Below are 61,537 nucleotides of genomic sequence, written 5' to 3'. Positions count from 1 at the left end.
CTTTTGCTGGCATACATTGCATGAGAAGCCATATATAGAATTGAGGATAAATCTTTTCCTTTTTATTTTAACAGATAGTGTAGAGAAGTTTTATAGAACAGATAAGAGATCAGGAGGAAACTGGGTCCAAATCAAATGTGTTTTGAGACCCTTCCTGAGAGGGATTCAGCAGCTCTGAGGGACAGAGGGAGCTCATTCCACTGCACTGGAGTCAGAATTGAGAACCTTCAGGCTTTTGATTTTGGACCTCTTGTATGTGGGATCACCAGGTGGCCAGTGGTGGAGGAGCCACATGTAACAAAAAAAAAAAAAATCATATGTCAGTCAAATATCCAGCCTGCCATGATAAAGAAAGCACTGCAGTAAAATTTAACTATTTTTATTGTAGATACTACCGGTGAACGCTCCTATTAATACATACAGTCGTGTGAAGATTTCCATGGTAAAGAAATGTAGTTTAGCCAGTTGAAAAACATATCTTAAAAGATAATACAAAAACTTTAAAAATTGCCCTGCTGATCCTCCCTTCCTTCATTCTCATCTGGTGGTTTCCCATTTACTTGTTAGAAAAAAACAACAGCAACAAAGAACAATAAAAGTTAAAATAGTGGCTTTTAAAAGCTGAAACAAAAACACGACTTGATATGACAAGCAGCTGTGTTACCTCTATTTTCAAACTGTATTTGCTGTACTGGGATGGTGTCTCAGGTAGCGCCGATGCCTCACAGCTCTTGGTCCGTAGGTTCAAATCCGGTGCAGCCCGTGTGGAGTTTGCATGTTCTCCCTGCACTGGAGTGGGATTCTTCCAGGTTCTCCTCTTTGCTCCCACAGTCCAAAGACATGTTTCAGGTCAACTGGTAACTAAAAATTGCCTGTAGCGTGTGTGTGAGTTTACGCCCCGTGTTTCCAGGTTAGGCTCCGGCTCCCCGCAACCCCGTATGGGACAAGCAGTTCAGGCAACGTGTGTGTGAGTGAATGATTATGTGTGATTGTACTGTGATGGACTGGCATCCCATCTAGGGTGAACCCTGCATGATGCCCTATGCTTCTGGGATAGGCTCCAAGCCATCATGACCCTGCATTAGGCAGGCATTTACTCATGATGGATCTATCATCATAAGGTGATGGAAAACACCTAAGCATCATTCACAGCGCTCTCCCATGATACATGTAAGTACTGGGTTCCACGTGTGAAAAATTCATTAGCGAAAATGCACACTGAATAGGGACGCTAGAGCTTTCCATGGAGATGGCAGCATCTGCCTCCACCTCTTCTCCTTTTTCTTCAGTTTGTGTATGTTTGCAGCAAAGTGGGCACGGAGAGGTTAGGGGAAAACATCTCGGCACCGAGTCGCCTAGAGACGGATGTAGCTTTGCAGAAAGTAGCCGTGATGCGGAGGACAATATTTTTAAGAAAGAAAAACACCGTCTCCTTTCTCTAACCCCGTAACATGAAATAAATTTAAACTGAACCTACAAGAACTCTGCTACTAATTCACTTTAAATAATCAAGATTAAACGAAAGTGAAGGAGGAGAAGAAATGGCCCAGAGGACGCGTAAACAGAGCGCTTTGTGGCGAGCGAGCCTTCGCTTTCACAGAGGGTTAGGAGATCAACAATGTTTGTACTTTGCCTTGTGTATAAATGATAACCAGTAATTTTATGAGCCCCATTTCACACTTGGTTGAAAGCCACAGAGACTAAGTGATCTCCATAGTAACACAAATTGCCACCAAACAGGTTTTAAAAATACCTTTTCGATGTGATGAAAGGGTTATGAGGTCAGCGATGAGAAAAAAAAAAAAAAAAAACTGTTGCCGATGCTGGTGTTTGGAACTCTTCAGACCTGAACGTGGTGTTAATCAAAGATTCGTTTAGACTACTTACATTTTTTCTTCCAGCAGCACTTTGTTACAGAAGTTCAAGTAAATTTAGCAGCTGCCTGCTGCTTGTTCACCATGAACTTAGTTGTGGGTTCAGGATGCCGGGATCCACGTGTTTAAGGTTCAGAGATGCTGACACTGGTGAGCTTAATAAAAAAAAAAAAAAAAAAAAAGAAAGTTAATGTGATTCTAACTTTAGCGGTGAATCCAGAGCGAACGAAATAACTGCGGGCAAGAACGGAAATTATGCTGAAAAGAAGTGTCCGTTTTCTGCAAGAACGAACCTGGCAAAACGGTGGTATTGAACAAACTAACCGTGCGTTGATGATTTGCTGATCATCACATTTGCTTCTAAAACTCCTGAAGACTGTTTTGAAATTTACCGGTTGATAGCCCCAGTTGTACAGTATGTTTCTTTGGAGAAAAGGCATCTAATAAATGAATAAATATGAATGTAAACCTTAATATTCCACACTGGCCTAATGTGCAAATTTATAAAAATAATAAAAAAAAATCACGAAGCTAAAATAAAAAAAGAGGAGACAATACAAATATTTATGTTCATTTTTATTTGTGCATCTAGCCTTTTTTCAGTCATTTTTAAAAAAGTTTCTCACAATTTGGTATTAAACTCTTTACATCTTGACTATGCAACAAACATGTCAGCGTCATCAAAAGCAAATAATACACTGTTTGCACATTTGTGAGTGTGTGTGTGAGAGATGCTCCATTACACTTTTCTGCCATTCAATGGATGCTTGTCCCACTTAAACAAGGAGCCCCCACCACTCAGACAGAAAGTGTTTATGCAGGAGTGAGACCTGATGCTCTTCCCCCATTTAACCTCAACACCCATCGAAGAGTAATAGGAGATATGTACTGTTCTTGGTTGTCAAATGACATAATGGAAGCATCAAATCACACTTTGCATTATCATTATTATTATCTGCTATACAGAGGACCTTCTACATGGCATTTCAGCTGATCCCACGCCCTTGGCGTACACCCAGCCCCCGAGACACACCCCTTGCATCCAGCAGACAGGCCCCAATTCAGAGCAGGAAGTCCTCCTGTAGGAGTCCGGCTGGGACGCGGCGGGACGCGCTCATGTGACCTCCTCCGGCTTTGTGCCACATCTATGCATCTGGCAGCGTGCGGCACGGGCCCGGCTCCAAGAGGGTGGTACAAAGCTTGCGCGAACACAAGCGGGGGGGCACGGAGGAAGGGAATAACGTGTGGTTACTTTGTCCTTCTGTAGCACCGCCCTACCGCTGTGCCCCTGGGACGAGGACGAACAGGGCGCAACTACGTGGGCTACAGGAAAACGTTCCACAGCAGAATATTAATGAGCTTCTCTAGATCTTTACCCTGTTATAAAACCAAAGCGCTTCGCCAAATACGACTTTCATCCCTCATTCTGTAGTTAAATATTTAGTTTCTGGAATACGCAATGCTGTTTACATATCATTTGAAAAACATGGTTGAGAGCAAGAAAACTGTCACTGAGTAACATCAGACGTTGCAATTATATGTCATCTGACAGATTGTAAGACATCTTGGCGTTTTCTATAAAATGAGAAGGTCATCTGGATGGGATTAATCCTCACAATCTATGGGCGTATTCGAGATTAAAGGCTTGGTTAATTTATTCAAGACCAGAGCGCCCCCCCCCCCCCCCCCTTAACCACCACCACCACCACGGACTTGCCTCTGGGTTCATGGTAGCCATCTTCGCAGGTTGTTATAAGACCAATACGGGATGACAGTGCAACACTGTGCTCAAGGTGTAAAGCAGCATAATTTTGGCCAACCTTCTAGATTATCCCATTCCATAACATTGCAACAATAAGTACATGTCCAATATGTTAATACCAGAGAGCAGAGTTTATTAATCAACGCACATGTATCTGCTGTCCCTTTGTATAACTTGATTCGGTCTAAATTCGGAGACTAAACATGGCCTTTTTTTCCTCTACTTGTTAAAAAGAAGACAGAAATGACATCTTTATCAGATCCTGAAGATGGAAAAGCCTGAAAGGGTACAACCTTGGGGATTATTGATTCGATATCTAACACAGATCCAGTAACTTTATTTTCATGGCTTCCAATGATTTAATATTCAATGGATTTAATCCAAAAATTACTCGTCACAAATATATGGCATACTCTACTTTGGCAGCCACATTATAAAAAGCACTGGTTTGCTTCCACGCTTTCTTCCCTGCAGTTGACCGCATTGACGATTCCATTATGGGCTTTTTGTGCAACTCTCTGTGTGCAAGAACTTCATTCCAGTAAACCGAGGGAGGTCACCTCATTACAGTCTGAATGTATGCAGTCCACACCGAGGCCCCGAACCACGGTGGACTGGAATCCTCTGCTGTGGACGTCCTGTGCATTTGATTTACTCTCCTTTTGTACTGAAAGCACTGGTTTGAAAAAAATGGAAAATGAGGTTTTCCAGAAGAATCCGGCAGCCTAGTGCTCACAAACACACATATGTTGCGACATGTTCGCAGCTGAAGCACAATCCATCGTGCCATTGTGACACATCTGCCCAATCGCAGCACTCTGGTGACATGCTGAGATGACGCACTGCGATAGGATGCTATTACATGATGATGACCGACAATAGGATTATTGCAGGACCTTCATTTCACATATGATTTATGAGCAAGAATGGAAGGAAATAACCCTGTTAGTGAAACGATTTTTTTTTTTTTTTTTTTGCTCAACAGGCATAACGGTGCACAAGAAAAAAAAAAAAAAAGCCTTTTGTGAGTAAACAGCTGAAAATGGGTTCACTCGCTATGGTATGCAAAACATTATTTTGATAACATATGAATAAGCAATGTGGATGATTCATTACTAATGGAAACACAAAGATAATTTATAAAAGTAGGCTTGTTGATCTTATACCTAAGGATATATGTAATTCTGCATACTTGTATTTGGGCTACTCAACCCTCAATTTACATATAATCAATTTATAGTGCACTTTATATGTGATTACAGTGTTGCTTAACGAGTGCTTTGCTTTCATCAGAAAATGATAATTTTATCCATTTATTCAGCCAGAAATTATTCTGGAACAGCTGAGGTTAAGAAATGAACTCAAGAAGACCGGGCAATTGGCAACTTCTTGGGTTACAAATCTTCATCCCTGCGCATTACAGAACGTCGTGCCAGGGCCGGATTTTGGTCTCTGTAGCCTTGGGCACTTTCATTCCGAACTGTGGAAAAAGCGGGTGAACACCAGTAGAATTTCGCTGATTGACACAATGCACGTTATATTATTCCAATGCTAAACGACGTGGATGATTTATGGACGAAGCCCAAAAAATTAAAAAATGCATAGAAATACTGGAACGTTTTTGAAATGTAAGGTTTAACGACCTTAAATTTCTGTCTCACAATCTTTTTTGCTTAACTGTTCTATTTTTTTTAAATTTTGAAAGTCCAGCACTGCGCCCTGCTATGGTATGCTTGCTCTCGTCTGCTTACTGCACATCCTGTTAGGAATCCACTGTGAAGTGTTTTACTGTGACAAGAAACAGGCTTTTAAAAAAATAAATAAATAAATAAAAAGAAACCACGCAGTCCATCTGTTGAGTGTGGCTTCCTGACGACTTTCGAAAGGGTCAACCAAAGAGACTTCGACAAACCAGGGTCTCCATGAATTAAAAGCAGTGACTTCTCAGGTAGCTTCCATCTCTGAAGGTGGACAACATCACTGGCTTATTATGAAAACATACCTTTCATTCTCTACCCTCTATCAACAAGCTGCTGGGTATGATTGAACGAACATTTAAATTTGAAGAAAAAAAAAAAAAAAAAAAAAAAAAAAAACAAAAACAAAGTGGGGCTAGAAGAGCCACTCCAACAAGTGAACAAGTTTAATATGGTTAAGACTCCTGACACCCCTCTGCTGACTGCAACAGGCCGTCAATAACAGAACTCATATCTCAATCACCCTGGGACAGTCTGTCGAGAGGAACTATTTAAAATCACAATGCTTGATGGCACATCACTCATAGAGCCACGAGAGCCTGAGGGGCCTCACACACACTCACTATACCTTGACTGACTTATTTATATATTTTATTGTTAAATCTTTTGCTCTATGGCAGAGGTGCTGTCCAACTTCTGCCATCACAATCACGGATGTATTCAGCGTGAAGGCGGCTATTTCTGACCCAGAACCCCATTGTCATTGAAAAGGTTAACTGGACCACAGTTGCACAATCTCATTCCTCCACTACAGATAACGTTTATTCCTTCTGCAGTGCCACAGGGACTGAGCGTGAGCTAAAAGAAGAAAAAACCTAGAAAGAAGCATTCACAAATTCCTGTAAGAGGAGAGTCTCAGTAAAACACACACATAAATAAAGCCAAACGGTGCTTGTTGACATGTTCAGTGCACCAAACAACAAAAAAAAAAAAACAAAAAAAAAAAAAAAAACAACCTTTGGCTCTATGGGGGTCCAGTCTGCGTGCAAAGTCAGCTGCGACAATCACACACTGATGTACAGCACTAAGACGCCCGCAGGTGTCCTCTTATGTCCCCTGGTTACTGTAAGGAAGAAACCACAAGACATCCTCCTGTGGTGTTCTGTCAGTTTCTTTGTCCATTACATCATGTCAGAAATAGCAACTACGCTTATGTGTTTTCATATGTAAATGACATGTAGCAGTACTTCCAGTAGCAAACAGGACATCACTTCCAGGGAAGACGTCGCATCTTCTGATAAATGCTGGACATTGTCCAACGCAACACTATCCACTCAGCAGAAATTAACATAAGAAATACAATCAGATGGTGTGCTTCTGCCTCTCCTCATAATTTTATGGTCTTATGACAGTATGTACATATCCTTGATAAAAACATCTACCAAAAGAGTTCCCAGTTACATGGAAAAATAATTATGTTAATTAGCACAATATGTCAAAATAAAGGCATGTCTCTTTCACCAGAGAGGTACTCGGGCCACAGAGTACCAGCCCGCAATGTCCCCCAGCACTGGGTAAAAATATTATTTAAACTGTTCTGACCTAAAAGCTTGGGCTCACACGGTGAGTGGACCTGGGGACTAGTTTTTTTTTTTTTTTTTTTTTTTTTTTTTTGGGGGGTAGCATTGTGTCAAACAAATGGTTTTTAGCTTCCCACTTTCATGAGCGGTACCTCCAGGAAGGAGCGGGTGCAGAGTGTACTGGGACTGAAGTGGGTGAGCGTAGGGAGGAGGAAAGGGCGCCGGACTCCGGTGACAGGCGGCCTGTGGCGTACGGCCCGAGAGCTGTGGCAGATGCTCCAGGACTGGAAGCACGTGTCTCCGGTTGGCGTGTCCCCTGAAGCCTCAGGGCTCAACGATGTCAGGCGCTCCTCAGCAGGAACAGTTGCCGCAGCCCTTTACGCTGTTGAGGATCTCCTCCTGCAGCTTCCTCCTCTCCTCCTCCTTCTGGGAGAGGTGCTCCCTCACAGGGTCGGTCGCCCCTTTGTTGTTCAAGACCCTGTTGTTCTGGGTGTTCCACAGGTCCGAGTAGAGGCTACCCGGGGTATTCAGAAGGGCCTGGTGGGTTCCCCGCTCCGCAACCTTCCCCTGAAACACATGGTCATTGTGCTGTAAGGCACTGGGCAAACACACTGATGCATGAGATGCCAAAGCGTTATTCAGTGAGCAAAACAAACATACAGGAGTCACACAAATGCCGACCGCATCATAGACTTACTGTAGTCTTCTGCTTAAAAAGCTTTATAAAAAATAATAAAAAAAAAACTCCCTATGTAAGAATGGGCTCCTACATGAATGACAGCTCAAGTGGAGCTCTCACCACCAGCAATATCTGGAGGGACAGAGATGTTCACAGTAAAATAACAATGGCATTTTGACCTTGTCCCATCTGGTACGAATGCAAAATTATTCAAATGTTGCCTTGAGGAGAATTGCTTGCAAGCCATGCAGGTGAACAAAAGAGCCCACCACCCAGCTTTCCTTTCCTCCTCTTCTCATATCCTTGAAGAAAATACAGTAGATCATTTACGGCACATTAAATTACTTGATTATGTCATTTAATGACTGCAAAGTATAATTTATTAACACAATGCCATAAAAACAGCGAAAGTCCTACAACAAAATAAAATGTATGAATGTCTACTTGGAAGAGCTGTCCTGATAACCTACCCTGAGATGATAGATTCTGATACAGATACAACAATTTAAAGCTAATTTGTGGTGGAAGGAGGTGCGCTGTTCTGGAAGCCCTGCGACTGATAACTGTTCACCCACCGCTATCCTGTCTGCACTTCGTCCTCAGCTTGTACACTTGGACATACCGCCTGTCACAGACTCCCCAAACAACCTGTCTGCTCATTTTCCTGTTCTGTCCAAAGCGAGCCAGTCTTTGCCTGACCCTAGATGTCTATCACACCCCACAATACATCTCCAAGTACATGTGAGTGCGAAGTTTCTTTAAAAGCCCTTTTTAATTCATTTATCGTTAACAGCTAACGTGCTTTTGGAGAAAACTGTCCCTCCACAAACAGTAAGGGTTGCTAAGGGCCATGTGGCTGCCTGCCTTTTTCAGAGATGTGGGGTAGAGGGGTGAAGCAGAGACAGAAGAGAAGAGGGCCCAGAGCTAGAGTCAGGGAGCTGGTGACTCACACCTCAACATTAATAGCGCTATCAGGCTCTTTCCCCTGCACACACACACTGCCTGCGTGGAGGCAGGAGCTGCGCGAGCTGTCTTCTCCATAGCCGGCCGATCTGCAGCATAGGAAAGCGTAAACAAGACATGTCTGGAGACAGAACCTCTGCGGCCCCTTTCTGCCACACAACCTCTGAAGGAGAAGGCAACACATCCCGCTCCCCCCCGACCCCCCCATGCCCGAATCGCACTGCCTCCCCCGCACGTGACGCGCTCCCTGTTCTGCTCCAGCCGCCCACACAGCCAGGCGGGAACGCAAAGGGAGCACAAGCTGCGGGAAGTAAACAAAGGTGTCACATCAGCTGGCATGTTCACTTATGGGGTACTTCTGCGGGCAGTTTTAATGAGCCCCTCCCCCACCGATGTCCCCAACGCCGCCACGTACGTCTCTGCCTCCTTTCGGACCCTTTCAGTTTTGGAGCATCTGGCGTCTGCAGCCTGGAAGACGAAAGATCCCACCCCCAGCATGGGCACCCGCTTCCTCCTGCCACCCTCCGCTCTTTCCAAGGCACAGACAGTAATGAAGATCAGAGTGCTGAGGAAATGGGAGTGAATTTAAGGACAACAGGCGTCCGTGTCGCTGCACATGCTCCGAGTGAGCTCTGAGCACTGACAGCAGAGTGCTCAGCTGTGCCCGCCACCCCCGGTCACTGGGCCACTGCAGGCTGTCTTTGACGAATCTGCACGCTGTGCGGAATGAGAGGTGGTCAGGCTTCCCGACATCCCTGGCATGCTCGAGACTCCCTGCCCAGCAATGCTTATTCTACTGCTACCTTGCTGGCCCTGCTGGACCTCGCTGTGCCTGCTAACCCCATCGCAAACCACTTCACACTGGCTTCCAAAAGTGACCTCCTGGCCTGCATGTGAACGTGTCATTCCCAGCTGGATGCAGTGCTCAAAAGAGGCTTTGACGCAGAAGAAAAACTGCTGCCTGTGCTGTGACATCTTGGAGGGTGCGCAATCGCGGACATGCGGTCGCACCGGTGAGATCCACTGAGGAAGCACTCACTCCTTGGTGTGATCATAATGAATTTAGATGAATTAATTGAGGCGCAGAGCTCCGTATGGGCTAGACGAGGTGAGTCAAGCTCATGAGGAGCCACAGTGCACGCTCATCCTCATTTCAGCCAATTCCACAGTTGCTTAATTAGTCTAATAAATTTGCTGTAGACAATTACATGAAACCAGGATTATATAATTACCAGTCAACATACAGTATTCATTGACTGTGGGGCATCTTCTAAATATATCTTACCCTTACTTTATTAGAAGTATTTTAAAAATAAAGTAACATTAATTTGATTAGGGAAGCTAATTTACCGATGATGCAGGAAACCGAGAAACATAACTAATGAAACATTTAAATCTGTCAATTGACATGAAGGGCAGAACAATCTAATTTACTGTGTACCAATTACAAGTGTCAAATTTGGAGAAAGTTCAGTCTGTCTATATTCAGAATCTCTAAACAACTAGAGCGAACCAGCTGCAGCCAGGATATGTAGTTCGCTGTCTGTGACCAGAAGACGTGCAACATCTCCGCTGCTCCCCTCAAGGACCAGGTGGGGCTTCAATCGACAGCCTATCACAGCTGGCTTTGACACAACTGCCTGCCAATTGCTGGCTGCCAGAGGCGGGTGTTGGGTTATCTATCCAATCGGTAATTACCAATCCTCCATAGCAGCATGTGATTGGTCCGTGATGGAGGAGGCAGACTGACGCTGGCCATGTGACCTTTGCAAATGAGCAAACTGAGGTCAGAAGTTGAGATGACAGGTCCATAGCATCCGCACCAAATATGGTTTTCTGCTCTTCATGGCACAGGTTTACACCGGTACATATCGTGGACAGCAAAGAGTGTTATCCTTACCTTATTCAGGACTAAAATCTCATCAGCGTCCACAATGGTGGACAGTCTGTGGGCGATGAAGACAGACGTCCTGTCCTTAACCATCTCCTTCATGGCGCTCAATATATTCTGCAAGGAGATAATAAAATTCACTTTCAGGTGTGACAAATTAACAACGTTTTATTTTTAATACACTGCTGTTAAACTGTCCGTTGAATGAGGCCTACGTATCATTCCTGGTAGGTTATCTGTTAAAGCTGACTCAGTTGTGGGGGGGGGGAGTCGATATCTTAAACATACTGCTGTTATCATATTTGTCACATTTTTCCCCACCAGTAATGTTGTTCTTAGATTAAGTCACAGTGGAAAACACCCACCAAATTCAAGGTGGATTTTAAGGTGTTGCACAATGGCAAACCCCCAAGACATCTTGTGCTCTGTGCTGCTCTTTTTCTGAATTTTAATTAAAGGTAAATAATTCAAGTGACACATTTTTTGTTCTTAATAATAGAAAATTTTTTGAAAAGGGGTAGGGGAAGAAAGAAGAATCACATATTTTGCACCCCCGGGACATGTGAAAATTAAAATTTATGTACGGATTGAAGCCAACTATTTCAAGTCTGTCTCACTTCATGACAGATAAACATTGCTTTTAACTTATTATTTATTAATTTATAGCTGATACCTTTGTCCAAGGCAACTTACAATCTTATGTTTGTATACTAAACCACCGAGAGTTATTTACCCATTTTTATAGCAGGGCAATTCTTACTATATCAAATGAGGGTGAGTACTTTGCTTCGGAGTACAGCAGCAGGAGGTGGGATTCAAACCCGGGTCCTCTGATTGCAATGTGACAGCTCTATATACTACACCCCATGCTGCCTACCTACTGAACACCAGCCTGAACACGTGCCCAGATCTGACTTTGTGGAAAGTGGTCAAACCGCGGGCAGCGTAGTGGAGGTGCTGACGGAGCTAGCCAGTGGGCTGTGTTGAGCAGAGATACTCAGGATTCCCACCCCATATACATATGTCTGTGCAAATGACTCTGCATTCCATGTGTTCATCTCTCGCTGGACTTTAATCTGAATTTACTTTGCAGACTCCGCATGCTGAAAGATTACTCAAGTGTAGCTACATAAGGAGTATAAATGCAGTTAGTTCTAACACAACGAATGCCAACAATGCCTTTGTACAACAGCACCACACCGTTCCTTGACCAGGTTTCGCTAGCCCTGCTGGAATTGCCGCGCAATATCTAATAAGCAGCATCCTGGCTTTGGAGGAAGAAAAAAAAAAAAAAACCTTTTATTTTCCTCTGCAACTGCAAATACTGATGTGACTGACAGCACTGATATGAAAAATGTCTTCTGAGAGGAGAAAGAGTCCAAGTTAGCAAAGCAAATAAAGTTCTGCTTTAGCAATAACTTTAGTAGCACTATCTACATAAAAAAAGTGTGTGCTTCCACGCAGATGTATGGTAACATACTCATATATATATATATATATGTGTGTGTGTGTGTGTGTGTGTGTGTGTGTGTGTATATATATATTAAATACACACAAATCTAAAATCGCATAATAGAAAATTCACACAGAATTTTCCAGAAGTTTAGGTTACAGAGTAAGAAAACCAACAATGAAAGAGTGTGGAAAATATATACTAAGTGCTGGAGAAATTCATTCCATCTCTAGGAACTAAGCTTTTCCCTCACTGCCTCTGATTTACAGGGTACCTTTAACAGGGTTAACCGATTCCAACGAGCCTGGCAAAAAGCATGCTTAAGGAGACAGCTATCCCACAGGGCACTGCTCACCTCCTCGGTGATGGAGTCCAGGGAAGACGTGGCCTCGTCGTACAACAGGATGGGCGGGTTCTTCAGGATGGCCCGGGCAATGGCCACGCGCTGCTTCTCCCCCCCTTAAAGCAACACACAAATGCATCTTGAGCGCCAGCGGAACTGACACGCGTACCTGTCGTGACTCCTGGTAGGACCAACACGCACAGAACATGGAGAGAACCATGAACGATAGGAGTAGCATTTCTTCATTCTCTCTCCCCCTTCCTTCCTCCCTTCCTTCCCCCGCTTCCTGCCTCCCTCCGCCTCTCAGTGTAAGTCAGGTTTCTGTAAAGGCTCAGCAGCCAACGACCGCGTTCTGACCTCAGCAGCTCGAGCCGTTAATGAGGAACAGAAGCGTGTGTAACAGGTGTTTGGCTCAGCTGTAGGTGAGCCGCCGGGCGCGGACACGACGCGCTCTCTGACGGAGACAGCCTGCCTCCGGCTGATATATATAGCCCTCGCCATGGAACAGGTTGCGATCACCCCTGCTTCTGTCTGACCTGTACAGCAAAAACTCCAGCCTTCCCCGTGAAGGGGGGTGGAGGGGGAATGAGCTCCTAATGTGAACTAAAAGTTTTAATTTATTCCTGCTACCTTTTCATCAGGCAGAGTAAAAGGAAAGAAAATCGTTTAGCATAAGCCACACTTTAAAAGCCGCGTTCGTTAAAGAAACGCGTTCTTAAAGCCCATCATACCCATGCGTTTTTCAGTGTAAATCATAAACTACACCTGAAAGACAAAGAGAGCACCTTTGTGCTGGGGTGAGCCACCCAAAACAGGAACCTCCATTCACCTGAGAGCTTGAGGCCCCTCTCCCCCACCTGGGTCTCATACCCATGGGGCATCTTGAGGATAGCGTCATGGATACCCGCAAGCTTGGCAACCCTGTACACCTCTTCAGGGGAGGCGTGGACATTCCCGTAGAGCAGGTTGTAATAGATGGTGTTATGGAAGAGCACGGCATCCTGCGAGAAACCCGGTGGGGAAGAGAAAACACAGATCCTATCACACAGAGGCCTTGCAGGCAGGCAGTCCTGTTACATGATGCACTGGGGGCAAGGCGAGTGTGTCAAAGGGCAGCGTGTTTAAGCACACCTCTTTACCGGCTCACACAGTGAAGGGGAAAAGCAAAAATGGTTCCGTTCCATCAGATCTAAATGATGCAACATCAGCGTGAATCATCTGCCACAGTAAGCCGAGGAGCTCTCCTAATGGGATTTCCACAGAGAGGCACACTCGCAGACGTGAACCCAGATGCCTGCCTGCGTGCCTTTTACAAACCCACTCCCTGCACCAGTCTATTCACCGACCTGCGGAACAACACCCACGGCCCTCCTCAGACTCTCCAGGCTCACGTCACGGATGTTCTGGCCCGCAATGTAGATGTTGCCTTGCTGGGGCTCGTAGAAGCGGAACAGCAAGCGCACAATTGTGCTCTTCCTGGAACAGACACAGGAAGCACAGGGACAGACACTTATTTCTGGGTGGAGGGGAACATGCAAAAAAGAAAACAACTTGACCTCCGTATTCACCACACAGTGGCGAGCTGCAGACTGGGGGTCTACTGACCCTAAACTGGGACACACAAAGATGCGACACTGGTGGGTTATTATACACATAATGAAGGGACCGCTGTGGAAGAAAGGCATATTGATCTCCCAGGCCTGTGTGATGAGAGGGAGCAGCATTCGCAGCATGCTCACTTAAAGGTAGAGACAGCAGCTGGTGACATTTCATATAACCAGAGAGGTTGGCCAATGTCCACATGAAAGGGAGAGACCATTAGGGATACACCAGGAGGGGCACGGGCTTTGCGCTGCAAGGTCACACCACAGTCCTTCCAACAGTTTAAAGCACATGGCATGTGGCAAATTCTCACCCGGAGCCACTGCCTCCTACGATGGCGACCTTCTTCCCGGCGGGCACCTCGAATGACACCCCGTTGAGCACTTTCTGCCCCTCCAGGTACTCGAAGTATACGTCCTCGAAGCGGATGGTGGCCTCCTGGGCCGACACCACCAGCGGGGGGGCCAGGTCTTTCTCCTAGGAGTAAGCGCACAAGGTGTAGTCAGGGCATCCGGAGGACCCCTCGCACCCCAACACCACCATCGCCACGAACACGGCATCATCTGCCACCCAGAAACGATCCCACACGCACATCACTGAGTGCCTATACGGCGCAACAGTGTGGAATTTACACTCATTTTACATCTACATTAATTCAAAATCATATTAGCGGGTCAGTAATGGCTTGATATGCTGTGCTGTCATGCAGAGAAGCACAATGAAAACCATTACCGATTGCTGGAAACAATTGGACAGATTTTAATAATGGTAATTACAGGTTGCATACGAATGGGCCGCGTGAAAAGTGAGCCTCATCAAGCTCAAATGTGCTCGGCCACCTCGCCATCGCATGGAATTTTTTTCCTCCCATCCTGATGTTTTCTAAAGGCCTCCTGTAATAAAAAGGTCCACTAGATTATACTGGATACTTCAGTGAATTATAGCTGTACGCGATTGAGCAACCGAGTGCGAGGAGTTAAAGACTTTGCGTGACGTTCTGTAAAAGCCCGGAGCGGCACTGTGAGAGCAGTGTGTTCTTGATTTAATTTATTGATGGACTACTAATTGACAGTTGCGTGACCATCTGGATTAAGTGGAATGAAGTACAGCCATTTTGACCGTGTCTGGAATATACTTATTACAGCTGGCGTCTGTGCTTTCACGACCTAAACAGCTTTCATTCATTTGAATAATTTTCCCATTTCCAGAGCCCTAGTACATAACAGCTAAAAACAGGAAAACGCTGCGAACCGATTTTCACAACGTAATTGAGGGGTGTCTAGGACCGGCGTCACAACCCGCCTTCTCCTTTCGACATCACAGAACATGCAGCGGGCGCCTTGCAATCGTCTGCTCGAACAAAACCAAAATGTCAATGCCCACGCCGCTCTTTTGATTGTGAGCATCGTTTACAAACAAAGCTGGCTTGTGGGCTTCATCTGCAGATGCGTTTGTGATGGGATGCGGGGGTCTAGGACCCTTCCTGTCATCACAACTTTTTTTTGACATTCTGGTTCGGCACCAACCAGTTTTTATTTAGCGCTGGAAACCGCCTCCCTCCGCTTGTCGCTCTACCAGAAATAGCTAACGGCAAAGCGACGAGCGAGCTGACAAACCAGCACAACGACAGGGCGACATGTCTCGGTTACCTTGATTTTGGTGTCGACGCTGAGCAAGGTGAAGAGGGTGTTCATGTCAATGAGGGCCTGCCTGGTCTCCCTGTACACAGTGCCCAGGAAATTGAGAGGTAGCGAAAGCTGGAAGAGCAGCCCGTTGACCATCACCAAATCCCCAACTGTCATGGTGCCTGAACAGAGCGAGAGGGCACAGAATGTCATAAACCAGGGCTGTCTTTGCTGTACAGGATAAACAATCAATAGTTATACCACAAGTTTTTAAGCTTAACTGCTGAATGCTAGAAGACTAACCAGCTCTTTATCATTCATTAACTATGGTCTCATCTGCATAAATATTACATTATTTCACAGATATTACAACTGGAAAAATTGTCCTTTTTGGGTCAGTGGTTTCAGCGAGCAGCTGCGGCTGGTGTACCTGGGCAACGGGGGTTGGGGGAAGCTGCTTCCTACCTGCCATGATGCCCTTGCTGGCCAACACCATGATGGAGGTCAGGCCAATGCTAAAGATGGCGCTCTGCCCAAAGTTCAGCATGGCCAACGTCGACGTGGTCTTCAGGGAGGCTGACTCGTAGGTCTTCAGGAAGCCATCGTACCTCTCTGCTTCATACTTTTCATTGTTGAAATACTGGGGGGGGGGCATGGGGGATGGGTAACGTGGCATGTGGGGGTTGTGAAGCCAGAAAGCAAACACGTTGTCAAAACTGTGTGGGGGGGGGGGGGGGAAGAGTTCAACCTGCAGCGAGAGATACGGTGGCTTAAATCTTAATTCCCTCTGGCACCCCGAGGCGCGGGGAGTGTTCCGCGATTGAGTTGTTCCACTCTCCGCCTTTTTAAGATGCCCTACAGAGATGTGTGCGGCTGGAATGGGACCAGAGCTTCATTTGACATTGCTGCCTGAGCCTTTTCCCGGACGCGCACCAGGCAAATCCTTGGCGCTACGTCATATGGCTTTGTCTGTGCCTCACTTTCGAGGGCGTTCATCCTGTACTTATTGTACCAAAGTGACACATCGACAAGGGACAAACTCTTTGGATGAAACAATATAATAAGCGTTCAGTGCGAAGGCTCTGAAAGAGAACAAGTCCTCTGTTTCTCTGTCAGTCCATATTTTGTTACAAGAAGGCGACTTGCACAGATCCATAATTTAAGAGTAAGGGATTTTTTTTTTTAATTTTATTTTCATCATAAAAAATGTATGTTTCCAGCTAGCAACCTGTGGACTATTCAGCAAGCAGGGTACTGAAAATAAAAAAGCATCTGGGTTAGTGTTAATCTGTGTGGATTATCTTAAAGCATGGCTGTCAGACTCCCAGCTCTGGGAGTTGGAGCGCAACATAGTGCTGAGGCTCTACATCAAAAGGCTCTATGGAAAGCACCAAGGTTTTTGGTTCTGGCTCCAATGTGGTGGCATGACCTCTCTCACTCAGAACTGCTGAATCTCTCTCAACAATGAAAAAGGGCCTCAAACACATTACATTTACATTACATTTATTTAGCAGACGCTTTTCTCCAAAGCAACTTCCAATGAACTCTGTGTAGTGTTATGAGCCCACATACCTTATTCACCAAGGTGACTTACACCGCTAGAGACACTAATTACAGTGGGTCACTCATCCAGAGTGACCATGCAAACTCCACGCAGACTGAGTGGGGATCGAACCCACATCCCCTCGCACCACCCAAGCAATGTGAAACAGCAGCACTACTCTCTGTGCCACCGTGCCACCGTGCCACCCATATGTAAGAAAGGTTTACGTGAATGTAAATGAACGCTTGGCTCCAAGGGGCCTCACTAGCCCAGCGCTTCCAAGAGAGAATCTGGACTCCTGTGACCCTGACCACAACAAGCAGTTCTCAAAAGTGAGCGTGTGAGTGAAAACAATAACAGTAAACCTAGTGCAATTAAAAGTAAACCATAATAATAACCACAATAATGGATAAAGAATAAACAACTGAGAAAGGAGTAAGTACACTCCAACAAAATCATGACTCATGCAAGATTTCTTCCATCTTTTCCTCCATCCTGGCTCGTTACAGAAACAGATGGAAGAAATACAGTTCTAACACGTGTCAGTTGAGCGGCGTTAAAAAGTACGTTAACCTACTGAACAGCAGGCTCTCGACACAGCGCCCCACTGCGGAGAACGCAGGGGCTGAGCGCAAAACAGTACGTTTCAGAGGCGAGAAAGTGCTGTGGACGCTGCAGTCATCTCGTGGCACCGCAGACGGGTGAAGCGCAACGCGTGCTACAAACACGAAGGAGTGATCAAAGGGCGGGCGCTGTGCGGCGGCGACGAGCTCGACTGTGACGTCAACGACACGGACGCACGCTCCGGTCGGGATCCAGCGGAAGCCTTTGTGCAGGCGAAACGGATTTTGAGTGGGAGGAGATCCAATTAAATATGCACACTGACTTACAGCGATACTAAAATAAGCTGCGCTAACACCAAATCACATCTGTGACAACAAATAAAGAACAGCACAAAACATACGTCTCCACTCCAGGCTAACAGGGAAAGTTTTTTTTTTTTTTTTTAAAACAGCAACACAGATGTAGCAAGAAAATACGCTCAATTATTTAAGAAATGTCACCACTTGGTGCTGAATATACACGGCACACAGTAAGAATTTTTAATTTTCATATTTTCATGTATGCCCTGCAGTGAACTGCATTTACAAGTGAATGGCTCAACTGTAAGATAATTGCCATTTTAAAACCTTCAAATGCCGAAGGTAGTGAAAATGAGGGTTTGTCATTTCCTCTATATAATGTAGTGTAGATTTTGGGAATGATGGTTCTGATTAAGATTTAATTTTCATAAAATGAAACTTCTCTGCAGGCATGTCTGATATTTAGTACAACAAAGAGCCAAACGCGGTGAACCTATGAAAAACCGAAAACGCTGATGTGCGACACCTTGCTTGGAGGCTGGTCTTTTCTGTAGGCAGTGCTGATGTTTGCACCAGTGTGCGTGCCTCGCAAACGGTGGGGTGGTTGACCGGGGCTCACCTTCACAGTCTCATAATTCAGAAGGGAATCGATGGCAGCGTTTCCAGCGTCGTTATCAGCTTTGTTCATTTCTATCCTGAAACGGGTCCTAAAGACGAGGTCTACAGTCAGTAATGTTGTTGAATGACCGATCCAACACAAACTCCAGGGCACACGCAAATACCAATGCACGCAAACGGCACAGAAAACGGCTTACCTCCACTGTGTGACCGCAACGGTGAATGCTGCGTACGTTGAAAGGGTCCCAATAGTAACCAAGGCAAACTGGCCGCCACACTTATAATACTGAAGAGGAAGAGAAGCACAGCACCCTTAGAAATTAAACAGCCACATGCTCATAACAGTGAAATACTAAGGAGCAGTTCCAGAAAAGCACTGCCTTCGCAACAAAAATATAATTCATATTATTAACCCTGCATAACTCCAGCTCCACAGCAAGAATTTAGATGTTGATTTATGTAATACTGTGTATTTTGGAATTTGGCATTGCGACAGTTGTTTCTGACTGTGATAATTACATGACTGACCAAGGGAAATATCACAATCAAACTCACTTGTGGGAGCTGGGGGGTTGGATGACACATTTCATGAGGTCATATGACTTATTGGATGACAAGCCTGGGGAAAATCAGGAGATGAATAAATACAGAATGGAACGTGCGTGCTCAGCTTATTGAGGGAACACGCGACTTTGTGTTACTGGACCAGCTGGAGTGAGGAGCGCGTCATCATAACGTTCCCAGGACACGCAAGGTTCTCACAGCTTTTACTTGTGACTACAGGAAGAACACTGCAACCATTTTGAGTTCAGAGCAGTGAATTTACACAGGAAGAGGCAACCCATTGAAATAACCTGCACGCAAACAGAAATTACCCATTTTTGAAGCACAATGATATTGTGCGACTCTTTCAGATCTCCCGTTAGACGGGAGACAGCACAAGACACTAGATGTTGATTAAAAATATTTAACTATGAGGTACGTTACAGTACATCACATTTAGTGAACCAACATAATTTCTGCCTGGTTTCTGCCCTGGTCATAGCACAGAGATAGCTTCCACCGATGCTGTAAATGACATTTTCATCTGTTCTGATGCTGGAAATACCTCAGTTATGTTGTTGGACTTAAGTCTGATGAGTGGCGCTGTTAACCACAATACTTTAATCAGTAGGACTGAATATTTGGTTGGAATATCAAGAAGTGCTTTTCAGTGGTTCCGTTCGTACTTATCAAATTGTCAGCAATTTGTGCAGAAAACTAAATGGTACCTCTTCATTCTTGTGCAAGGTTAGTTATGGTGCTCCCCAAGGTTCAGTGATGGGTCCGTTACCATTCTCGCTCTATTTGCTACCACTGGGGATGTTATTGGGGGGGAAAAATATTAGCTTTCATTCTCACACTGACAATAGTCAGCTCTAGTTTCGGTGAAACCAAATGAGGCCTTGCACGCTTTGTCTTTAGGTAATTGCTCCATTGAATTACAATAATGTACGGGCAATAACTTATTAGCTCTGAATGCTGAAAGAACAGAAATACTCATGGTTGGTGGGAATACTGTACTCTGCAAACCAATCATTTCTGCACTAAAGACTACATTTTAACTGCTCTGAATGCACTAGAAACTTGGGCGTTTTGTTCTATACCAATCTATCCTTCGGCTCTCACATTGCTGCTTTATCTAGGTCTTGTTTCCCCCAGCTGAAAAATATAGGTAAACTGAAGATCTTTTTATCAAGACAAGATGCGGAAAAGCTGGTCCATGCAGTTATCTCGAGCCAGATCAATTACTGTAATGCTTTATTAAATGGGCTGTCCGTATCGGGCCATATCCGGCTTGCAGTTGATTCACAATGTTGCTGCAAGGATTGTCATGGAACCAGAAAATATGACCATTAAACTCTGGTTCCTTATTCGCTAAACTGGCTTCCATTTAAATTTAGAGCAGATCATGAAATCCTTAGGTAGTTAATGGCCTTCTTCCAGCTTACTTCCTCTAGCACCCAAACTCTGGAATAACCTGCCAGGCAGCATCAGGAATGCTCCTTCTGTCTCGGCCTGGATTTTTCCTTTGTTTACCAGCTGTAGAGATACTCAGTTTATTCACTGCACTCTTGTTTGTTGTTTACCAGAGCTGTAGAGTTTGCTGCTATCCCTTTCTCTTTTGTTTTACCAGTACTCTGCAATGGCACGGGAGGCACCGCCGACCCAGGATGCTTGGCATATATTATGAATGGCTTTTGCCAATAAAGTAACACGACCAATAAGACCAAAAACCATGGACTTGCACAACAAATTATAGCATCTATGGACTACAGCATAGACTTGACAGTCATACTTACTAAACATACAGGTCCCCTGTCACCACAGTAAAATGCCCACAAGGGGTGGGTAGCCACTGCTGCTTGGACCCTCGGTGTTTTATTTGTCTGCGACTTTGTTGTTTCCTCTCCACTGTTTTACTCTATTGCAAATTACTTGTGTTATATCTGTATTTCAGCACCCTGGTTCGCTCTGGTTAGAAGAGTACTCAATAAAATAAACTCAGCTGAAAGCTATGTACATCAAGTCCATTTCACATGAAGTCAGATCACTGCAGAAGCCAGTGAATAAGTTTAAATACAAAGCAGATGCAAAGTCTGGTTCATCATGAGCCATTTTTGCCATTTCAATGCAACATTTTAAGGGAAAATAATTTAAAAAATAAAATTAAAAAACCTAAAATACTCGAGGAACACGAGAGCACAATCACATCTCCCTCTGGGGTTGTCAGCCACAGCTGACCCACATTTTTTAATCATAGTATTTGATGGAGACGATGTCTTATTTCTTACCTGTGTCCATAAAGCCACATGATGCAGAAAATAAGCAACACACTATAGCATAAAATATAAAGAGAACATACATGTACTATCTATTTTACAATTAATTTCCACTGTATTTTTATTGCCCTTCAGCAAAAAAAAAGGAAATCCATTTTTATTTAAACTTAGGGATAGATTATAATGTACAATTTAGGTCCGTCTTACCAAATATTTAATGAATATCAACATTTATTCATTGCACACTACTAAGCAATGCACATGCACAAGTTGTGCCACCTGCGCAGAGGCCAATCTTTATCACAGATTACGCAGGTTCGGCACCAGAGATGAGCATTAACGAAAACGTACTCATCAGAGCGGTCTCTAACTTGAGCACGAGCGAACATGGTCGAAAAATGGAACTATTTATAAAGTTTGCCATTGCTGAATGCGTACGGTGTTAACTGCACAATGACCACACCCACTGTAATCAATACACTGCTACCTTTCGTGCTTGAGCATACCCAGCAGAATCAGGTGCTCACACTTTTGCCACACCTGAGAGAATCGGCTGACCGGGCAACAGATGACCGAGTATTTACATGAGCACAAAGCCCACCCCTACGCATGGAGACAGGAGTTTTCAGCATAACCTACAAGGTGGCAGGTTCAACGGGACGCACAAGGCCTGGCCTTCCAGCCTGTTGTGCCACTCCCAGAATCAGAGGCGAGCAGCAACTAAGCAAGAAGGACAGGCACGCTGAGAGTCCCAGGCTGCTGGATTACGGACAGGGTGCTGTAGCCAAGGGCAGCTCCAGCAAAGCCACAAAGCATCAGAGATACAGCCTTTATCTCTCATAACTGAGCATCCCATCACCCTGACATGAAAAGGCCTGGCGTTACAGCAGTCTCTTACCGTTACAGTTGCTGCTGTGTTCCTTTTCATTTGAAAGGAGGCCAGAAACACACTTACACACGCTGTTCTTGGCTGCTCCAAAAACCTGCAGGACCTGATTAGGCCTAAGTTTAAGTTCTTTTCCCCTCCATATATTTTTTGCCCTCAAGGGCAAGAGAAAACAAGGCCTGACAAAAGACTTTGATCCTAAACTTAAATCTCTGTAAGCTTTCCTGGGAACAATGAAGCTGAACTCTTACGCAGGAAGTAAAATAGCTTATGGAATGGAGTTACGGAGCAACGTGGGATATCTGACACTGGCCTCAAGATACGAGATAATGTTCAGTATGTTCAACTGGTTCTCATAGCCTCTAAGAAGGCTGATTAATTTTGGTCGTAAGACTAAAGATACATTTCATACTTCACTAGGGTTGTTGTCTGTGGCTCCCTAAGGGACGATTTTTTTTAGGGAGAAATGGTTGCAGAGAACACACGACAGAACTGAAGACGACAAACACAACCTACTTTACATTCCAGCTTTACTACTAGATGTGGAATATTCTTACCAAAATAGTGCTGACGAGAGCCATTTCGAAGACGGTAGGCCCCAGGTTGAAGACCAGAGCGCTCAGCACAAAGCTGATGCCTCGTGTGCCCCTGTCGATGGCCTTGGACAGCGCTCCCGTCTGGCGACTGAGGTGAAATCCCAGATCCAGGCTGTGCAGGTGCAGGAAGACATTCTTGGCTATCCTGCGGATAGAGCTCTGGGCGACCTTCCCAAAGACAGCATTCCTCAACTCGTTGAAGAGAGCAGCTCCGGCTCGTGACACCCCATCTGACAGGAAGACAAGACAGAAGGGACTTGGCACACGTTTAAGAGAATGTAAAGGTGGCACAGCGGCGCAGCAGATCACACTGGCATCTTACCGGACCTGGGCTGCAAGAAGGGACATGAGTTTGATCCCCATTCAGCTTGTCTGGAGTCTGCATTTTCTCTGCACGTTAAGCGACTTTCCTCCCACCATCCAAAGACATATTTCAGATGGACTGAACTGCCCATAGCGTGTGTTTCTGTATTACATTGCTCTGGTGTAAAGTTTGGTGAACAACTGTAGGGTGTTCAGTGCAATGTATCTAACACTAAGTTACCTTGGATAAAGGTGTCAGACAAACACTAGTTTATAATCGTTGTATGTCGCTCACGTTCATCTCCCCAAACACTGCAAACTCCCACAACACACCGGTGTATCCACGTATGCAATGCAAAAAAAATGGCTTCATACAATAGATCTAGAGTTAGCATAGCTACACACCTTTTACAGAATGCGGTACTTCACTAGAATCACTAGATTTACGGTGAATTTTATTCATGTATTTCCTCTCCTGAAACCAACATCCCTTGTGTTGGCGCACACATTTTTCGCAAGAACTCAGGAAAAGGCCTCTAGCTGCTGACAAGAAAACAGCAGGGCGACTTCTACACAAAGAAGCCTTACAGTGTTATCTTGCCCTCGTACCTTGGCGCTGTGCTCACATCGGAGACCACAAACAGCACCGTTTCCTAGTGACACTACCTTTCAGCTGGGTGTCAGCGTCTTCATCTGCTCCGCATCGCATTTCCCCACTTCAGCAGTTAAAATTACTGCCGCTTTACTGTTGTGTATTTACAGTGGAGCAGCAGTGCCTGAGCTGCACGTCCGGCGGTAGGTTCTAATCCGACGCCGGTTGCAAAGGCACAAAATAATGACCGATTCGAGGTGACAGACATCAGGTCTCACTCGCACACCTCCTTAACTACAAAGCTGCCGTTCTGTTGGAAACGAGAGATTTCTTACGGAAACATATCTGAAACGAGTGTCGCTTTCGCTGCGATCACGCAAGCAGCGGTGCGTGTGGCCTCAGGCCTTCAAGAAGCAAACACGGTGCCACTTGTCATGGCCAAGAAACTCTGGCAAAAATCTGTTTAACTGACCCCGAGGAGCCCTTTGGGTACGAAAACACTTAAAAGTGTGTCAGGGCACAGACTGCTTCGGAAGAACCACGTACCAATCCGATTTGACTTTTATCATTTCACAAAAGTCTGCCCCCCCCTTTGCTTGCCACAGGAGCTGAACTCACCCCTCACACCAATTAATTCTGCATCCGCATTGTACGGCACCCTTAAACGGGCTCATTAAATGTATGAAGCTCCTGAGGAAGTTGACGCGCCAGCGAATTCCACCCGATGGAAGGGAGATTTGCTTGCCGAAATGAACTGCTCAAAGCGTTTATTTGATTTTCTCTCCTTTTCATCCAACTAACACGGCAAACTTCACAAATCGGGCCAAGCTTTCATATTCATGTGTACAACTGCATGAGGTCCCCGCTGACGCCGACTCACACAGCGCTCCATTGCAGGAAAAGAGAAAAGTAGGCATTAGGAGGCAAAAATAGCCCTTTAAAAGCAGGATAGCCACTAGCGCAGAGCACATCAAGTCGAGCGGGTGCAGCCCCCCAGCTGCTCCGAGAGCAATTAGGCGGGATCCAATCAATCAATCAACCAATCAAAGGGACAGCCGTGACAAAAGAAAATCTCAGGCAAACATTTTGTGGTTTCCATTTTACCGTTGCTGACACCGCTTATGTTCGTTCCCCATCCCTTTCTTAAATCGCAGGCTAGAGGCAACGTTCTGAAACCTAAGTGCGCACAGACATATTTGTGCGCATGCACACACGCGCACGCACGCACGCACGCACGCACACACACACACACACACGCGCACAGCAGGAGGCCTTCGCTACCGGAGCTTGAATAAAAGCCTGATCAAATCAACCCCCGGCACACAGCTCGAGAAAGCACAGCAAAGGCGCACTCTGTACCGGGGTCCCTGTGCAGCAAGACAGTGCGACAACAAAGCCCCTAATCTTGTCTTCATGGTCGGCCCATTACTGACAAGCCTTTGGCTTTGTGCCTGTCAACGCGGTGCCGGCAACAGCGCAAAATTAATTAATGAAGAACACAAACAGGAGAGCTGGACTGCATCCACTGTGGAGGCGAAAGAAAGGAAATCACCAGAAAATAAAAGAGGATTAAAAAAAGTGACATTAAAATGAATGTGCTCCGAAAGGTCAGCCTCTACATAATACACGCTCACCTTTCTGGGAAGAAGTCAACACCTGCCAGGAGATAGCGGGGCAGCACTTACAGCCAATGAGGACGGCCGTCGCCATGGTCGCCACGGTGTTTGGTGCCTCGCTCAGGTTCAGCAGGTTTCCCGACATCTGGTTCAGGCCGTCCACTGCATATTTAAACATGAAGGGCACCATGATGTTGGTAACCTGGGGAGTGGGTGGGTGAGGGATCGAAAGAGAGATACAAAACAATTAGCAAAGCGCTTCCCATTTCCACATGATGACCAAAAGCTTGCCGGGGAATTTTATAACAGTGCAGGGAATGGATTCATCCAATCAGCAGGCTGTGATGGGTGCGGGTGCATGTGCAGCCGTCCAAAGCTACAGCAGCTTGGGTACACCGAGTAAACTGCACTAATACTTGGTCACAATGCCCAAGGGGGTGGGGGTTGTCCCAGACTCTAGGTCACATGTTCACCGTGAAAGTACGGCTGGTCTTTATAATAAACAGTTTTATGCTGCTCCAAATGTGCCATATACAGATGACGGCCAATCAGCAAAACATGATCTTTCATTAACAAAACACATAACCGAAATGACATTCTTTGAGGACACTTGAGGAGAGAGAGGAAAGAAAAAAAAAAGCTGACAAAGCGTCGCCATGCACTAGCCGGAAAAAAAAGCAGCCGGAGCAAGAGCGCCATGAGGCACGCTTGTGAACAGCGAAGCCAATCAGGACGAGCAAGGTGTTTCTCTGTCGCAAGGTGACCTTTCGGAGTGCGAGAGCACGGCGACATTTCAATTCTGCTCCGACTGGCGATTCACTTAATAGCCAATTACTGTGATGGAGCCGGGGCTGCCACGGAGAGTGCGACCCAGCACAGCTTTACCTGTGGCTTCATTCTCACCTCCCTCCCACCCACCCACCCTCCGTCCGTCCGTCACTCTCTCCCCTTCCCCGTCTGTGCCAGGCTGCTGTTGAACCCGTTCCTGCCTTGCTACTGCCACCCCATCCCCAGTCAGCTCCTTTGCCTGAACCTAAAGGACAAACCCACCAGGTACACAAGTGACAACTATACAATCTGTTAGATATATGTGGCAGAACACCACATATTTATGCACGTACTTCTGTTAAAGAAAAATTAGAAATGTTTGCAACATGTTCCATTAATGTCATTTAATGACACTAAAATGGCAGCTAAAATAAAGGTGACCTTTAAGGACCTCTCATATGACAACCATAATTGGTCTAATGACCATGTTCATGCACATTTGTTCATTTAAAGCAAATGCTTTTCCCCAAAGCTACATCTGTTCCCCAACAGAGATAGAGACACGCAATTCTTTACATACAGCCACTTTGTTTGACGCCAGTGTGTAAATCTACATACGTTACACAGATAGGTGCATGTAAAATTGGTGGAGAAAACATTTTTAATAAAAAAAAAAAAAAAAAAAAATCACATTAACAATAACATTATATGAGTAGCAGTATGTAGAATTGACAGGAACCATAAAGGTAATTGTGACTGATATTATAACGCAAATTTATGGAGTACATAGGAGTTCCAGAGAGTAGTGAGCACTAAAGAGACGTGTTCTGAATTCACAAATAGCACTGCCGCCTCACAAGACCTGGGTGGTGTGAGAGGACATGGGTTCGATCCCCACTCAGTCTGTGTGGAGTTTACATGTTCTCCCTGTGTCTGTGTGGGTTACCTCCGGGTGCTCTGGTTTCCTCCCACAGTCCAAAGACATGCTGTTCACGTCCACCCATAGTGTGTGAGTGAGAGAGAGTGTGTTCCACTGCTGCATGGATGAATGACCCATTGTAAGTAGTGTATCTAGCAGTGCAAGTCACCACGGTGAACAAGGTGTGAGAGCTGATAACACTACATACAGTTCATTGGGAGTCGCTTTGGAGAAAAGCGTCTGCTAAACAAATAAATGCAAATGCGGTTATATTTCTCTTGCTCATTTTCCGAGGTAGGCTTGTGTATAGCATTAGAAGTCTAAGCTTTATACAGTATAGTACAGTATAATTCTGAACACCAAGACAAAACAATTGAGTTGCACTTGATAAGTGCTTTCAGAGTGAATTAATAAATTAAATATAAATAATTACTGTAATTTTAGTAGTATTAGTTGTCTTTAGCCATGCTTGACTATGTCAAAAAAGAAAAACAGAGAGGGAAAATTGTCAGCTAAATAAATAAATGTAATGTAAATGTAACACGTAGCAACAAAGAAATGACAATTCATTATGGTATTTTCCACAAAAATTTACATGAGATATTTATGAATTAAGTACTAAAAGATAAAATTACAAACGATACACTTCCAAATGTCTAATTTTTTAAAATTAGACATCAAAGAGGTGCTACTGTTGTTGCTACCTATTTTTTTCAATGGGGAACTCGTAGCTTAGATGATACTATAAGTTGTGGAGGGAAAAGGTATGTAACCCATTGGTACAGATGGGTATTTTTACTCAAGTAATTGGTGGCAATTAGCTTTTGCACAATAGCAGGAGAAACGATTTGAACTGGGAACCTTCATACCCTTAACCACTGTTCTATACCTGCTTACAACTAGGCTGGGGGCCTAGTTTCTCTTATCACCATAATCTGCATATTTTCTGCATGCAAAGTATAAAAAAATGAATGACACAATAAAAGGGTATTAAAACTGACAGCTTCATTTATGGATGATATCACAAGTGGTTCAGGTTGCCACGAGCAACTAGAAAATTGTAGTGCTGCTGTAAACTGACTGCAGAATGTCGTGTACAACACAGCAGTGTACCAGGCTCTAATTACTGACACACACACACACACACAAAAAAAAAAAAAAAAAAAAACACACATTCCGTTCATTTTTTTTCCAGCAATCTAAGCTATGTAGCCACAAAGGACGTCAGGCAGCAGATATACTAAGCAACTGACTTCATAAGGAAGAAGTTTTGAGCATTGGGGATACCGGCTTCCACTCAAAAGGACTTAAGTTCGAATCCCACCTCCGGATGCAGTACCTTTACAATACATACCCTAAATTGCTCCAGTAAAAAAAATTTTATTAATGGGTAAATAATGGTCAGTAGCTTAACATTGTAAATCACTCTGGAGATAAATATGAGGTACATAAATAAATGTAAATTAGTGAGGCCTAAGTTCACATTACTTCATTTGGCAGACAGTTTTCTCCAAAGCGACTTCCGATGAACTCCATGTAGTGTTATCAGCCTAAACACCTTGTTCAGCATGGTGACTTACACTGCTAGATACACTACTTACACTGGGTCACTCATCCATACATCAGTGGAATACATTCTGTCACTCACACACTATGGGTGAACCTGAACAACATGTATTTGGACTATGGGAGGAAACCAGAGCACCTGGGAGAAACCCACACAGCCATGGGGGGAAAAAAATGGAAAGTCCACACAGACTGAGCGAGGATCGAATCAACGCCCTCTTGCTGTGCCACCCTTGTGTCTAAGCAGGATTCCACAGTCAATAAATGATACTTTCTTTGCCTTAGGATGACTGTTTACCCCATTGTAGGCAGACTTGAGACAGCTGTGCTGTAATCACACTAAAGTGCATCAAGAGTGTTTTGACAATACGTTATGTGCTTATTGCGTCACATCACAAGGAGGGGTGACGAGGACAGAATGCAGTCCTCAAATTATCACATTAGCAAACGACAGAGGGGAGAATCCACGTGAAACATTAGAAGGCAGTCCACGCAAAGCAATAGGAGCTAAGTGCCCATTCTCGGAGGCGTGTTCCCCCGCATGGGGCAACTGAGACCGAAAGCTCAGCGGGACAGAGCAACTTTGATTAAATGATAAAACTGGAGTTTATCTGCCCTTTTTCAGCACCGCCTTGCCAATCTTTATCTTAATCCTGCACATACAGGATCTCATAAAACGCAAAGGGCCACAAATCCCCACGCCTTGGGAGAATGTGGAAAAATAGATGGAAATATGGCCCCATGTGAAAACCCGGTCCAAGAACTAATTAATAGCAGCACAGTCGTAGTTTTTCCAATTCTCTGACAGATTTTGTCTATAAAAATGTGTACCATCTTGCATCTATGCTTCCCACAGTCTGTACGGAAGAGGGCTGGTAACACGCTGAAATTCACGTTACACCGGCTGTTAAGAATACGACACAAAGCTTGGTAAAAGACCCAGTATTTAACACAGAAAAATACATTATGATGACCCCCCCCACTCCACCCCACCACCAACAAATGTCACAGTCTACCTGTTCAGCAGTGCTAGGATTGAATTCCTTTTAGTCATTCACTTATCATACCCGATAATTCATCCCCTATTTTGGGACAGCTGCTTGAGAGTGATGTTCCTTCAGCTGTTTAGCAAAATATGAGATTGAATGCTCAGGAAAAGCAGTCAAGTGACCTTTGAAATATTCAACCAAGCATATGGAGCAGATTATACATTATGTGGAGGAGAAGATTTTTAATCTAATGAGAAGGGTGAAAAAGACAATGACAAAAAGGAAAACAAACAAAAAAAAGCTTTCCTTCTGAGAAATTTTTGGATCCCTGCAATGGAGTGGGGGAACGTGGTGGCGCAGCGGATTTGGCCGGGTTCTGCTCTCTTGTGGGTCTGGGGTTCGAGTCCTGCTTGGGGTGTCTTGTGACAGACTGGCATCCCGTCATGGGTGTGTCCCTCGCCCTCCAGCTTTACGCCCTGTGTTGGTGGGTTAGGCTCCGGCCTGCCGCGACCCCGCTTGGGACAAGTGGTTTCAGGCAGTGTGTGCGCGTGCACGCACATAATGGTGTGCGAAGGAGAAGGTCAGCAGCCCTGAGCAGTCTTCAGATGTGGAATGAGAGGCATCATCCCAACACCTTTCAATCAAGCCTTGCAAAAATGTACACTGTTGGCCCAAAGCTCACTCACCATTAATTCACAAATATTAATTACAAGATATATATTCCCCCAAATTCGTACACCTATTATTCAGAGAAGTGGGGCCAAACTTGGAGCCTGCAACATATGTTTCATTTAACTGTCTGTTCATCATTATGCCAGTTCGGTGACTAATACATATTAGAGTCTTTAGCTCATGCTTTCACTTTAATGTGATATCAGCCTTATCATTCATTCAACAAACAGCTCATAAAAACCATGCAGGGATGCACCGGGACCACGCTTGATGAACGCCACCCTAAACACACACTGGTATCAACACACAGCATTCTGCCGACTCGCACATTACCGACAAGATGTACTTAAGCGCTCTTAGCTCTTGTCCTGAATTACCATGTCATTATGTATAATCACGGTGCGACCTCCTGGACTCTGTGCAGAACGCTGAGATACTCACAAGAGCGAGGCTGTGAACTGCAGTGAAAAGACCCTCCCAGTCAGATGTGAAAGTAGCAGCACTTAGAAAATCCAGACTGTGTGCTTACAGGGTCCAAGGCACGCTTCTTCATGGCAATGAACTGCAGTAGATTTTGATTTGTTGAGACCGTGGGCTGCCTCCGCCATCAAAGTGAAATCAATTTAGCTCTTCAGAAATACTATCTCAAGGTCAACGATTCCAGCTAATATACAGCCATTTGAGGGAAGAAAACAAATACGCTGGAGTGCAGAAATGGTACGGCCCTTACTTTCACGATGGAAAATGATGTTGTGGCTGATTTGTGTTACTGTGTAGACAGGAGGGGGGGGGCTGGACAAACTAATTACTAGTAGATGGCAGAGCTCCTTAGCTGCACACAGGTAAACTACCATGTACCCTTCAATGAGGAGCTGGGCTTCAACTCTGTGTTTTGGGGTGGCCTGGGGAACACAAACTGGCTTCTATGATCTGCTTTTCCCTCACATCATTCATGGTGACGCTTGCGGTCGAGCAGGCACTTACACAGTTGTCATTGCAGTTGAGGGAACAGCACTGCTCTGTAAGTGGCCGGCATCCACCACTAAAGTCTGCACCTGGTTCACCCCATGGGTGCCACGCTTTAAGCGGTGTGAAAAGACTTGAGTTAATGGCCATACAGGTGGTCTCCTATTAAAGACAGGGTTCTGTTCCGAAAACCTCGCTGTAAGTCGACTTTGCTGTAAGGCACAAACCCCTTTTGGTGTATTATTTGAACCATAAGGATATATAAACAACATGCATGAATGCTTGTGGAAAACGAGGTTTGTAATGCTTTTTCACAAATTTCATGTTATTCATGTTAAAGCACCAACATAGAATAACAAAGTACATATACAGTATTATATTTTTGTGTTGCAGTACTATTTTCCCTTTCATTTTTAAATTTGTTTTCTTTTGCTTTTTCCTTTTAGCACCACCAGAACACTCCTGTTTTCATTTCCTAGACATTTTACATAAAAAGTAAAGCGAATCACAAAGAAAAAAACACTATGTAAATAAAATAATGTTTCTGGAATTAAAACACAATTGCTCACAGATGCACCAACTGAGTTAAACAGCATCTTGTAGCACTGCAGCCAGTCAATGTTATCGTACAGCAGATGGAACACTGTTGTTAGACGATAAGGCCAAACATCGAGACTCAGAAACTATACAATAAGATTTATGGGACAGCTGTCACAAGCCTGAGTTGTTGCAAGTCGCACGTGTTATAAATCGAGGACTACTTATAAATGTATTTACAGCAAGAGAGGAGCGCAAATAAAAAGTTACAAGGAGATTATGCTGAAACTAAATCAACGTAACTGATTGCATGCAGAGTGACATCACCAAGACGGTACAAATTTGAACTTTTCACAGGGCAAAATGTAAATGAAGGAAAATGGATAGGGACAAAAGTGCACAAAGCAGACAGCCAAGTGGTGAACAGATCTGAAACAGGTATGACACACAAACAGGACGGTTGGCTCCTACCTTGGCTCCAGCCAGCAGGCCCAGAGAGATGGCTACTCGTGCCCGTAAGTCAGGTCTGTCCTTGGGCCACACGTATGACAGCATCGCCGCCAGGATTTTCCTGGAGTCCACCTCTTTCAGCTGTTCACAGAAAATCACAATGCACGTTAATGGACAGCGGCCTTCTACAAGCCTGCGTTGAACCTCTTTCAGGTCTTCCCATTTGCTGTGACAGGAAGAGTACGGGGTCTTCTGTTCTACAGTGAAATCCTCAAGTCTAAAAGCACAGCAGCGGTGAGGCATGGAAAAAAGGCGGATGTTAGCAGCAGCAATAGTATGGTGCTACTGATGTATTTTTTGGCTTTAACATTTCTCCCTGAAAGCTGTGACTAGTATACTATTTTTCGGATACAGTGCTGCTGCTATCTCAGCACTAGGGCACAGGAAACAACAAATGTCACCGTGTGGCCCTGCCCACCATCAATCTTGGCAACGGGTCATTTCCAAAGCCTTTTACAGCAACAGTGGAACAAGCTCTCTCTGATCCTCATCGTCATCCTCCCCTGGTCCCTGTAGCTGCACAGATGTTCTCAGATGCGCCAGCAAATTGCTCAAATGTAAGAAGCACACATGATGAGGATGGGACTAGATGAAGCAGAAGGACAGGCTCGGGCAATCATACAGAAGTTCAAACAATGCGCAAAGTCCACTATAAGTTTCCAAAGAATCTGCTGTTGCTTCATTACCAGCTCTCTGTATGCTTTTCAACCGTGACCAATGATACTAAAACCCTTATTTCAGATGCCTCTTAAATGACAAAAACCATATTTGTTTTGCATTTTGGCTTAATCCAGTTGTAAACAAACAGTACCTAATCTGTAAAAAGAAAGAATACCATTACAGACTGCATCCTACATGGAAGAGTGAATATCAGTACTTCAGTCATTCACATATAATCAATTCTCATCTGTGGAATCCAAAACCGTGTTTTAATTGTTCGAATAACCATGTCGACTCATTTCAATTAGTCTTGTCGGCAAGAACACATTTTTCGGGAACAAACAATTCCTTTTCTTCCCCTTCAGTGAAGACAATCTCAGATTGGACTACAGCTTCAGTTTAATAACTGAAAAATCTTTTTAAAAAGGCCTTATTTTTCTGTTCTTTTCTTTCTTATCTCTTGTCTATTCCTTCTCCATTCATAATAATGTGCTGAATTAAATTCTGTCATCTATTTATTGGTTATCTTCCCGTTTCTCCTTTTCTTTTCTGTCATTTATTCACCTTCGACCCCCTTCCTCTTTGCTTGCTTTAGTGTCTGTCCAAAATGTTAGTCCAAATACATTCATATACAGTTACTAGTATTTTCTATTATTGTTTTACCTTCCTTCTCCGATTACAGTTTTTATGCAGTTATGGATCACGGGTGAGTTAGCGCTGGGGTAACTTCACCAAGATGTGTACTGGTTTGTTTTATATTCATTACACTGTGCGCACAATTTTAAACACCATTAAAATGTATCAAATAAATTAAACCTTAATTATATAACAAGTATAAACGGGAAATAAACCATAGACAGAACTAGGAAGAAAAAAACTGCCTCAGTGAATATGGGGTGTGCTGATAATACAGAAGCACTGTAACAGTGCAATAAAATGTAACAGTGGGAGCAGAAGAAATCTCTTACCTATTTAATATACAAAGGGAAGCAGTACAATGATTATACTCCTCACAGTGATTCATTCCACAAGACACCATGAGATTATTTTCACATAAAGATGAAAATGTGACTTTTGTTGACAATGCCTCATTTAGTATCTGCAAGTTTGAACTCTCAAACTACCGCAATATTTCAAGAAGTACTCACTGTATAATCACTGAAATATAGAGGGTTATTCACCTCAAGCATATCATTATATAAAAGCCACCGTAACACTACCCATCTAGTAAATCAATTCATTCCCTTTCTGCAACCATTTTGTTACTGCATTATACATTTTCTGATACACAATTATCAAACTGCATTAAACCACAGAATTGAGTATGATGTTAAATACTGATAATGCTTAACATACAGCACATGGCTGCTGGTTCTACCAGATTAGCAGAAACTAAGCAGCCTCTGACATACAGGACAGAGGAGGGCTGGGAAGCCTTACCACATTCTTGGGATCTGCGTTCAGACCCCCACCGGCATGACCGTGCCAACATGTCCGCTTCCCCGTCAGCTGCCACAGGTGCAGGTCCTGAAAGACACGCAGACGCGCTTACCGCTGGCTCCATTCACATCACTCATGCACACGTGATAGATTCTAAACCTAAACCAGGACATGCTGCACATCCAAGAAATACAAGCAACCAGCACGTATTGCAGCTACTGTCAAGTGTTGAGGTGATGCTGTAAAAACGCAGTTTAATAAAACACTTATTCATAACTAAATGTAACATTCCAGAAGGTATCCTTAATACTGCATATAACCCTCAGCAGCCAAACCACAGACATCAGACTTACCTTAGCACCGTCTAATATCCGTCTGCTGTTTTCACATCTTAGGTTCGTCCAAACAGTACTCCTCCCACCTGTGCCTAACTGCAAGACACAATTTGTAGAGAGCAGCAAAGCTTTAGGACAAGTGGAGTGCTTTAGTACAAATAAAATTGTGGTGCAACAAAAATGCCACATTTATTTAGCTGACTCCTCTGTCAAGGGCAGCTTACATCAATAGGTAAACAAGAGAAACCAGCACGACTGTAAAATAACCAACTCATGAGAGTCTTACATGAAATTTTGCAAGCAGGATTAATTAACTGGGCACAAAAATAAGCAATCGTTTAACTATACAATGCATATTTCAAAAAGCGATCATTACAGATTAGTTGCTAACTGTGCTGTATCAGTCTAGTCACAGATGAGATAACTTTAGCACCATGCCTAATAGCATACACTTGCTTTATTCTTGGGGGGTATGGTGGCACAGCGGGCTTGGCCAGGGCCTGCTCTCTGTCGGGTCTGGGGTTCGAATTCCGCTAGGGGTGCCTTGTGACGGACTGCCGTCCCGTCCCGGGTACGTCTCCTCCCACTCTAGCCTTACGCCCTGTGTTGCCAGGTTGGGCGCCGGTTCGCTGCGACCCCGCTTGGGACAAGCGGCTTCAGCCAGTGTGCATGTGTGCACTTTATTCCTGTCTGAAGTTTCTGCGAAACTCAGCTGCACGGCTCTGTCACTGTGGTGGCAAAGTCCACTGGTGCGACCGGGGGGTCAGTTTCTGATTACCACTACCACCTTCGTTTTAAACATTTGTGGGGGAGGAAGATTTTTCTTTTTGTTTAAACATGCCCCATGAAGTAAGCTGCACATCTGGGACTGCACACGAGGTGGAAAAAGAGACAAGGAGTAACAGACAAAAACACACTGGCGACTCTCGCCATTGACACCTACCTCACTGACCTCAAGGAGTTACATTTTTCTATTGTCACTTGTCATTTGGTGCTTAGGTGATGCTTCTGTCAAAAGCAACCGACAGTGTTTTGACTCATCAACACAAACTCGGTGTAAGCAAATGGTTCCATGGCACGACAGCAGCAGAAAGTTAACGGGACTGGAGCCTACAATCCACAGATTACGCGTCGATGTCCATAACCGCCACGCCACCTGCTGTCCATCTGCAGTCATCATGCATGGTATCTGTCCCACACAAGGGTACCAACCACACGAGAGAGGCTGCACATCACTACCTGAGGACTGACCTCTTGCTGCGCGTAAGCAGCACGTCACGGGGTTGGTAGCGCGAGGTCCCATATCGCACAGCGCATGCGCCTGTCCACCGGGTGTCACGTGACCAAAACGGTCACGAAAACACAAAAATACAGAACACCGCTTAACTTATGTAATTGTTAATTGTTGCTTTTTATCAATAAAGTTTGTTTAAAAAAGAACAGCAATAAAACCCGTAAAAACAGTCGTACGCGGTCTGGTGTGTGACGTAGGTCCTAACTGCGTACGCCGGTACTCCTGTACCGGCATAAACAACATCAGCCAAGAAGTACCACGACTTTCCGGATACAAAAAAAAAAAAAAAAAAAAAAAAAAAAAAAAAAACACACTCTACCAACCGTGAACAAAGAAGGGCTCCAGCGCGTGCCCTCCACTCACCTCACCTCACGAGGGCGTCGAGGCTCACCTGCACGTGAACAGACCACCGTGACCTGTCCTGGGCAGAAAACTAAAGTTGTTTACGATCAATAGAATGAATAGCCGAGGTCTGTTTACGTACGTGACGAGCCCTGACTATATCTAATCTATATATAAAAACACTGAGGACGGCTTCGTTCGACTCGGTCGCCTGGCCCGCGCGCTTGCCCGGCGTAGCGGCTACGCTCCACTCGCTCTTCTTCCGTCTGCGTCTCTAAACCAACTCGTTCCGGGACAACAATCCGTCGCGTGAAACCCAAACACAGCCGGTTTCTGCGCTGCCCTCAGGTGACAACAGCTCGCCGGCAGCGCGCAGTCAGTGTCCTTGTGCGCTGCCACCCGGCTCCTGCTCTCCCCGCCAGTGACCCACCTGCTGCTGCTGGCACCACCTCCTCCGTCGAACTTCGCTCCTGTCGTCCGCGTGTCTCAGGCTGTGATACAAGCTCGCCTGTCTAAGTAAAAAGGCTAGTTTTCGTCTCTGCAAGTGGAAGTCACACTGCAAAGGAATAAGCAGCGGCGCCATGATGAACGAAAAAGACACAGAAGTCCCACAGCTTCCGAAGTTTGCCGAATGCTAAGCCCCTGCCGCCGTATCACGTCCGGGTTCAGCCCGCCCCCTTTCCCATACCACTTCCGCTTCTGCTTCGTTCTGCCCCCTGAATGGAGCGCGGCTTCTACGTTCTCCCCGCCCCCCTTGTGACGTCCCGTCCAGGATCGACCCGCCCCTTGATGACGTAAACATCCGGAATCAGCCCGCCTTCCTGAGAAGCACGTTTTCTCACTGACATCAACAGTGCTGCCATCTTCACCGTCCGTTTGTAACACGCTGGCCTTGGTATTACTCTGCTGCGTGCTTAAGAAAGACTTCATAAGATTCTGATATACGGACCTGTAGCCGGTATGAATGAGATGTTTAATGATGATAGTTTTTTTTTTTTTGCCTGAAGTTCAAATCTGTTCACGTTTGTTTTGGGTGGGTCTGTTGCACATTCTCTGATTCTAAGTCCTGGTGGGACTGTTTACTCTTAAAATTATTTTGTGTTAAAAACATAACAATCTTATGCAGTATGTCTGTATATATACGTGACTTTTTATACTATAATGTTCATTAATAAAAGCGAAGTTGTACACTGATTTGTATAACTTCAAATATATCCGCCAAATGTATCCGGAACATGATCTAGAAGTGTAGCAGTCGATAAAAATTGAATCGCGCATCGCATGCGCCATGCGCGTAATGACGTCCGGCAACACGACCCAGAGTCAGACTAGAGCCAGCTGCTGCGCAACTACAGTGTCCTACGCAGGAAAGCGGATGGCAGAGAGAACGGTTTAATTGTTTGTTTTCTCTCTGTCCTCAGCGAAGGTGTGCAGATTTCCACGAGATATCCGTACGTGTTCTATGGAAACAGCTCTGGGCAACAGGATCGCGACAGAGAGTACGATCATGCCTTGCCACAACCAGCAGCTGAAGAGCGCGAGCCAACCTGACTCGGAGCACGCGTACAAACAGGTCCGCTTCGCGCACAACGCCGCGGATGGAGAGGCGCGTGATCGCGGCGTGGATGGGGTGAACGGAGAGCCGTGTGAGTGGCAGCTGGGGCCGCAGGTGAAGCTCCTACCTCTGAATGACCAAATCCGAGAGCTGCAGACCATCATCAGAGACAAGTAAGGCCACGAGCACTTGACCGTCAAGTTGACGTTCTGCTTTAGAGAGTGATCCAAGTGGTCCTGGAATCTCTTGAGTTTCACTTGAACACACACTGACATTATGACTACGACCTTGGAAATGACTACTGTGATCTTTTTTTTTGCTGAGAGATCTGATGTCATTCTCAGCTGTACGTATGAGCTGCTGGCACAGATGACATGGATGGATGACGCGTGAGGTGGACGGGGTTGGTATGTACGACGTGCCAGCATGGGTATCCTGCCAGGATAGGCAAATTGTCGGCACGTGCGACATGGCGGTATGGGTGAGCTGTTGGCACGGATGACCGTTCGGGATGGGCACCGTTGATGCGGATGACTTGGGATGGGAGAGTTGTTGGCATGTGTGTCCTGGCAAAGGGGGGCTCTTTGAATGGACAATCTGTCAGGACGGCAAGCAGTTGGAATGGACAGTTGGTACAGATGACCTGTCGGGGCGAGGGGGCGGTTTGAGAGGACGACCTGTGGGGATGGGTGAGCTGTTGGAATGGACAGTTGGTAGCGAGTGAGCATTTTGAGAGGGCGACCTATCGGGATGGGTGAACTGTTCAGCCCGGATTCACACGCTACTGCTCTTGTATTGCTGGACCACTTGTATGCTGTGAACAGTCCGATCCCCCCCCGCTCATCAGTCCACCTCCTGCTTTCTTAACCAAGGGCTGGCAGCTGCCTCTCCAATGTCTGTGTGACTGTGCCCACTGGCATGGCGTTCCTGGTGTTGGGTCTCTTTAAATGGGTCCATATATGAATTCTGAATCAGTTATGAACTGCCATAAAAGTGATTTGTCATCAAGTCATTTCAGTGATATGTATGCTGACTCACTGGCTCCATAATAAAGAAGACAGCACTGTGAGGGGTTTTTATCCATGTGTTTCTGTCAACAGGGCAACCAGCAGGGGGGACTTTGTGTTTTGCGCAGATCGACTGGTAAGAATGGGGCAAGAATGAATAACTTCTGGAGCATCTGAACTTTCTAACACTACACACACAGACCGAAACCGCTTGTCCTGAGTGGGGTTGCGGTGAACCAGAGCCTAACCCGGCAACACAGGGCATAAGGCTGGAGGGGATACACCCAGGACTGGACGCCAGTCTGTCGCAAGGCACCCCAAGTGGGACTCGAACCCCAGACCCACCGGAGAGCGGGACCCGGCCAAACCCGCTGCGCCACCACACACCCCTTTCTACCACTTTTTTCTTTCAATTCTGACCATAGTATCATTAATCTTATTACCTCGCTTGTCAGTCAGATTACACATTATAGCAGCTGGCAAGATGCCACTTGTTAAGCTACAAGAACATAAACAGTAAACATAACAGTAATGCTTGTACATCCTCCGAATATTGACGTGTTTTAATGTCAGCTATAGTTTCGTTGCATTTGTGTGATTAGTACATTATTCTTATGTTTTTCTCTTTATACAGATAAGACTTGTGGTTGAGGAGGGACTCAACCAGCTGCCATATTCAGAGTGCACAGTGACTACACCCACAGGTAATCCACACCCCATTTCCTGACGGGTTGCAGGGTGGGTGTGCACATTCGGGATTGAAGCACCGGGTTGTAGCGTTTATTTTTTCCTCCCTGGCCTTCCTCTAGGGCACAAGTATGACGGAGTTAAATTCGAGAAGGGCAACTGTGGCGTCAGCATCATGAGGAGTGGTGAGAATCATGCTGCAAACAGCCTTACTGGCTTTAATTCCACCTCGAATCAGCGCAGCAGCGTTGGCCTCTGGGAAGCCAGATTTGATTTTGTCGTTTCAAACTGCGTGACAAACCATACAGCATCACACACTTTACTGATATTATGGAACAAACCAGAGGAGGTGTGTAGTGTTTGCTCGTTATTGTCAGAGGATATTTCTGAAACACCCTGACAGGTAGACAAGAATGGTTGTTTTGTGTCTCGCTTTTGCAAGCAAGATGCTCGTTCAACACAAACTATCTGCAATAGAGGCATTATGTATTATAAATACAAAATATTTGCTTTTCTGTATTACAGTTGTGCAGTTTTTGATGTTTGGTCCCATGTGGAATATTGATTACCGGGCACCTTGTAACAGCTTGTAGAAAAAAAAAAAAACGTTTTGGGAGAAAAAGATGAAGCTGAGATGCATCGATGCGGACTGGAGCACAGATTTTATGCACACCTACAGGGGAAGCCATGGAACAGGGCCTGAGAGACTGCTGCAGGTCCATCCGCATCGGCAAGATCCTCATCCAGAGTGACGAGGAGACCCAAAAGGCCAAGGTGTATTACGCCAAGTTCCCCCCTGATATCTACAGGAGGAAGGTGCTGCTCATGTACCCCATACTCAGTGAGTGCAGGGTGTGGCCTCAAGTGGATGCGAGTAATCGAATTTTCTGCGGCTTTCCAGTTCTATTAAACCTGTCGTGCATCAGTATGTATTGCTGGTGGTTTCCGAGTAACTAACTCTTGGGTTCGAGCGCTCACACACACACACACACACACACACACGTCATCTGAAACCACTTGTCCCATACGGGGTCGCGGGGAGCCGGAGCCGAGGCCTAACCTGCCAACACAGGGTGAAAGGCTGGCGGGGGAGGGGACACACCCAGGATGGGATGCCAGTCGCTTGCAAGGCACCCCAAGCAGGACTCAAACCCCAGACCCACCGGAGAGGGTTCGAGCGCTCGTGTTTGATTATTGGAGGTACGTACTTGTGCTCCGCTGGATGGATGGGAGTGAGCTGGTATGAATCAGGAAGACCTGGAGACCCTTCCCGGGCATTGCCGTAATCGCAATAAGAGCACATCATTTTCCGTGACATTGCGTTGGGAATGCAGGGTGTACTTTTCTAACAAAAGAACTGGGACGTTTACCTATTTGCTGCAGGTTTTTCACAATTCCAGAGCATTGTGGGGGGGAAAAGGAAATTGCCAGACTATTCAATTTCCTTCACTCTGACCAGTGCTGTGCTTTCCATTTTTTTTTTCCCAACATAATTCAGCATCATTTAACCATCGAAGATAATTACAGCTTTCTGAAGGAAATTGTACAGTGCCTACTCAATAGCCATGGAGGTGATGAATAGCATAATGAAGTCCACCAAAAATAGCACACTAATGGCTATCGTTTACTTCTTTCTGTCTCTAATGTACATCCACTTTACTGTTACCATTCCGTAAACTGCTGCGAGAGCAGTCACGATGGGCGTATTTCAGACGCAGAATGCATCACGGTGTTGTAGAGTAAGCACGTGAAATATTGCACTCGCATTTTGAGTTGTAGGTGGTCCTCGATCTAAGGCTGGGTTCAGTTCTGATGATGAACCTTGTTGTAAGTCATAAACCCCCCTGATACTGCATTACAGGCAGTGTAAGAATACAGTATATAAACAATGATTTTCCACTAATTTCACACATTGTGTTAATACTAATATAGAATATTTATTGTGCTGCGCTGTTTTCGTTTCTGAATGTTTTCTTCTGCTTTTTCGTTTCTGCTCTACCAGAATGTTTTTGCTTGCTAGTCATTGTAAATAAAAAGTAACTTGAATGCAATCACAAAGGAAACGTTTTGTAAACAACATGTTTTCGTAAATAAAACGCAGTGAGTCAATAAGAAATATGGTGCCTTGCGGTAGTGCGGCCAGCGTTACTGTACAGCAGATGGAGCACTCATCCGTGGACAACATGACCAAACATCACAACTTGAAAATGATAACATTGACAGGATGGCTGTCGTATGTTGAAGACCAAAACAAGCGTAGACAAAATTTATATCTCCCACATGCCTTTCATCAACGGATGCCACCTTTGAAGGTTTACTCTGAGTTGCGCGGTGGAGCAGTTTTGTTTTTGTGCTCGTGAGATACATAGAAGTAAACTTTTCTCTGCCTTTCACTCTCTTCTGGTTGCGTTCCTGTAGGTACTGGTAATACAGTGATTGAAGCAGCGCGGGTATTGATAGAGCACGGCCTCCAGCCAAAACACATCATCCTCCTCAGCCTGTTCTCCACCCCCCATGGTAGGCCACCACCCCTTAGACTGTTTGTCCTAAGGCATCGTCTGGTTGAAATCGCTGCAGAACTCTCATCGTGTTTGTGTCGACAAGGGGCCGCCTCCATCGTCCAGGAGTTCCCGGACATCACTATACTGACTACAGAGGTGCACCCGGTGGCTCCGACCCACTTTGGACAGAAGTATTTTGGGACAGACTAACTGTCCATCAGTTAGGCTGCGCTACAGGAACTGCTGCCAGTGTGCTTTTCGGCAGCATCCTCCCTTTTTGCTAAGAGCTGCATGGTTAGTATCTGCCTCGGCCACTTTACATGCCTGATCACGTGAGCGGTTCAATGATAACGCCAAGTATTGCTCCGACAAAGAAAAGCACATTCCATTCAGGTCTTTCCTGGGAATGATGTGGTTGTTTCTAGCTAATGTGGCTAACCATCTTATTTAATCGGTTTTGAATAAAATTCACGTTGCATTTTATTCCGCCATCGCAGTGAGGAATTGCGTTGCTCTCTTCCTCGAATGTAGCTTAGCTGTCAACAGATGAGAACTTGTGGGTTTCAGACACTCCAGGTAACAAGTATATATACAATTGTGTAAGCAACAAAATTTATTTTATAAATACAAGATGTGGCAAGTACATCAGAATGTTCTTGCTCCATCTGTTAGCATTTTACTAGCTGTGTACCAAATCAGAAGTTCCACACGTTTAGTATGAGTATTTCAAATTACTGCCATCATACATAATTGCATCTGTAACACACAGACAGGAAATTCATCTAAACAAACATGTATAACCAACCAAATCAGGAGAGACAAGAAGTGCTTCTGTGGTAAAGACATACTCCTGTGGCATTGCACAAAACACATGGAAAACAAAGAACGAGGCAAACCAGATGTCCAAGAAACACCTCAACCCTTCATCGTAATCACTTCCAGCAATCCTCCCCTGGAATAAACATAATGGTTAAAGAAATGGACCCTTAAATCCCAGGAGATGGGCTGCTTTTATACCCTTCAGCAGGTTTTTTTTAACCCAAATATTTCCAGGGAAATATCTAGCTGTGTTAAAAGGGTAATATTTTAAGTAACTTTTCATGATCAAATAACACTTTAAAATCCTACGCATGGCAATAGCAGCTGTGACTAACATTTGGTAGTATGAGAATTGAAAAATCTAAAAATAAAATAATTGTATATTCCAGTAAACTATATCTGTGTTATTACAATCATATTTACACAGAGGATGGATGGTACATGTAAATTTAACTTTCTTTGCGGATAGCAATGGTTTTCTTAGCAGATTAAGATACGAGAATTAAAATGTTCTGAAAATAAAGAACTCCAAATAACTGCCCAGACCAATGTTCTATGCTGCAAGAGAACCTGGTGAGACAGTGCCAACATAGTATTTCTGTAAAGCATCCCCTGCCCTAGGTCTATGGGTGGAGTCACAGGACAACTGCCAGCATGCCTCACATAGTAAACATACACAGGCCCTCCGTCCAACAGAAACAGAAAACCCCAAAAACATGACCCCTTTCCATCAGGGTAGCAACGTCAGATGACCTGATGACAATACACATTGTAGTTGCTCCAGCTCTTATTCAAGAAAGTTGAGTAAAACCATGTAGACTGAGTACTGAAAAAAACAGCTTCAAAAATCTGGAAGGATGCATTAGAAGAGCCTTTTCCTAAACACCACTACAAATAATCATACACACTTATTAATTTCTTTATAACCCTGCTCTAATCTCCCACCACAAGGAAAGCAGTAAATAAATCCCACAGGTAAAATTTAAAATACAGGAAAACAACTTTATATTTGTAATATTCTTACCAGGCAACCTTTTAAAAACCATTTACATTATCAATAAATACATTTCCATTTGAATATTTTACCCCGGTTTCATTTTGCAGTCATTTACACTAATACAGATGCGTTTCCAACAAGCAATGCACTGTCAAAAATGTGCGTTTCATACAGCCACAGTATTTAGTAAATAGAAATACTCAATTTTCCATTGGTCATTCAAACCATCTATTTATAAAATAAACATTAAGGTAGCTAAAGAAAGGAAAATTGCAAACAACACCGAATTAACTTGTTTCCCGAGATGAACTGAAAAAAAACCCATCTCCAACATTTAGGCTAATGGCAAAAGCATGGTCATAAACCACTTTCAGAATAAGACAGAAATGGGTTATAAAAGTTCCAGGCTTACATTTCTTCATAAGGACCTCGCTTACGATTCATTAAATCATTTTCATAAGTAATGTTCTAATAAATTGCTTGACTGGAGTGTGGTGGTTCTCACAGAAATGACTTCAAGCTCAAATCCCACAATTCCCTAGGGCTGAGATGGACACTGAAGGAGGTGGTTGTACTCCCGTTCATCTCTACTAGAAGGCAGCGGCGGTCGGCTGCACTTCACCGGTGTGGAGTGGAGAGGAGTACAGGATGGCAGCAGTTAGGGCTCCCTGTGTGGTCAGCGCAATGCTCAGTTCACACACCCCCTGGGCATCACGCAGTCTGATGATTGCACATCACAAAAGTCTAATCAGTTTTGGCTTCATATTGGCAGCCATCCACAGAAATCCAGTTATTTTGAAATGACACACGTAGGAGGAAAAATAATAAGGGGAACAGTGACAGAAGGTATTTGACTAGACATGAATACAGTTCAAATACCTGACAGTATACAGTATGCTTTCTCATGTCCACGGCGACGCAAGTTTGCTTCACCTGTACAGAGAGAAACGGGAAATCAGCAGTGCTCCTGAATATCCTGTATTCCTTCACACAGGACACGCCAAACACATACTCATCCTTTTGTGCGGACACTGAACGGGTATTAACACATCCGGTACACATAATCCCTACGAACAATCCCAGCAAGGTACTTGTTTGACCCGTTTGGTTTCTTGCATCTCTCAGCTTGTCTGGAATTCTTCTGAACTCTGCACAGTCCTTAGAAGCTGCAGCATCATCATCTTCATCTAACTGCACTGCTTCAATGCTGAACTCATCTTGAATGATTTCTGCAGTATCAGAGAAAGGGACAAATGGTCTACACAGGTGACTAAGAAGGGGGGTGTCCTTGTGTGCAAAGAGACATCTACAGCTCACCTTGACAGGTATTTCTCCTTTATGAAACATGCCAAATAAAAACAAAACTCACCCTGATCTGAAAACAATGCACCCCAGCCTATTAGGAATCCATCTCTATGGTGACAGAAGGGTCCCTCTGAATGGCTGAATGAGATAAGATACAGCAGCTGAACAGGCATGCATACACAGCCCACCACAACAGATAACGTTTCATATTTTAATAAACATCTTACAGTTTAACATTAACGTCTTTAAACTGGAAATTCACTCCTCCCACATCTAGACTCTTGTGACACTATACTGGAAATTGATCCCTTAGAACATTATCTCAATTGCACATAAGGTTACATGCCTTTAAATGCACAGCACTACTCACAACCAAATTAGCCCCTGTGATTACAATATGAGCACCATTTTTTAAAAACACTTTTCCTGACAGCAGTTAAATATTTAGTGACACAAGCTTAATTTGTCTCTAAATATATGTTCATAAGTTAAAATAAACAAAATGGGAGAATCAGACAGTGCAGTAAAAGCAGGGTGAGCTGCAGTGTAATGGAGGAGTGCATGGGGACAAGGTTTTAAAAAAGGGTGTTTCACCTTATACTGTGTTTTCACAGTAAATGTCAAATCTAGTACTGAGGAAGCAACTGATACATCATGTTTGAAAGCATATAAATCATCTCCTTGCTGTCAAAACAGTGTAATAATAGGAACATACTTCAGTTTATTTGCTGGGTGGTTTCTGTACAACTCCGATATAGCAATAATAAATGAAAATATGCAGTGTGTCCTTCGAAAAGCGACCCGATGCCCCTTCAGTATCCATTCAACATCAGAGTTTGTTCTGCTCCTTTAATGGAGATGGGCAGAAATGAAGGCCATTTTTGACCTCCAAAAGGACAAGTTTTAGAAATAGATCAGTGAAGAAAATGCAATTAAAATGAATGTAAAAAACCTGGAAATCTTGTATCTTTGAGAATTCACAAATTCAATGTTCATACGGCACAAGTGCACCAAAAAAAATGTATTTTTCTGCATAACAATATAACCCCAAATATTTAAAAAAATTTTCATCAAAAATTATTTGTAGTGAGGGGGGCACAGTGGTGCAGCGGCTTGGCGTGGTCCTGCTATGCGGTGGGTCTGGGGTTCGAGTCCTGCTTGGGGTGCCTTGCAATGGACTGGCGTCCCATGCTGGGTGTGTCCCCTCCCACTCCAGCCTGTGCCCTCTGTTGCCGGGTTAGCCTCCGGTTTGCCACGACCCCGCTTGGAACAAGCCGTTTAGACAGTGTCTGATTATTTGTAGCTTGTGTTTCATTCATTAACACTAACCCGCTTGTCCAGTGCCCAATTTGCTGTGGTTAGAGCAGCGCTTCCCTCTAAGGTATGTGCTTGTGTGCCCGCACTGTTTGTTGACCATGCGCATATGGAAAAACATTGAGCACGTGTATAAAGCATCAGTTTTCCAATCATAAAAAATTAATGGAATTGACAGTCAGTATAAATTGCCTGATGGTTACCTGCCCTGGGAGGTAGATCAGTATAACAGAACATGCATGAACTCATAAAGTCCTATACTTTTGAGCTGTTTTTCAGAGATGCAGTTTCCTTTTTATTATTTTATTTATACTATGATGGATTGTATAACTTCATAATGCCACATATTTCAATTTATGGTTAAAACTCTTGCACATTTACATTTATTTATTTAGCAGAACTCTATGTAGTATTATCAGCCTACACACCCTTATTCCCGCAGTGACTTTCACTGCTAGATACACTACTTACAATGGGTCACTCATCCATACATCAGTGGAACACACACTCTGTGTCACTCACACACTATGGGTGGACCCTGAACAACATGTCTTTGGACTGTGGGGGGAAACCCACGCAGACACGGGGAGGACCATGCAAACTCCACACTGACAGATGGGGATCGAACACAGCGCTACTCGCTGTGCCACCGTGCTACTATGGTGCACAAATAATGTATTATGCAAGGCTACTCCTAGAAGTTAAAGGAAATGTTGGTATGCTTGAATCCATCTCCTGCTATGATGCCCTTGAGCAAGGTTATTACCCTGAAATCGATACAGCACAAATGATCTATCTTTATAAACGAGCAAATCAGAGTAAGCAGCTTAACAGTTGCTTTGGAGAGAAGTGTCCATCTAAATGATAATATTGAATGTGGCCGTTTCCTTTTTCATATATTTGCCCAATTGAGGGTTGTGATTAGCTGACACGATCAATGTGAGAGGAAGTAGCAAAGACTTATAGGCAGTTGATTTTATTATGGTAGAAGTACAGTATCCACAGACTTTCACTGAGTCAGAGACAACTAAGTGAAGTAAATTTAGTAATCAGGTTAAAGTGTCATACCGAATCAGCCCACTGTATAAAAAAAGGGTACATATATTCATAAGCCCTTGTGGAGTTTGCACGTTCTCGCTATGCTCATGTCAGTTTCCTCCAAGTGCTCTGGTTTCCTCCCAGACGCGCTTCATGTGAACCGGTTAAACTAAATTGTTTTGTCTTAGTGTGTATGTGTGCTGGGAAAAAAAAAAAAAGAGAGATGGACTTAGAGCCTTGCAATGGACTGGTGTCCCAATCAGGTTGTACCCTGCACTTCTGGATAGGCTCACTGCACTGCCCCCCCTGCATTAGGACAACAGTGATCAGTGAGTGATTTTTTTAAATGCCAACATTTATGTTAAATTGCTATAGTGTTATAACCGCATTTTCTTTTTTGTAAAGTGCTTTGAGAAGCCGCTTTAAAATGCAGTGTATAAATAGTTTAATACAACCATACTTAAAGCAATTCCTTTCTTTAATCATTGAAGTATTCTTATTCTCATCCATCCATCCATCCATCCACTTTTAGTAAACCGCTTGTCCTGAGCACAGCCACACTGAGCATTGGGCACAAAGCTGAGGGTGGGGGGGGGAAGGTACGCTCTGGACAGGACACCAGTTCATCGCAGGCTCTTAAAGTATAATTTGTGATGAATATATACACAACATCAAATATGCAAAGTTAGTCTTTTGCCTTTGGAGAGAATTCTACACCTTTTATCACTTAGTCCCAACCTAAGTAATACAAGGCATAGCTGTTATCACTAAGTAATAAACAGACAAGTGAGGTTTTCCTTTGCCTTTTCAACTTTTCAGCACTTTAGGGCTTATATTATGATAGGTGACTATTACGATTAAACTGGACATGTAACAGTTTCTTTCTTTGTTTTTTTTGTTCCAAGTTCTTTCAGCACTTCCTTTAAAACTTTTACTTTAGGGCTCAAGTTTAATAGATTTTTTTCTTAGGAAAAGTCACAAAATCTGAGATGCTACGGAGCAGGTACAGGGCTATGAGACACCTGACAGGAGAGGCTCCGCTTGTGTGATGTTCAACATCAGCAAAACTCGTACTTTGATAGAAATTCTGATCACATAAGGCTTTCATATAAGTGTGAGTCGACAACTCGTTATGAAATTTCAGAACAACAATGTAGAGCTGGAAAATATGCATTTTTAAGGCTTAAAATTTACTGTGAAGACATACAATGCAGTTAATATATTATGGTTTCAGTGCATTTTTCATGAAGCACATTTCAGGAATAATCAAAAACAATTTTCATTGACATTCTAGTTATTATAAAGCTCTTTTAGCGCTCGAAGATAAAGTAAATTTGCCTTTTAAGTCCACTGTGAGGTAAATGTCCACTAGAGGGAGGCAGAATTGCATAAAGATGATCATTATTTATCCCCCATTATACCTTTATAAGTTTAACTCTGATTTGTTTTGAAAGTGAAGGCAGTCCCCGAAAAAATACTCTCCCCTTGTTTTACTTACATGGAATATTTGTGAAATAAACTATCCACAAACAAATTGCATGCCTTCCTATAACAACATGAAGACCTGATTATCTTTTACACTGTTTAGCCTTCTTGACATCTCTTGGTGAATTGCATAATTATATTGTTGCATAATGAGTGAAATTCATCTTGAAGCTCCGGTCATGAAGACATTCTCAGAAAAAGAACAATAAAGCACCGTTAATTTAAATGAGGAAAAAAATTAAAGCAACCCTAAGCATAACGGTTAGTCCATTCCACCCTCCACACAACACGCAAAATTCCTGCCGTATCTATTTGAAAACAAGTCCAGAATATAATAACTAGTCTGGACAACTTAAATCCAGGGTGAAGGACCCCAAGTTCAAAGTTGCTTCTGCAAAATGTTTTGTGTGCTCCTTTAAATATCCCTTTTCATCATCTTGTCCACTTTATTTTGCTCCTGGACAGAACAATGACTAGCCTTGGTGGCTCACAAGTTTTTTGGCTCAGTCTGTGGGGATTTTGCATGTTCTCTCTCTGTTTGCATTAATTTTTAAAGTGTTTTGAGAAGCTGCTTTTAAATGTGATATAAAGATATAGTAACACTCATGTGGCAAATCTCAATTGCAGATTGGTAAATGCTTATAACCCTCTCTGTTGAGCTACTGGTAAAGTATCCTTTGCATTAAAAGCACAGTATATTCAAACCACAAAGTCAATCATAATTTTAATGCCTTTCAAGGAAATTCTTCTAGATAATTGTCTTCACAAATGACATTTGCAGGAGCAGGTATTCCCTGCATGGGTAACAGATTCTTGCAACGTGCCTCATGTTTGCTGCTTAGCTGAGGCTGTTATCCAAAAACGCACCACTTCTTTATACAGGTGTGTATTTAACTAAAGCCATTTTTGTTTCGCACCTTCCTAGGACTTGAACTGGTATACTTCATATGCCACACATCCTTCACCTCTAGGCTACCTGCTACACTACACATAGCAGATTGTGTTAAGCAGAATCCGGAGTTACAGATCTCAAACAGGAGCAGGCTCTGTAAAGAGGCTTACAGATGTACCTGTGCCCCTTGAAAAACAAGAGGTGTGGTTTACTTCAGTATCTCTAAACCCCTCACTCATTCACAGGGATGTCTTGCCACTGATCCACTTAGTAATCAGAGCTCAAGGTTTGCTCTCCGTACTCGAAGACGGGACGAAGGAAGGCGATACGTCTTCAATTTGTTGAAGACACATTATACAGGACAGCTGAAACCCAGCTTCACTGTCACATTAAACATTTGTGTCACACCAGTTCAGACATTTAAGTTACCTGTTCAGTTACGGAAACAATGTGTTGAATGACCAGTCAAAGGCAATGGGGACCCTAGTATATATGAGTAAAGTATATTATATAAAATATTTTTAGTTTGTTCCATATGAACAAGTTACTCAAAATATAAAACGATATTTTCTAAATGTCTACAGGAAGAAGGTTAAGAAAATTATATAAATCAGGCATTAGAGGTGCTGTGTAGTGTTACTAACAAATGACTCTAGATCTTGATTTGACAGCAAGATCTATTTACAGTAGCATAAGGGTATTCATTTTATTAAAGCTGTTCATACGATTTAAATCAAGTTAATCATTCCATGTGCAGTTTCTCTCCGTAAGGACTCAAAAGAAGTCAGGTTCAAATGCCACATCTGCTGTAGTACCCTTGATCAAGGTACAAACCTTGAATTGATGCAGTAAATTACCCACCTGTATAAATGGGAAATCACTGTAAGAAGATTAAAACTATGTTGCTATGCAGAAAAGTGTCAGCTAAACAAATTAACAGTAGTAATACTATTTTTACTTTAGTTGTGGTATTAGATTGATCTTAATGGATGGTTGTGAATGGCTGACACTGTCATAGGAAGTGAGAATATATAGCTGCTCTGTTAAGAGTAAAAGAGTGTGTTAAATTGCAAGGAAATAGCAAAATTGACAGATCACTGAGGGATATAGAAGAGAGATACACTTGGTGTCACAGATATATATGTAAAGTATCCTTTGCATTAAAAGCACAGTACATCAAACCACAAAGTCAATCATAATTTTATATATATACACACACACACACCAATATATTTATACACATATATATTTTATATATATCTGTGACACCAAGTGTGTGTCTCTCTTCCAAACCTTCTAAGCTGTTCTAAAGAATAAAATACACATTATGGACACACAATGACCGCTTAACAGGCAAAAATGCCATTTTTCTAAATAATACAGATGAAAAAAATGTATGTTTTCTCAAACCATTGTATCAGTTTTCGTTGTATGGGACCTGCTATGAGGTTTGGGGGGGTTGTGTATGTGCGGCGCGGAGCAAGTACTAAAGCAATAGATTTGTGTGACGAGAACCCAGGAATCAAGCCAAGCACCAGCATATGAAGGTCTCACCTTTGGCCTATGTACTATATGTGCTAATATGCCAACATCTCTCACTGGAGGAAGGACAATGACCTCTCGGCACCCACATATGCTTATGGTTTTCTAGATGTGAAGTGCAGTGGGATCTTCTCAGTTGCACCTGTATTGCTCAGATCGCTCGTCAGTCACATGATCCTGCTAGATTCTGGGTGCCTCTAGTCAGCAGGGCTTCTGGTCACGCATCTAAACTAACTGTATTCAGGTAGATAGGTGCAGGCAAGATGAACCTTTGATCCAAATGGCCCAAACAGTATCTGTCTTCCCCCAGCTGGCAGGTTCCACTTACCGGCACCCTCTTCATCTGATCCGCCATCCTCCTCCCAGCGCTCCTCATTAGCTAATAAAGGATTGCGGGATTCACTCTGGCTCCTCATGGGGAAGTAGTGACCGTCACCCAGGCTGCCAAGTGAGCGATGATATGCGAGTGAATACACTGACCTTAGACAAAGAGAGACTGTCCCATCACAGTGGCTCCAAAGAGTCACATAATGAAAGGGAGAGGTCTACAGATGCATAATACCCCTTCAGGGTGAACTCTTTCCTACCTCCCTGTATTCACCTTCAGCCCACACTCACTGTGCTGAAGATGAACCTTTTACTATCTAGTAAACAGCATAATGAAGCCTCAGCTTTTGGGATCTGGCTAGAACTTAGAGATTACTGAACAAAACCTAGCAATGCTTTAAAATTACATCATGGTAAAAGACAATTACATGCTGCAAACATGTATGTAACTATGCCATACAGTTCTTGAGCTGCAGTACTTGTGGCTATCTCCTGCCAGGTCAGCTCCTGTCAGCTTCCAGGCATGAAGAACACTTTTTGCTGGAACAATGAAATGAAAAGACGTACCTTGTGAAAATGGGAAGGAGCCAGAGTTTCCTCTCTTCTCCAAAGACCTGTAGCAGGTTGCTACGGAAGCCAAGATTGAAACCATTCTTGTCAGGTCCACTCTGGAAAAAGGGAGCTGAGAAGGCCTCTGGGGGGGGGGGGGGGTGTCAGAACACAGAGTTATGTTAAGTTTAGCGTGTGTGAACTTGTGCTACTGCAGGTATTGGCGATTGCTGCACAAAAAAAAGGAAAAAAAAAAATCATCCAATTGAGCCTGTTTTTGGACAGCACTGGGCAAAATTGACTCAGAGCCCCCAAGTTTTTACATTTCTCCGCTTGTATCCGCGATCTTATTCTTTTGGTCATCACCCAGAGTTGATGACCATAGGTGAGGGTAGGGACGTAGATCGACCAGTAAATGGAGAGCTTCGCCTTATGGCTCAGCTCCCCCTTCACCACTACAGACCGGTACAGCGACTGCATAACTGCTGCCACTGCTCCCAGTCTATGGCCGATCTCATGCTCCCTTCTTCCCTCACTCGTGAACAAGACCCCAAGATACTTGAACTCCTCCACCTGGGGCAAAACTCCCCTTACCTGGAGTAGCTGAATTTAGTAGCTGAAAGTCATAAATACAACAACGGTGGGAAAACTGTTCCTAAGTAGAATAGCTGTAAAAGTTTGACTTAATTTTAACTTTGTCTGTATTATTCGATGGATTCAAGTCACCACTTTGAAAACCTCAATATTTAAAAGCTGCAGTAGTCAACTAAACCCACTGCTCTAACAAATGCTTATTTTAACTTGAAGACTCTCAGATGTCCAGCATCTTCTGAGCTTTCATCTCAAGCCTGTGGGGTCAATGGAGCCCCCTCGCTGGCAGACTGAGAGACCACTCCCCACTCACCCAAAGTAGACCTGTTTTTGGCCACCAGCCAGCAGTGGTAGCCGAAGAGGAACATGAGGCTGACAAAGAACATGAGGGCCACGAACATGAGGAAGAGTACGTGGAACTTGGCCGGACCATTGGGCAGCTCCCCCTGTGACAGTTGGGAGGTGGAGGTGAGTATTAGAATCAAGGCAGACGTAGGACCTTGGTAACTAACCCAACCCGTCTAGTCACGACACCCTCTGGTTTATATAGACATAATCAATATACAATCAACTTAATTACACTAAAAGAAAGCCTAACTATTGCCTCCCCTTTCTTCAAAAGGCACAGCAGAATACTGTACACCACATTGGCCTAATGAGGGTATTAGCTTCACGGACCCCTTTCATTCGTTGATCCACCACGTGAACGTTGAGCTCTGAGTCACGTGGCACGCTCTCAAACAGTGAACTGTAGAAGAAAAAGGGAACAGCACTCACCACCCAGAACTTGAGGAAATACTGAAAGGATGTTGCAGCAATGAAGATGCAGTACACCATGGAGTATGCGAGAAACAGCAGAAAGAACTTGTAGTTGGAAAATCCCACACAGTTGTTTACCCTAAAAGGGAAGAAAATTTTTTTTTTTTTTTTGGTGAGGGGGTGCAGACAACCTGAATGCAAAAGATCATCTTCAACATGATCAGAAGGCTTCTATTTTCAGCACACAGTAGACAACCGCTTACCATGGACAATGATGATCCATTTTGAGGACACACCTGAAACAAACAAATTTGACATCCTTGTTATCAAGTCATGTCCAGTGGGTTTTTATTGTCATTCCTCTTTACAGCCTGTATACAGTGGAATGAGATGTTTCTCCAGGACCATGATGCGACACAGAACAGTATGCAAGACTGCATAAAGCGCAAATACACAACAGTGTGAGACGAGTGCAGGACACTAAATATGCAGAACAGAACAGTCGATACACAGGACATGGTTACGTTTACAATAAAGTATGAGTGCTTCGTTGTAAGGATAACCCTAGACACAAACTCTCTACTGAAGTGCAAGTCATCCAGAGACCTTTCACATGGCTCAGGATTCTTTCAAAAGGCTGACAGGGCTTAACCGTTGGTCTTGCGAAATGGTTTCCTGTTTACTTATGTTTGCCAAAAAAAAGGCAATGTTATTCGTAGTAGTCGCACATGAGGAATACGTGTCCAGCTCAAGACCCCCGCTTTTATGACTTTCTCTTGTTACACACAGGTAACAGCGAAGGGAAAGCAGACCTAGGAACGGTACACACCATGAGTGAGCCCAAATCGCACCAGACGGACAGTGAAAACAGGGAGCACATTATTAACTGGGCTATCATATGACAAGTGACTCCTTGTGCTTTTCATCACTGTCCTGCAGTTCCTGTTCCAGGAGTGAAATCACCCGAAGCCAGCAGTACAAAGCCTGCCTTGCCCACGCCTGGGTCACATACTGCAGTGACAGAGAGCAACCAGAATCTCACTGATCTGTGAATGCTTCTTGTGTCTGATAGTGTTCCAGGCAATAATCCACTTTTGGCTTTTAAGAAAATGCCACAGAAAAGGTCTTGAGCTTTTCAACGATGAGTAATTCTGGGTTTCGACCAGCAGTAGTCATCTTCAAGAGCGAAGCCCAGATTCAGACCCGCCCAGTTCAAAAGTCCCTGTTTCCTCTGACATTCTCTGGTCACCCTGTGCCAACCAACCATGAAGAAATGGATGCACACCAACCCTTATTCTTCAGATATACAGAGCAGTATGAAAGCAGGAGGGTGTGGATGAGGAGGAGACACTTACGTTTCGCAGACAGAGCAGTGGTGGCAGCGGTCTGGCTTTATCACCTGGCAGCGGTCGCAGAACCTGATAGCTGGAAATACAGAGGAATGTGAGCTGCCAGCAGGGGCCATTCCATCACCTACTCGCTCTACATACAGATTAACCATAATCACTGGTGTTCAGGCCACAGATTCTGCTGTTTCCTGCCATCGGTGGGCTGCAGTCCAGCAGCTGTTCCAGTTCTATATTTGTCAGTGCCAAAAAGTACTAGTGCGATCCAAACAAAATGTACAACATTTAGTAAAAAGCAGGATTGTGGCCCAGCTGCATATATGTCCAGGCCCAAAAGTTTCAGAGGGAAAACGTGGTGTCGTATTTCAGACTGATTACAGTTTGAGGAGATTATGTGAAGAATACTTTAGATTTGTAATGATCACTGCAAAGCGACTAGGGATCTCAGTTACTGTAATTGACAACCCCTTTGCCACTGTCACCACAGGCATCTACAAAATGACAGACACCACTCAAACAACACTGGTGTGAATACATACCATCAAATGGCAAGATTAATGAAGCTGTTACAAGTTGAGACTGATTCAGCAGCTACAGAAATAAAATTGAGACATAAAGGATTGGTACTTTTTAAAATGTTCTTTGACCCCTTTGAGGTTTATGAGGGCTACACAAGTGTGGGGGAAAAAGAATGTCTCCGCAGACATGCAGTGAGGGTGCGTCAGGATAGCATCATCCACCGCGCTCTTTCGAGGTCACCTGCCTCCAGATGCTGCGCGTGTGAAGACGGGAAGTTTTCTCGCTATCTCAATGAGGATCTGCTTCTGTACATCGGGCCTCTCTTCCAGTTCATACCTCTCCTTGTCCAAGTACGAAAGCTGAAACTGGGACAGGAAGCAGCCCAGATAACCAACAGCAAACACTGATATTGGGAGCACTGCTAGATACACACTACTTACAATGGGTCACTCATCCATACATCAGTGGAACACACTCTCTCGGTCACTCACACACTAGGGTAAACCTGATCAGCATCTCCTTGAACTGGGGACACGGGGAGAACATGCAAACTCCACACAGACTGAGCAGGGATCGAACCCACACCCTCTCACACCACCCAGGTGCCGTGAGACAGCAGCGCTACTCACTGCGCCACCGTGCCACCCTAACGTCTCAGGCTCACAAGGTTTCCAACCTCTTCATTTAATATTAGCCATGTTTACCTGCTGTACTGTAACACAAGTGCTGTGCAGGCCCTTGTAACACTACACAGGTGAGATATTGACAGATGTTTCAAATAAATCATCCCAATTCTAAGAAGTACTCTTACCTTCTTTGATGGGGAGAAAGGAGGTGTAAATATAGACTTCCAGTAGGTCCAGGAAAACATAACAAAGCAAGCATGGAACACGAGGAGGTAGGCCACTGCAGAAGGGAAGCAAAAAGAGAGACTAAATCCAGTTTCCAGCATTTCGCAGCATTGTTGAAACACCACAAAGCGCACGAAAACATCAGAAGCGCCCGTCACATCAAGAAAAACACTTCCCTCCATTTATGCTGAACCAAAAAAAAAAAAAACAGCTCACCTTTTTCCAGTGTGTGGCTGATGGTGACTGCAAACAAAGGAGACAATTCAGGGGAATTATATATATATATTCTTTGCCAAGACATTACAGTTTTAAAAATTATTTAAATAAATTTCAGGAAATGCATTGTGTGACACCACTGCTCCCCCTGAAGGTATTCATACATTAAAATTAAAAACATACTGGACATATTTTCACAGAAAAGTTGTGCATAGCTACCAAATAATTTGGCAAATTCAGACACTTTTAAAAGGTGAAACTCCTTACTTGTGACATTTCTTCGACTAGCTGACTCATTTTCTCTCGTCCAACAACGCCTTCAACTCACTGACAAATTAATATTGATAAATTTTTAAACTTCGCACTACAAAAGATTAATTTTGCCGTTAATATCCGCTAACGACTAGTTAATAGTGATTTCCCCCCCCACACCACACACACACACACTTCCTGCTCGTAGCCATGAAGCTAACAGTGTACCACCCAAACAAATACCATGAAGCCCGAAATGTGCAAATACTTACACAAACAGAGCTCAAACACGTAGGCATAATAAGACCACAAGACTATAGACGTGATGATAACAACAGGTATCCAGGAGAATATTCTTTGGCAGCATCTCAAACCTGCCGACAGAGCCATGTTCACAGCGCCTCGGGGGCGACCATCTTCTCGGCGCTCGATTACAAAGGCTGATGGCTGAGCGACATCTGCGTTCTATTGGTACGACCGGCAGGAGCGGGAGCGCGAGGTGCCGCGGTGGCTCTGCGAGAGCTCCCTCTGTCGGGCGCTGGGGGAACCGTCGTACCCCCACATCGTCTCAAGTGTTTATTACTCAGCAGTGCCACACATATGGTTTCCGCACAACGTATAATAACACAGGTAATAACAGCAGACAAATTGCTGCCACATCCTAAACAAACCCGCGGACAAACCCAATCTCATCAAAGCCTAACAGATGCAGCTTAAACAGTTCAGCGGGGTTCTCGTAAAACCGCTTGTAAATGTCATTCTTTTGCGCACATATCAAAATGCAAGCAATCACGCAATAGATAATACAAATAAATAAAACATCATGACCAGTTAGAAGCATTTAAAAGCACAAATTAGCGTAACGATCCCCGCTCCCCTCCCGGCCGTGCCGGTTTGCTCGGCCTGCATGACATCAGGCCTTTGAACCTGCCGCCCCGACAATAGCTACGAACTTGATGAGGCCCATAAAAGAAAAATGTGTATTCGTGGAAAGATTTAACTTTCGAAAATACTGTTCATGCTCCACTGGTTGGCCCGGACTACAAAGTCTTGTTCTGTTTTTGCTTTAAACACACACAAAGAAAAAACGATCTTCGCTTGGAGGGCAGTTGACGACATTGCCTGAGATAGCAGGCCATGCTAAACCAAGAGGTGTCACTGCAAGACTAGGAACGTGAGGTCTGTGGTGCAGGAGAAACTCTGTTATTGTGCGGTGCAGAGGTGCGGGGCAGTCGCCCTGGCACTCACACGCTCCCGTGATCTACCGTAAGCATGCTGGTGTCAAACGCAATGGCCTCTTTGTGACCATGTGCCATCGGTATGTACATCGGCTCAGCTCCTCTTCTTCAGGTCATCAGATCATCTCTGAGATCCTTCACTTTAAAACCTGTGGGCCTCTTATTTTGATGATCTGCCTCTTGGACAATGATTTAGGCTGGGGGTTAGGGGTAGGGGTTCGTGTTATGGATTAAGGTTAGAGCTAGGGGTTACGGTTAGAGGTTAGAATTAGGGGTTAGGTTAGGTTTGGGGGCTAGGGTTTAGAGATGGGGGTTAGGGTGGGTAGCCTTAGGGTCAAAGGTTAATTTGAAGGGGTGAGAGTTTACAGATAGTGGTGGTTTGGGGTAAGAGGTTGGGTTAGAGTTAGGAGTTTGGGTTAAGGGTTAAGGATCCAGGTTATGTTAGGGTTAGGGATTACAGATGGGTTAGTGTGTTAATGGTTAGGGAGAAGATTAGGGGTTAGGGGTTATGAACGGGATTTAGAGTTAGGGTTTAGAAGTCATAAGCATCTTCCTCCAGGTAATTACTGTGTCATCTTGGGTGTTTCCTGCGTTGGCACACAAGTTAATCCGCTTTCCTTTTTGGAAACGTCTTTACTGTGTGATGTCCACATCTGTGGGGCTCGTACTATTTCCCCACCTTGAGCATAAAACAAGGTAATTGCCCTGTTTTGCTGAGCGTGGTTGGCACACACTGCAGTGCCTGGTGATCCGCAGGCACCCGCACAGGTGAGCACCATACCACTCAGCCCAATCTGCCCAAGGTAAGCCTTCGATGAGACAAATGAACTGCCAAAGCTCATCTCCCACGATGACTGCTCTGCTCGAGACAGCTGTCCACCTCTGCAGAGGGATGGGCTGTCCATCAGCACATTGCTGGTCGCTCTGCTATAGATCAATCGCGAGTGGAAAAACAGCAACGGTCTCCAAATGAAAGCATCGGCTCAGAATGTAGAAAGGCAAACATCTCAGATCAACAGGTTTGAACGCAACCCAAGGCCGGCTGCTGGGGAAGCGTGTTCCCACAGATTCCAGGCTGCCGAGACTGGAAGGGGGCCAGGTTAGGCGGAAGTCATGTGTGGCGGTAGCGCCGGGAGCCAGGAGGTAATAGTGCTCTTGCATGGCAGCATCCTGAGGACACAGGGTCCGGTCACTGATGCCCCCAGGAAGACCCTATTCTCGGACACGCTCTCTGCCGTCAGTCGGGGGAGGGGGCAGATTAGGTGAATAGCTTCAGCCCTACTAGCTTCAATTCTCAAAATTACACCAGAGCTAAGACATCTACGGTAAAATGTGTTTCTTTACCTGGGGTTGGAATGGAGACGTGCGCCAGATGTGTGTGTCGTCCACCAAGTGCAAGGAACTTAAACACTTTTCTACTTTACAGCGTTGCCTGAGGTCTGTATTTAGGTGGCACAGTGGTGAAGTGGGTGCTTAGATGGTGCAGCTGGACATGGGTTTGATCCCCACTCTGTATGGAGTTTGTGTGAATTTAGGCTCTGGTTTCCAAATATGTGTTTCAGGTGGATTGGTGTCTCCAAATTGCCCGTTTGTAGGCATGTACAAACTGAATTATTGCCGAAACACTATTGGGAGTACTTTTTCACTTACCATGGTGTGTGTTACCTTGCTCTGCTGTATAGATATGTAATCATTAACTGTTGCTTTGGAGAAAAGTGTCTGCTGAAAGAATCAATGTCGGCGTAAATGTCATGAGAGGACAAAGGACAGAGCACTGAAAACAGGGAAATTTAATCATCTCCAGCTCTGCTATTTGGTCGTCCACCTGCGAACACTAAGATTCAGCACTAGTCTTGATTATTTTTTAAAAGTCCTGTAAAGGTTCAGTTTTCCATGAAGTAATCTGTGTGTGTGTGTGTGTGTGTGTGTGTGTGGTGTGTGGTGTGTGTGTGTGTGTGTGTGTGCGCGAGTGGTGTGTACGCACTTGCATGAATGCTGTTACATTTCCAGACATTCTATTCCCATCTGCTTGTAGTCGTCTCTAGAGGACTGTCCAGATGGTTGTTTTCTGACAGGAATATGGCATTCCCTCTTCATTCCTCTTCATTTGTCCTTCATTCCTTCTTCAATCCTCCTTCATTCCTCTTTATTCCTCCTTTTTTTCCTCCTTCATTCCTTCTTCATTCCTCCTTCATTCGTCCTTTATTCCTTCTTCATTCCTCTTCATTCCCCTTCATTCTTTTCATTCATTTACATTTACATTTATTCATTATTCATTTAGCAGATGCTTTTGTCCAAAGCGACGTACATCTCAGCAAAAGTACAATTTATGCATTACATTAAGAGAAGGAGACATAGCTGCAGACATGAAAGTCTCAAGCAAACCTAATTTGTAACCTACCACTTGCTGCACCAAGGTTCATCGTTCAAGTAGGTATTTTTCCTCCTTCATTCCTCATTTTTTCCTCCTTCATTCATTCTTCATTCCTCCTCCATTCCTCTTCATCCTTTATTCCTTCTTCATTTCTGTTCATCCCTCCTTCACTCCTCTTCATTCCTCCTTTATTCCTCTTCATTCCTCCTTTTTTCCTCCTTCATTCCTTTTTCGTTGTGTGTCATTCCTCCTTCATTCCCCCTTTATTCCTCCTTCATTCTTCCTTCATTCCTCCTCCATTCCTCTTCATTCGTCCTTTATTCCTTCTTCATTTCTGTTCATTCCTCCTTCACTCCTCTTCATTCCTCCTTTATTCCTCCTTCATTCCTCCTTCATTCCTCTTCATTCCTCCTTTATTCCACCCTCATTCCACATTAATCCTCTGCATTCCTCCTTTATCCTTCCTCCATTTCTCCTTTATTCCTCCTCCATTCCACTTTAATTCCGCTACATTCCTCCTTTATCCTTCTTTCGTTTCTCCATTATTCCTCTTCATCTCCCTGCATTCCTTTTTATTTCTCCTTCATTGCTCTTCATTATTCCTTCACTTCTCCCTCATTCCATGTTCATTCCCCTTCATTCTTCTTTGTTCTTCTGTCATTCCTCCATCATTCCAAGTTCATTCCTCTTTATTCCTCCTTCATTCCTCTTCATTTCTCATTAACTCCATGAGCACTCGATCACACATGCAGTTCCTTGACAGAGTCACATAGGACACACACACTGGACAGACAATCATGTGTGCTCTAGCAATTAAAGTGCATTTGTATTTCAATTTCCAGAAGTGAGACACATTCATTTTAAGACTTGATGGAGCAGAGAAACAAGGTGAGAACTCCAGGCAGAGAAAACCCAGGAGAATAAACACATGACCCCCTTTTCTCTGTCCCAGAAATGGTGTAATACTGAATATACTTTCATAATTAAAACGTCACATTCAGCTCATGTCCTAAGAGTGTGGTTCCCAGACTACCCCAAACACAGTCCTCTCCTAGCCTGATAACCCT

The 61,537-nt window shown here is 44.3% G+C and overlaps 3 protein-coding genes across 5 annotated transcripts; 1 reads left to right on the top strand and 2 right to left on the bottom strand.

The window, feature by feature from the left end:
• Window positions 1-6,977: 6,977 nt before the first annotated feature.
• On the bottom strand, window positions 6,978-36,975 carry abcb7 (ATP-binding cassette, sub-family B (MDR/TAP), member 7). The gene is made up of 16 exons (XM_018737364.2): window positions 36,737-36,975; window positions 34,689-34,766; window positions 34,336-34,422; window positions 32,197-32,316; window positions 25,378-25,510; window positions 22,759-23,027; window positions 18,691-18,779; window positions 18,495-18,582; window positions 15,935-16,109; window positions 15,494-15,651; window positions 14,158-14,321; window positions 13,589-13,718; window positions 13,072-13,243; window positions 12,255-12,358; window positions 10,456-10,563; window positions 6,978-7,480 (listed from the first exon to the last, which is right to left on the bottom strand). The coding sequence occupies exons 1-16, from the start codon at window positions 36,887-36,889 to the stop codon at window positions 7,265-7,267; spliced, it is 2,244 nt and encodes a 747-aa protein (XP_018592880.1). The 5' UTR covers window positions 36,890-36,975; the 3' UTR covers window positions 6,978-7,264.
• Window positions 36,976-37,123: 148 nt separating this feature from the next.
• LOC114912092 (uracil phosphoribosyltransferase homolog) lies at window positions 37,124-42,387 on the top strand. Its single transcript, XM_029257127.1, has 8 exons — window positions 37,124-37,264; window positions 37,728-38,034; window positions 38,962-39,004; window positions 39,503-39,572; window positions 39,678-39,740; window positions 40,235-40,396; window positions 41,974-42,072; window positions 42,160-42,387. Exons 2-8 carry the CDS (start codon window positions 37,769-37,771, stop codon window positions 42,264-42,266), a joined length of 810 nt encoding a protein of 269 aa, XP_029112960.1. The 5' UTR covers window positions 37,124-37,264; window positions 37,728-37,768; the 3' UTR covers window positions 42,267-42,387.
• A 2,398-nt stretch (window positions 42,388-44,785) lies between these two features.
• On the bottom strand, window positions 44,786-57,282 carry zdhhc15b (zDHHC palmitoyltransferase 15b). Of its 3 annotated transcripts, none has more exons than XR_003798092.1 (13): window positions 57,131-57,282; window positions 56,607-56,633; window positions 56,351-56,445; window positions 55,784-55,904; window positions 55,030-55,099; window positions 53,938-53,970; window positions 53,693-53,813; window positions 53,229-53,361; window positions 52,343-52,469; window positions 51,777-51,889; window positions 45,243-45,315; window positions 44,973-45,101; window positions 44,786-44,805 (listed from the first exon to the last, which is right to left on the bottom strand). XR_003798092.1 is itself a non-coding variant. In XM_029257460.1 (13 exons), exons 4-12 carry the CDS (start codon window positions 56,408-56,410, stop codon window positions 45,272-45,274), a joined length of 822 nt encoding a protein of 273 aa, XP_029113293.1. In that variant the 5' UTR covers window positions 56,411-56,445; window positions 56,607-56,633; window positions 56,874-56,933; window positions 57,131-57,186; the 3' UTR covers window positions 44,941-45,101; window positions 45,243-45,271. The 3 variants fall into 3 exon arrangements, 2 of the variants coding, with proteins under 2 accessions (XP_029113293.1, XP_029113292.1); XM_029257460.1 differs by lacking the exon at window positions 44,786-44,805 and adding an exon at window positions 56,874-56,933 and having other exon boundaries at window positions 44,941-45,101; window positions 57,131-57,186; XM_029257459.1 differs by lacking the exon at window positions 44,786-44,805 and having other exon boundaries at window positions 44,941-45,101.
• Window positions 57,283-61,537: the final 4,255 nt, after the last annotated feature.

Source organism: Scleropages formosus, chromosome 13 (genome assembly GCF_900964775.1).
Source record: "Scleropages formosus chromosome 13, fSclFor1.1, whole genome shotgun sequence".
NCBI lineage: Eukaryota > Metazoa > Chordata > Actinopteri > Osteoglossiformes > Osteoglossidae > Scleropages > Scleropages formosus.
Note: the sequence above shows the minus strand (reverse complement) of the source record. Positions and strands in the feature narration are given on the sequence as shown.

What these genes read in the sequence shown, in the direction of transcription:
- LOC114912092 (XM_029257127.1), top strand. Translation starts at nt 37,769, where the DNA reads ATGGAAACAGCTCTGGGCAACAGGATCGCGACAGAGAGTACGATCATG. An exon ending in CGTCAGCATCATGAGGAGTG is followed by an intron (nt 39,741 to 40,234) that starts GTGAGAATCATG and finishes GCACACCTACAG; the next exon opens with GGGAAGCCATGGAACAGGGC. An exon ending in CCTGTTCTCCACCCCCCATG is followed by an intron (nt 42,073 to 42,159) that starts GTAGGCCACCAC and finishes TGTGTCGACAAG; the next exon opens with GGGCCGCCTCCATCGTCCAG.
- abcb7 (XM_018737364.2), bottom strand. Translation starts at nt 36,889, where the DNA reads ATGGCGCCGCTGCTTATTCCTTTGCAGTGTGACTTCCACTTGCAGAGA. An exon ending in CCGTGGGTGTTGTTCCGCAG is followed by an intron (nt 13,244 to 13,588) that starts GTCGGTGAATAG and finishes GGTTTCTCGCAG; the next exon opens with GATGCCGTGCTCTTCCATAA. An exon ending in TGGACTCCATCACCGAGGAG is followed by an intron (nt 10,564 to 12,254) that starts GTGAGCAGTGCC and finishes ATCTCCTTGCAG; the next exon opens with AATATATTGAGCGCCATGAA.
- zdhhc15b (XM_029257459.1), bottom strand. Translation starts at nt 57,248, where the DNA reads ATGGCTCTGTCGGCAGGTTTGAGATGCTGCCAAAGAATATTCTCCTGG. An exon ending in CGTGTTTGAGCTCTGTTTGT is followed by an intron (nt 56,634 to 57,130) that starts GTAAGTATTTGC and finishes CTTTGTTTGCAG; the next exon opens with TCACCATCAGCCACACACTG. An exon ending in CACACGCGCAGCATCTGGAG is followed by an intron (nt 55,100 to 55,783) that starts GCAGGTGACCTC and finishes CTGTATTTCCAG; the next exon opens with CTATCAGGTTCTGCGACCGC.